Source organism: Heloderma suspectum, chromosome 1, assembly GCF_057233095.1.
Source record: "Heloderma suspectum isolate Gila_16-S chromosome 1, 16-S_ref, whole genome shotgun sequence".
NCBI classification, from domain to species: domain Eukaryota; kingdom Metazoa; phylum Chordata; class Lepidosauria; order Squamata; family Helodermatidae; genus Heloderma; species Heloderma suspectum.
Genome location: NC_139458.1, coordinates 281,007,036 through 281,079,124, shown reverse-complemented (window position 1 = coordinate 281,079,124; position 72,089 = coordinate 281,007,036). Strand labels below are relative to the sequence as shown.

General features: G+C 44.9%; 1 protein-coding gene and 1 long non-coding RNA gene across 3 annotated transcripts; one reads left to right on the top strand and one right to left on the bottom strand.

The window, feature by feature from the left end:
- Positions 1-35,394: 35,394 nt before the first annotated feature.
- TMEM18 (transmembrane protein 18) lies at positions 35,395-45,549 on the bottom strand. Of its 2 annotated transcripts, none has more exons than XM_084826738.1 (5): positions 45,376-45,549; positions 44,264-44,384; positions 43,141-43,195; positions 40,138-40,231; positions 35,395-35,833 (listed from the first exon to the last, which is right to left on the bottom strand). In XM_084826738.1, the coding sequence occupies exons 1-5, from the start codon at positions 45,517-45,519 to the stop codon at positions 35,738-35,740; spliced, it is 510 nt and encodes a 169-aa protein (XP_084682864.1). In that variant the 5' UTR covers positions 45,520-45,549; the 3' UTR covers positions 35,395-35,737. The 2 variants fall into 2 exon arrangements, with proteins under 2 accessions (XP_084682864.1, XP_084682865.1); XM_084826739.1 differs by having other exon boundaries at positions 45,472-45,549.
- Positions 45,550-45,764: 215 nt separating this feature from the next.
- Positions 45,765-63,006, top strand: LOC146359162 (uncharacterized). The gene is made up of 3 exons (XR_014786567.1): positions 45,765-45,904; positions 62,558-62,773; positions 62,876-63,006. It is a non-coding gene; the product is annotated as an uncharacterized LOC146359162 (long non-coding RNA).
- Positions 63,007-72,089: the final 9,083 nt, after the last annotated feature.

Sequence of the window (72,089 nt, the reverse complement as noted above, 5' to 3'; positions counted from 1 at the left end):
CTGAAGTGAATATTAAAAAAATGCCTAGTGTAGGCATAACTGCACAAAGAGCTTCAGCTGTTGGGTGGTGTAGAAATGTAATAAATAAACAAACAAACAAATAAACAAATAAATAAATAGTGATGAGTACAAATATTTACCCTTTCATGGATCACTGCCTTGTTGTGGCGAAGGGGCTTGCGTAACTCAGTGAAGCCATAAGCTATGCTGTGCAGGGCCACCCAAGACGGACAGGTCATGGTGGAGAGTTCTGACAAAATGTGGTCCACTGGAGAAGGAAATGGCAACCCACTCCAGTATTCTTGCCAAGAAAACCCCATGGAATGTATCACAAGGCTAAAAGAGATGACGCCGGAAGATGAGCCCCTCAGGTCGGAAGGTGTCTGATATACTACTGGGGAAGAGCAGAGGGAATTTCCAGGTAGCGCCAGAAAGAGTGAAGTGGCTGGGCCAAAGCCAAAAGGACACTCAACTGTGGATGTGTCTGGTGGTGAAAAGAAAATCCGATGCTGGAAAGAACAATATTGTTTAGGAACCTGGAATGTCAGATCAATGAATCAAGGTAAGCTGGAGGTGGTCAAACATGAGATGGCAAGATTGAACATCGACATCTTGGGAATCAGCGAACTAAAATGGACAAGCAAGGGCGAATTTAATTCAGGTGGCCATTATATCTACTACTGTGGGCAAGAATCCCTTAGAAGAAATGAAGTAGCACTCATAGTCAACAAAAGGGTGGGAAAAGCACTATTGGGGTACAATCTCAAAAACGATAGAATGATCTCAGTATGAATCAAAGGCAAACCATTCAACATCACAGTAATTCAAGTCTATGCCCCAACCACTGAGGCCGAAGAAGCTGAGGTTGATCAGTTCTATGAAGACCTACAACACCTTCTAGAACTAACACCAAAAAAAATGTCCTTTTCATCATAGGGGATTGGAATGCTAAAGTAGGAAGTCAAGAAATCACCGGGATAACAGGCAAGCATGGCCTTGGTGTACAAAATGAAGCAGGACAAAGGCTAATAGAGTTTTGCCAAGAGAACACACTGATTGTAGCAAACACTCTTTTCCAACAGCACAAGAGGCGACTCAACACATGGACATCACCAGATGGTCAATATCGAAATCAGATTGATTATGTCCTTTGCAGCCAAAGATGGAGAAGGTCTATAGAGTCAGTAAAAACAAGACCTGAAGCCGACTGTGGCTCAGATCATGAGCTTCTTATTGCAAAATTTCAGCTTAAATTGAAGAACGTAGGGTAAACCACTAAACCATTCAGGTATGACCTAAATCATAGCCCTTATGAATATACAGTGGAGGCGAGGAATAGATTTCAGGGATTAGACCTGATAGACAGAGTGCCTGAGGAACTATGGACAGAGCTCTGTAACATTGTTCAGGAGGCAGCAACAACGAAATCCATCCCAAAGAAAAAGAAATGCAAGAAAGCCAAGTGGCTGTCTGATGAGGCTTTCCAAGTAGCTGAGGAAAGAAGGGAAGCGAAAAGCAAGGGAGAAAGGGGAAGATATACCCAACTGAATGCAGAGTTCCAGAGAATAGCAAGGAGAGACAAGAAGGCCTTCTTAAATGAACAATGCAAAGAAATCGAGGAAAACAACAGAATGGGAAAGACTAGAGATCTCTTCAAGAAAATCAGAGATCTCAAGGGAACGTTTTGTGTAAAGACGGACATGATAAAGGACAAAGAAGGCAGGGACCTAACAGAAGCAGATGAGATTAAGAAGAGGTGGCAAGAATACACAGAAGAACTATACAGGAAAGATCTGAATGTCCCTGATAGGCATGATAGTGCGGTCACTGAACTTGAGCTGGACATCCTAGAGAGCGAAGTCAAGTGGGCCTTAGGAAGCATTACTAACAACAAAGCTAGCGGAGATGACAGTATTCCAGCTGAGCTATTTAAAATCCTAAAAGATGATGCTGTTAAAGTGCTGCACTCAACATGCCAACAAATTTGGAACACTCATCAGTGGCCACAAGACTGGAAAAAGTCAGTTTACATTCCAATTCCAAAGAAGGGCAATGCCAGAGAGTGTTCAAACTACCGTACAATTGCGCTCATTTCACATGCCAGCAAGGTGATGCTCAAAATCCTACAAGCTAGGCTTCAGCAGCATGTGAACGAGAACTACCGGAAGTACAAGCTGGGTTTCGAAGAGGCAGAGGAACTAGAGATCAAATCGCCAACATTCGCTGGATCATGGAGAAAGCAAGAGAATTCCAGAAAAATGTCTATTTCTGCTTCATTGACTACGCTAAAGCCTTTGATTGTGTGGAGCACAACAAACTCTGGCATATTCTTAAAGAGATGGGAGTACCAGACCACCTTACCTGTCTCCTGAGAAACCTGTACGAGGGCCAAGAAGCAACAGTAAGAACCGGACATGGAACAACCGATTGGTTCAAAATTGGGAAAGGAGTATGACAAGGCTGCATATTGTCACCCTGCTTATTTACCTTATATGCAGAGTACATCATGAGAAACGCCGGGTTGGATGAATCACAGATCGGAATTAAAATTGCTGGGAGAATTATCAACAACCTCAGATACACAGGCGATACCACCCTAATGGCAGAAAGCGAAGAGGATCTAAAGAGCCTCTTGTTGAGGGTGAAAGGGGACAGTGCAAAAGCTGGTTTGAAACTCAACATAAAAAAAAAACTAAGATCATGGCATCTGGCCCCATTACTTCCTGGCATATAGAAGGGGAAGAAATGGAAGCAGTGACAGATTTTATTTTCTTGGGCTCCAAGATCACCGCAGACAGTGACTGTAGCCATGAAATTAAAAGACGCTTGCTCCTTGGGAGGAAAGCTATGTCAAACCTAGACAGCGTAGTAAGAAGCAGAGACATCACCTTGCCGACAAAGATTCATATAACCAAAGCTATGGTTTTCCCAGTAGCAATGTATGGCTGTGAGAGCTGGACTATAAGGAAGGCTGAGCGCCGAGGAATTGATGCTTTCGAACTGTGGTGCTGGAGAAGACTCTTATGAGTCCCCTGGACTGCAAGGAGGTCAAATCAGTCAGTCCTAAAGGAAATCAACCCTGACTGCTCATTGGAAGGACAGATACTGAAGCTGATGCTCAAATATTTTGGCCACCTAATGTGAAGAGAAAACTCCCTGGAAAAGACCCTGATGCTGGGAAAGACTGAAGGCAAAAGGAGAAGGGGACGGCAAAGGATGAGATGGCTAGATAGCATCACCGATGCAATGAATATGGACTTGAGCACGCTCCGGGAGAGAGCGGAGGACAGGAAGGCCTGGTGTGCTATGGTCCATGGGGTCACGAAGAGTCGGACCCGACTTAACAACTGAACAACAACAACAACAACAACAACAAATATTTAAATCTTTCAAAGTATGTAAATACTTGGCATAGAAATCTGAGCCTAGGCTCTAAAAACCTGTCATGATCCACAGTTCCAATTCCTCCTCCTCAGAAGGAAAAGCCTCTGATATAGAACTCTCGGACCCAGAAGAGAATGTGGTCATGGGAGCACCCATTGACACATCTCTTCCCTCAGGACCTCAGCTCCAGAACAGCCCCTGGGACTGCCCCACTCCTTCCAGTGGAGGCCCGACTGCGATCCTCAAATTCCCCAGGCCTCAGCAGCAGCCAATGATGCTAAGCCCTTGCCACGACAGGACCAGCAGCCTGAAACAGTACAAAAAACCATGTGTCAAAAGCAAGGACTGGCCATTGCAAGATTACTCTAGTCATGAAACCTGAACCTTCCCCTCTAAATGTCACCTGCCTTGGACTACTACAAATGACCAACTTATGTGGGAGCTTTACCACTTGATAAGTCCCCCAACCTTTACCACACATTAGAATATGTTTTAGAAAATAATGGTACCATTATTTTAACTTTCTTTCCCCCTATATATCCAATAGTCTAATTGGACTGTTAGATCCTGACATCACAGCTACACGTGATGTAATGCCTACTTGAAAACAAATGCATCATTGTATTAGTATGTATTTAAAAATGACTATGTTATGTTAAATTCTATTTTAATGATTGGGGATTTCCTACAGAGCATAATGGAATAACATCTGTTTGTCTCAAAAAATCTTTAAAAAGATTTCAGGGATGACCAACTGATTACAGCCTACATCAAAGCAATCAGCAGGAAATGTTTAGTCAAAAAAAGTTGCTTAAATTAAGTTTTAATTGATATTTCTGTAGATTCCTACCAGATTCTAGAGAACTCCACAGTGCACCCTTTGCTTAGTTAGAATGAAAGTCGGGGAAAGAGGAGCAGAAATTTGAGACTGTAATGATAAACTAAAAAAAAACCTGTTAAGAGGTGATGTTTCCATACAAAAAAGCATTATGATGAGATTAGTCCATTATGTCTGGATTTTTTTTAAAAAAGGTCTTACATCTGATCAAAAGCTGCCATTGATCCTGCTAAGATGCTGCAAGGTGACACAGCATAACAACTAGCACAATAAGCTAGTCAGAGGGCAGGTGCAGAAGGAACAAGAAACCGAACAACCACCAGATATGGCACTGGTTAGGGGAAAAATACATCCCATGTTGACAAAATCGGCTGCAGAGAAACAAGCTTTTCTACAGCAAGGAATAGATGTGATCCAGTGTCCAGATACAGGGCCAGTTTTCAGGCCCACTCCACAGAGAACTGTTATCCCATACAACCATAAGTCATGTTGCACTCCATGTAAAGGATGGGGTGTGTGCAGGCTTGGTTTGTGTGACTGACAATGGAGATTCCACCTTGTGTGAGGAGCCCTACACGTGCACGTCTCTATCCACATACAGACCTTTCACACTGATGCTGAAGGTGTGGCTGTTGGGATGTGGCAGGGTGTGGCTGGCATGCACATTACCGTTGCATCCAATCCTGCTACCCCACTCACACATTCACGAATATGTGAGGGGGCTTGTAAGAACCCCCCAAGGCCTTATGCACATATTGGGGAGGACTGTAAGCACCGCCATGGGACATCATTCCTTGTCTGGGTCAGTGTGTGAACCAGCCCATAGGTAACCATGTTCAAGTTCCAACTGGTTTCAATGGGAGATAGCTTAGCACATGTTCAGCTCTCCCACCAAAGTCAAATCAACTTAAATGTTCTTAACGCTAGTTGTATTATGCCCTAAAACTGTGAATGCCCGTATAGCTCTGCTATAAACTTTTCTATTGTAGGGAGAAAGGTTCTGAAAAGACAGCAACAAGCCACCTCTTTTCAGTTTGATGCCCACTCGTTTTCTGGCTTTGCATGACAGAGAAATAGAACTTTCCGTACTTGTCATATATAGATCATCTCCTCCAGACAAGATGCCTTTGTTGTTTTTATTGGGTTTTGGATTGCCTTCAGATTCCATTGATTTCGATATTAACTCTGCGGTAGAGGGGAGGCAAAGGTGGACAGTTCCCACTTAATGGGTTATTGATTTCAAAGAAGTATCAAATAAGGTCCCTTTAGCAATGTGTCATGTTCTAAATTGACAGTGTCAAGTTTTGATTGACAATGTATTTTATTCTGTTACATTTCCTGCTCCATTTTGTCTGTCCAATATGTCATCTTAGCCTTGGTCTCCTTTGCACACTTTTTGCTGTAAAAGACAAGGGAGAAGGTCAGCTAAAATGTTTCGGGAACAAACAATGGGAAACTTACAAGTCAACACACAGGATAGCGATGAGTCATGCAACATGACTAAGCAACAAGGATGGTTTTAATCCTTCTTTCTTCTTTCTTTTCTTTTTTCAATAGCCTTCCCTCCACACCACATGTTAAGGATTCAGAACATGTTGGTGATGAGAATGCTACAGTGCATAAGCAGCCATAAAAAAAGATTTGACAAAGCTCAAGCTGTTCTTATCTCAGCTTGTTAATAAATCTCAGATATTGCTTTCCCAAAGAATTTTAAAAGATTTCTTAATCAAAACCATGCTGGTTCCTCCTGACTTTTCTATAATTCTAATACTCTGCCAATTTACCTGGAACGGAATGGAACTTTTGGGGGTACCTTTTTAAAAAGGGTGGTGTTACTTTGGCTATGTTCTAGTCCTCTGGCCACGTCTGATTTTAATGATGTTAAACATTTTAGTTAAAATTTCAGCAATGTCAGATTTGGATTCTTTATGAACTCTTGGATGGATTTCATTGGGCTTCAGGATGTGTTACCTTTTAATTTGTCAGTTAGTTTCACATTTTTATCTTTTGCCACCTCTTTTTGACATCACTCTTCACAAGTACTTTTTGCAAATGGTTCAAGGCAAGCGTGGGTATCAGCAAGTCTGGGAAGGGCATTCAACATAGTGAAAAATATTTATTGACATGCAGTTTTGTGGGGCATTAGCATGCAACTATTTTGACAATGACTCCTAAACAAGTAAACCTATATTAAAAGACACAATCCATGCACTGTGTCACATTAGACATCTGAATTGTGGTCTGGTTAATATAGCACAGGGCTGTTGAACCTCTTTCAGCCCGAAGCCTGGATTCAGTTTTGAAGAAGCTCTCAGGGGCCGCATTCCAGTTGTGGGCAGGACCAAAGGCAAAAGGGCAGGGCCAAAATACCCCCAAATACCAGCACATTTTAGCTTCAATATTTCACTGCCAGTAACGAAGCCTTAGGAGAGGCATTTCAAGCTTTTAGAATGGGAAACAAAACATGCCAAAGCCAGGAAACCACCAGATCTTAGGCAGTTGGGGAAAAGGGGTTGGGTCAGGGGAAGGAAACCCCAGAAAAACAAATTGGGGCCCATGGTGGGCTGGATTTGGCTTTTGGGCCTGGGGTTCACCACTGCTGATAAGATGGGTGGAACCTCGAGAAGGAACGCCTGGGTGGGCTTCTATGTACCACTGTTCCCCCTGCAACTACCAACCCGGAGAGCATCACGGGTCTTTAGATGGGTCTTAATAGAAATGAGGAATAGCGGGTGGTTGAGGATGACTAAATGGGAGTAGAAACCTTAACAGGAGTCACCTAGGGATGGCAGAGAATTCTGCCATGGATTCCAGTGAGAATCTAAAGAATTCAGCCCCCCGGAATCTGTGGCAGAACGGCTTCCTGCCCCCCTGCCCCCCCCCGCGGAATCCCCCAGGATGGAACTTACCTGGGGCGGATGCGGTGGTTCCGGCGGCAGCGGCTGGTCTCCTGGTCAGCCACGGCTGGGCTGCTGCGGCCGCCATTGCCGTCCTTGCAATGGTGATAGGCTACGTAAGAATTTACAACAACAACAATCATGGCTCCCCCCCAAAAAAAACCCCTGCATACGCAAATGGCGGCAGCTACAGCGGCCGCCATTTGCGTTTGCTATTTTTTGCTGTTCTAGCCTACGTAAATATTTACATAGGCAATTATGGCGAAAAAAAAGGGAACTGCAAAGAACATAGTGGGCGCTATTTGTGTTCTTTCCCCCTCCGCCATTTTATCCTACGTAAATATTTATGTAGGCTTTTACGGAGAAAAAAAAAAGAAACGCAAATAGCGCCCACCACTACGCTATTTGCGGTTCCCTTTTTTTCCGCTGTAACTGCCTATGTAAATATTTACGTAGGCTAGAACGGTGAAAATTAGGGAACGCAAATGGCGGCTGCCTTAGCCGCCACCATTTGCGTACGCCGTTTTTTTGGGGGGCATGCTGTGATAAGCTGCATAAATACTTACGTAGCCTATCACGGCAGCCTGGAAGGATGCAAATGAAGCGGAAGTCAGGCTGTGGATGGCTCTGGCTGGCTGCTCTGCGGAGCTGCCGCAGAGCAGAGCCAGCCAGGCAGGATTCTGGGGGGGAGGACCGGATCGCCTCCCCCCATCAAGGAGTCCAGGGGGAGGGACAGAGCACCTCCCCCCCCCAGTGGATGCCCCGACCGGAACCAGGTAAGGGATTCGTACATCCCTAGAGTCCCCTGCCACCTTATGATAGCAAATGCTACTATACCTATAGTACAATCCCATTATCAGGTTGAACTCTGCTATATTATAATATGCTTTACAAATATAGAAAGACAACTGGGGCCTGCTGTTCAGGATTCCAGGCACTCCATTCCATTCCATCCCCTCTCCTTTCTGGTTTCCATTATTTCCCCAATGATCAGTCAATATTCTGTAGATATTGAGTATGCCCAGTCCTCATTGGGCTGTTTCAGGTTCCCCCCTCATTTAGGGATTTCCCCCCCCAAAGATGTTTTTGTGCTTCTGCAAATCTTGACGTTCCACCAAGTCTGCTGATTTCTCCCTCAATTGTTGTGTGTGGGTGGCACCCTTTTGGTTACACAAACAGTGGCACTCTCACAGCCTGAATGTCATAGATACGTGGAATTATGCCATGATTAGCATCCCACGTCTTTTGTATGACTTATGTACTAATGAAGATTGTTTTTAGCTTTTCTGTATGAGCTTAGGGAGAAAATGGTGACTTACAAGACTGTCATCAGCTGCAACTCTTAATATTTGTGATCTATACAATTAAGCTACTTTACATGGCATGCAATGTCATACTGGTTACAGTTAGGGAACTGTAATAGCTTCATTAAGAAGTTGGAAATACAAAATAATTGTGCCTGAAAAAGTATGCAGTGCTTAGCAGGGGAACAGAAAGGGTACCTCTGAACACATTTGATCCATAGTGGACTGATCAAGTTTCATAGACTGAAGCTAACAAAACAACAATAAAAAGTCAACATCCTTAATATGATTCAGTACCACCAGCCCAATTTCTATTTCGTTTTTGCGCTCCTTCATATATGACAATTTTCCTCCATGAGTATCACTCCATTATAGGAAAAACGTCCTGTTGTGGGCACATATATGTATTGTCTGAGTACATGACAAAATGGGCACATGTGGATCTGTCACAGATGAGGGTGTATCCAAGAACTTACACAGAAATGACATTTGTCCAGAAAAAATGTAATGTGTGTTCTCCTACACGTGTCACAGACATTGTTTTCCCCAGAATGATTGGGGAAGCTGCATCTGCTGAATTTGTGTGAATCCCAGAGAATTGGTCAAGACAATGTGTGACAAAATGAGGTGCAAAAGACTCCGGTTTAGGTTAGCACTGTGTGTGTGTGGTGGAGGTATGGAGCAGGGAGGAGAATGCATTTTTTTCTGTGTTATCTATCTCTAAGAGACACAGGAGCTCTGCTAGTCAAGTGTACTCTGTATCCCTACTAGGGATGTACTAGGGATGTCACTTACCTTTTTGTGGATTCTGTGCATGGCGGGGGGGGGGAGGTGTTCTGTCCCTCCCCCCGGAATCGTCGACAGGGGGGGAGGTGATCCGGTCCTCCTCCCCGGAATCCTCAACGGCCGGCTGTGCTCCATGGTGGCTCCGCAGAGCAGCCGGCCAGGCCCAGGCCAGGGCCGTCTGCAGCTGGATTTCCAGCCGCGGAGGGCTCTGGGTAACAACAACAAGAAAAGCGTACACAAATGGCAGCGGCTACGGCCGCCACCATTTGCGTTCCTTATTTTTCGCCGTCTTAGTCTACTTCAATATTTACATAGACTAAGACAAAGAAAAGAAAGGGGAACGCAAATAGTGTACTGGGCTCTATTTGCGTTCCCCTTTCTTGTCTTCGTCTTAGTCTACATAAATATTTACGTAGACTAAGACGGCGAAAAATAAGGAACGCAAATATTTGTGTACACTTTTTTTTTTTTTACCCAGACATAATAGGCTACGTAAGTCTTTACGTAGCCTATCACGTCTAGGGGGGGGGACGACACAGACGGCAAATGATGGCGGCGGCAGCTGATCGGAAGACCAGCCACTGCTGCTGCCACCGCTGAAGCCGCCGCCATCCGAAACATCCGCCCCAGGTAAGTCTCATCCTGGGGGGGATCCCTGGGGGGTGGGGGGGCAGGCCATTCCGCGATGGATTTAGGGGGCCGAATGCACTGGCATTCGGCCTCACTGAGATCCGTTGCAGAATTCTCTGACATCCCTAATCCCTACAAGTGAATCATATGCATATGTGATGGGGAATCTTAATAGGAAAGGCCCACTGGGGGACGTTATAGATGTCTAGGGATGTCAGAGAATTCTGCCATGGACTGAAATGGGATCGAATTCCCTTCAGTCTGTGCCACAGAATCCTCTGCGGAATGGCACCATGAGGTCCTGCGGAGCCAGCAGTCATGTGACTTTTTTTCCATCATCCTCAAAGAGTTGTGGAATTTTTGTAAATAAAAACGCAGTGTAGTATATTCTGATAACAAATACATAAGTTTTTTTAAAAAAAATGAATTGTGCTCACTGCCTTGTTTGTGGGTGTTCTTTTTAAATTGAAATCCTCCATCTCCGTTTACTTTCAGTCAAAACACTTCCTCTTCCTAGGGGCATCCCAAAAGAAGGCTGTCTTAGGTGTGCCTGAGCAATAAACTATTTGTTTAAAGCAACACTGTTTTAAAGAAAGAAAAAACAATGGCCATGCTGGTCCTGGAGCCCTGCACAGGGTATTATTCTCCCTGCTAAGCTTTATATTTCCACATCCAACATTGTTGTTGATGTTGTGAGGCTAAAATGGAGAGAAGAACCAACTCTGTCCATGTCTACTCAGAAGTAAGTCTTATTGAGTTCAATGCGACTTACTCCTACACATGTCAGCACCCCACTTACCCCCAGCTCAGCTTTGTATTTGCACATCCAGCTCATTATCAAACCTCCTGTTAGTTATCTCAGAAGACCCTTGGATAAATGGGGGGGCGGGTTTCCAGGGAAACAGCTGGATTGGGGGAGAAGCTCACACACATACATAATGGAAGAATATAGTTTTTCATATTGTTTATGCCTCGCTGCAACAAAGGGAGACAGATCTGATTCCCCACCCCTCCAAGCTCAGAATCAATGTCTTCTATTGATGGAATGTTTATTCCTCATTTTTATGGTATGTTTATTCCTCATTTTGTCCATTCCCTGAGCATGTGCAGATAGGGTTGGACAAAAGGCACTTACCTGTCATCGAAGGACGTTCGCGGTGGGGGGGAGGCGCTTTGCTGCTCCCCCCGCAAAGTTCAGGCCGGGGGGGGGAGGCTTCCCGCCTCGGCCCAGCCGAAATTCAGGCCAGGGGGGAGGCTTCCCACCTCGCCCCGGCCAAAATTCAGGCCGGGGAGGAGGCTTCCCGCCTCGCCCGGCCGTGAACGCGAAAGTTTTTTTTTTTTTTTTAAACGCCCCCTGATAGGCTACGTGACGATTAACGTAGCCTATCACGGCTAGATCTGCAAAGTCAGCCGTGATAGGCTACGTCAATCGTCACGTAGCCTATCACGGGTGGCTTAAAAAAAAAAAAGTGCGTACGCTAATGGCGGCCCCCATAGGGAGCCGCCATTTGCGTTCCTTATTTAGTCGCTGTAGTCTACGTAAATGTTTACATAGACTACGGCGAAAATAAGGGCAACGCAAATAGCGTTGCCCTTATTTTCGCCGTAGTCTACGTAAACATTTACGTAGACTACAGCGACCAAATAAGGAACGGGAATGGCGGCTCCCTATGGGGGCCGCCATTATCCGTACGCGCTTTTTTTTTTTTTTTTAAGTCACCCGTGATAGGCTATGTGACGATTGACATAGCCTATGACGGCGAACTTTGCAAATCTAGCCGTGATAGGCTACGTGAATCGTCACGTAGCCTATCAGGGGGCGTTTTTTTTTCTTTTTTTCTTTGATTGCAATGGCGGCGGCGGCGACCGGTCGAACACCCGCCGAACTGCCGGCCGGACCCGCCACCGGGAGGGACATTCAGTGAAGGTAAGTCCCGTCCTGGGGGGGGTGCGGGGGGTGGGGGGGTTTGGAGGATTTCTCCCCGAAACTTGTTTGGGGGGCCGAACACGTTGGCGCTCGGCCCCCCGAAGTTTCGGGGAGAAATTCTCCGCCAACCCTATGTGCAGAGTGTGCTTTTTATTCAAAGAAAAAGAAGCTTGCTAATCTTTCCCCACATGCTTTTGCCAACTTTCTGCTTTCGCTTTCTTTGTGGGATTTGAATGGGCTTCTTTATACAGCACACACGTGGTTTGAATTGAGGGAGCGCCTCCCTCCCTCCCTGGCATGTGTGCAAAGGAGCAGGGAGTAGGGCAGAGTCTTGCTTTCATTGCTTAACTTGTGCTGTACTGTTACCTTGCAGCCCTAGCCCCACTTTCTTGGGAGTAAGCCCCACTGAACTTAATGGGGTGCTCTGAATCAATAGAAGACATTGATTCTGAGCTTGGTGGGGTGGGGGATCAGATCTGTCTCCCTTCGTTGCAGGGAGGCATTTTACTCTCTTCTCCCTCCATTTGGGGATCGAGAGACATGTGGTTTGAATCGAGGAAAATCCTTCCTTGACAAGTTCATGGTGCTAAGCCGGCATTACACATTGCTGATATAGCACCATTAACTTTTATTACTAGTTTATCTTCGATCTTATTGAAAGCGCGATAAAGGGGGAAATGTGCATGAGGTGTCCTGGAGGTTGACAATGTCATGCAAAATTCTGTGAGTGACCGGACCAACCACGAGCATGCAATAAATTGCTCGTGTAGTGACTAGGGATAGATGGGTGCCCCCTCACCTGGTTTTGCTGGGTACCTGCCCAGCCCCTGCCCCTGCTTGTGTGCCGCCAGACCTGTGCCCCCCCCTCCGTGCTCTCATACACCCCTGGGAGCATAAACGCCTGTATTTTTGCGTATATGAGCCATTCACAGCCCATATTTGCGCACAAGTAGATGTGCGCATATTTTGTGAGCGCCATTTTTTTCATAAAATGGTGCTCATGGCACTCGCTGAGGACTCCCAAGTGAGTACGGAATTTTTATATTTAATACATGTGGGACCTGTAACAAAATGTTGTCGTGTGGAGTGCTCCTATGCAGGGTCCCCCCCTTCAACTATCAGCCAGCAACTGAACATATGCTTGGTCCACACTGGCCTGGTTTTATGTTTTTGGTTTTTTGCCCCCTTAGGTTTCCCCCCCTAAATATTTATCTACTTCTGTAAATCTTAGGGTTCCCCCAATCCTGCTGTTGCCCCACTCTTGTACATGGCGCCATTTTGGCTTCATCATTGGAGAGCCAATGTGGTGTAGTGGTTAGAGGGATGGACTAGGACTCAGGAGATCCCCACTGCCATGAAGCTCACTGGGCGACTTTTAGCCTAGCCTACCTCACAGAGTTGTTGTGAGAATGAAATGGACAGGAGGAGCTCATGTATGTCACCTTGGGCTCCATACATGTAATAGATCAATAAATAAGGATCCACACTCAGAGAGATTCACACTCAGTTCATTATTAATATAAATGACTGTTGACAGAAACAATGAGTTTGTCCCCTACCCTTTCAAGTCCTTCCCTCTTATCCTATTGCTTTCTTCATCCACTAGTAGTATGAACTAACAATATAGTTTTGTTAAGTATTAACTGAGCCAAAATTTCTCAGAAAGGAATGTCTTCAGACATTTTCTGAGAATTTTCTTTTTTATTCCGCCAACCCTCAACTGTTGGAGAATTCTGCTGCCCCACACCCAAGAACATGCCCATAAAAAGGTTGAGAATTTCAGAAGGCCATTTTTACTCAGCCCTAGAGGCACTGTGTGTGTTCTGTTCTTCTACTTCTTTCCCTCTCCCTCTTTTGTCTTCAGGTTGAGGCTGGGTTGAACTCTAAGGGCACAATCCTATGAATGTTTAGATAGAATGAATGTTTAGATAGAAAAAAAAGTCCTACAACTTCTAGCATGGCTGGCTGGGGAATTCTGGGATTGTAAGACTTTTTTTCCCGTCTAAACATGCATAGGATTGCACCTTAAGCAAATAAAGAAATAAAAACACACAGAGATGGTCTTGTAGTTGTGTATTCAGTTCCGATTCAATCTGTTATGTTGGTATAAATATTGAGAACTTGTATGAGAATTAGAACCTGTATGCTGAATTAGAACCCTGCATTTGATTATTTCCTCAGAAAAAAAAGATTTTAGTATTCATGCTGGAAAACCTTGGTGAGGAAAGAAACAAAAACCATATATCAGTGGAATTCTATCTGGGATCTATACTTTTAAAAAATGCTTTTTAAAAACAGGCTTTATAAATCAAGAGCTGTTTTGCTGGGGCTAAGGCTTATCTAAATGATCCTTGGCAATAAAAAGAGGGAGTGTAGAGCAGTTATAATGTAATTAGTACCATATGATACTGATCATTTTAAATCTGCATCTGTTTCAAAAGAGGCTCCATCTTGAATTCAGCATGAGGAATGGACATTTCCAAGTATAATCATTTATAACAATAAAAATATGGAGAAAAAGAATACTACTTTCACAGACACTAGGGGCTTCTCTACACCAGGCTTTTTATCCTGCAAATTTACCAGGGCTTCTGCTTCTGGGTTCTCTGAAGGATTAAAATCAGCCTCTTCACATTCATTCATTCATTCATTCATTTAACACTGTATTTTATGCATGCTCTTCCTCTCTTTTCCCCCAGGGATTGCCTTTATCTGAAAGTTCTATATGTTTCATTATACAGCCACTAGATGGCGCTGCTGTTACAGCACCACTCCCTCTTCACACGGACAAATTCAAATCATGTTTTTTAATTAGCTCATTATTTCTGTTTCAAATAAAGCCCCAGAGATTACCAGAAAGCACGGAAGAGTCCCTGGAGGGCGATGCTGTCATGTAAAGTACCCACAAACCTCCATGAATAATCAATCACGGTCGCAGGATAAAAGCCCCATGTGGAGAAGCCCTTAATGGGTTGGATCCAGATGTAGTCATACTTACAGTAGTCCCATTAAAATCAATGGCAGTTAAGTTAGTCAGGATTAACTTAAGTCCCATTGATTGCAAGAGGTCTGCTCTAAGTATGACTAAGTCTGGATCCAACCCAATGTGTTCTACCATAAGAAGAGATGCAACTGAATTTTCAATGGAAGTGAGATTTCAAGAAAAATCTGCACACTCCTACCCAGGCAAAACATCAAAATAATTTTGGTGAGAGTAGCCTCTGCATGTGTGTGTGTGTGTGTGTGTGATGCATATGGTATATCAAAATGGTCAGTGAATTTTGTACAAATTGAAATTTTCAGGTGAGCAAAATTCTGAGGCAGGAAAAATGCATTTGTAGAGATGTAAAAAGAATTTTGGTCAGATTAGAAAAATTGCAAAAGCACCCATAAGTGCCTGGTTGTATGCCTGTGTATCACTGTGTTTTTTAATTACTAATGAATATGAACTTGAGCACGCTCCGGGAGAGAGTGCAGGACAGGAAGGCCTGGCGTGCTATGGTCCATGGGGTCACGAAGAGTCGGACACAACTGAATGACTGAACAACAACAACAACAAATCATTTGGATAGGATCTGGAAACCTCACAAAGCAGCACTGAAAAACCCTTATGATCTCTCTGCTGCTAATTATTTAGTGCACCCCAAAAGCAAAAACAGGAACCTATAATGACAAACTTGTACAGCTTGAAACATAAGGTACTGGCTATATAGCATTAAATGTGTTACATGAAATACCAAATGCGTTAATACTGCAAACTGCTGGTAACTGAGTGCAAAATGCGTACAAGGAATCTAGTTTTCTTTTCAAGTAAAAGTTGCTTTGGGAAACTCACTGTCATGAGTGCAGATTCTGATGGATTCAACAACCCTGTAATTTGTGTTTTCCCCATAGCACAAGTTTCTGAAGTGGGCAGCTTCCGCAATAACACTGTTGTCTGATATTGGCATCCTTTGTTCACTCAGTTTTTATGGAGAATCCAAATGACATCATTGCTAATCCTTTGTATTCTAGTGTTTTTTATGTTGTCCCCCCATCATATTTAAGACTCAATTTGTGGCATATTTTTAATTTTAAAAAATTAAAATGTATTTGAGGCTTTTCTGAGACACCTGTGCCTTTAATTAAAAACTTCCTGCTTACCGCTTCTGCCCATTTTATTGTTTCCTGGTTTGCACAGCAGCAGGGTTACTGATGAATAGGATGGGCAGTGCGGGATAAAATAGTGGCATCCTGTGCAGTGTAAAACTGCCATAGTTTTAAATGTTTTTGCTCTCAATATTGATACATTTTTTGAGCCAAGAACTGTGTCAGAACATTCAGTAAATGCAATTTGGTGGATATGTAAGTCCCAGTCTGCGCTTTAGTTTGGGAGGTGCAGATCAGGTCAGTTTCTCTCCCATCTTGCATTTTTATTCCTCTTCTGTTTGCTTTTCCCAAGCTTTGACCTTGGTAAAATGTTTATTCAGTCTTTATTGTCTCTAAAATTGTTTATTATTCCATTCTGTTATTTGCTCTACTTGTTTCTTTTCCTCAGCCTTGACTATCTATCTTGAACTCCTAAGCCCGCTTCACTTTTGTTTCTTTTCATTTTTATTGTCTTTCTCCCCTTTGTATTTCTTTGAATGGATTCCCTTTCCTGGATTAAATTTATACTTCTTTTAGACATGTTGAGTAGACATATCCCTGGTCTTAGTCCTTGCTGTCTCTAATCTCTGCTTTCTCTTAACAGGAACATAGGAAGCTACTTTATTGTCAGCAATTGGTCCATCTAGCTCAGTATTGTCTACATCAGCCTTCCTCACCATATACTTGCTGGGGGTTTCTGGGAATTGTAGTCCAACCCATATGGAAGGCACCAGGTTGGGAAAGACTAGTTTACACTGACTGGCAGCAGCTCTCCAGGATTTCCCACCTTTACTTGGAGATGCTGGGGACTGAATTTGGGACGTTCTGCATGCAAAGCGGGTGCTCTATCTCTGAGCAACAACCCTTCCTCAAACTCATACTCCTTCGTACCCCTTGGTCATTTCATTTGGTACCCATCTTTTTAAACCTCATCTGTCATGTGCTACTTCTCATCTTCATCCTTTTAAACTTGCTACTGCATATGCCAGGAAGACTCTTCCACCATTGATTTCTTCTCTTCATTTAAGAAGTTATTGAAAACGTATATTTTTACTCTTGATTTTCAATCGTGATCCAAATGGACATTTGGCATATTTTCCCTCTTTCCTCCTAATTCCCTTTCCTTGTGTGTCATGTTTCATTAGATTGTAAACCCGTGGTAGGGTTGTGTCTCTTGTAATTTTTAGTATAGTGCCTCATACAGTGATATAAATGATGATGATGAAGATAGAATACTGCCAACAGAAAATGAGAACTGCATTAGCCAATTGAATAACGTGTGCGGATGACATTGCAGAAGAAAAGGATATTAGCTAAAATTCTTAGTAAAAGAGGGGGAGGTACGTTGGCACTCAGTGTGGTTGTTATTTTTTTTTTAACTTGCAGATTTCTTGAAGGGAGGGCTCAACTAATCAATCCCAGCTGCAATATAATCTCAAATACCTTCACAGGCTTTATTATAACTGTTTCTTATTACACTGTGGGAACAATATTTGTTGGGGGGCAAGAAGGGAAAGGAACAGTGGACAAAAGCTATAAGCCTTCTAATCTTGCACTGTGGGTACACAGGAAAATAAAGCTGTCAGCAAGTGAAAGAATAATAAAAGCATGACTAAAGGATTATTAACAGCTCTGCTTTAACATGTGCAAGTGATTAAAATGAGTAGTATTTTATAGATTCGAGCTCTCTCTTCTAAAAGCACACATGTGATTGACTTAAATGGGGTGATTTTGAGATTATTCTTATGTGAGTATCTGTAGAATCAACTTTGATTATTTTGTAATTCAGAAAATAACTTCCTTATACATATATTTAAAGAATACAGTCTTGGATGGAAATAGGGAATTGGAGCACGAGCTAGACAAAACTCTGCTTTGTCTCAGAGCTGGTCTACGCATTACATCAGTCACAGAGATGCTGGCATCCTTGTGGTTAGTTCACCCACATCTTAGTGTATTTTGTAGGTGGCACCTAATTGATTGATTTGAGTAGATTTATATCCCACTTTTCAGCTAGAGTTCTCAAACTGCCTTACAATATTTATAAAAGACAACAGATACAACAAGAACTATACACTCAAAAAACAAAGCTGAACAATGCTGAGCTGCAGCCAGGATCTGACGTTCATTCCCACAGGGAAGTTGATGTCATTTGGCTCTGGGAGGGGGCAGGCCCTGACGTTTCCTTTGCCTGCTTCTGCCTCCCTCGCCCCGTCTTCCTTCCCACAGGGCACCTAATGTAACAGCCGCAGCATTTGTGAGCTTCCTGACCTCTGCTCCATGTTATTAAGTGGCAGAGGAGAGTAAACTCATAATGTGATGATGCTCTATGCCATGTGATGTGTGTTTAGATCAACTATTTGAGAACTGTATTCTAAGGAACCCGAGTTTCCTCGGAAGCATGCCAGTTTAGTAGTGGTGGGACCACTTCCCTAAAAAACAGGCTGCCTGTCATTACTAGTTCCCATGAAATGTGCAGCTGCAGGGGAGAGCTAAGTGTCAGTTAAGGCATGCTTTCAGTTCACACAGAGCCAAATAAAGGACCCACTGGCTCCCAAGCCTGTGTGTCCTGTGTGAACTGAGAATACACTCTAGAATATATCCGAGAAACCTCTGCAATGTGTGATAGTTCTATGGGTATATGCATAAGGAGTTCCTTGGAAGACAATGGGGTTCATCACATGGAGCTTTTATCCTGCTATTGAGATGGCTCTCTCTCGGAAGTTTGCAGGCTCTTTAGATGATGCCGTTACCTTCCAGGGTGTCCCCCGCCATTTCCTCCAGCCTATGTTGTGTTTTCCCCAAACACAAAAAAAGTAGTATTTTTTTTAGCCCATGTAACAGGATCACCATGACCTCCCTGTGAAATTCTCCAATAGCGGAAGAAACCGCTGCATCTGCCTGCTGTGGTGATTAGTTTTCAGTTGCTGGGGGCATGGTCAGGATGAGATTTGACAGGAGCGAGGGCAAGAATTGCCTGCTGATTGCGTCTCCTGCCTCTGCATTTCTCAGTTGGAGGGAGAAGAGGGTAAAATGCCTCCCTGCAACGAAGGGAGACACATCTGATCTCCCACCCCACCAAGCTCGGAAGCAACGTCCTCTGTTGTTTCAGAGCACCTTATTAAGTTCAATGGGGCTTACTCTCAAGTAATTGTGCCAAGGGTTGCAGACTTACAGGGTGATCTTATGTCTACTCAGACTTAAGTCTCATTGAGTTCAATGTGGCTTATGCCCACATAAGTGTGCCAAGGGTTGCAGACTTACTGCACAATCTTACATTTTATGTCTACTTAGAACTAAGTCAGAGGTTTCCTGGGGGCTGCAAGAAAAGAATACAGCAGAAGTTAAGCTACGAAAACAAGACTCCCCCGCCTCCTTTGCACACACACCAAGGCAGGAGGAAAGCACTCCTCAGTTCAAACCAGGTGGCTGCTGTGCAAAAAAGCCCTTCCTAATCCCGCAAAGAAACCATTGACAAGAAGCTCCAGAAAGCATGTGGATTTTTGCAGGGTTTTTGCTTAATGCAGAAACACCCAATGCTTTTTTCTGTTCAGGAGTACACATAGTGGACTTCAGTTGCCATCTGTAAAGTGAGAAGCAAGAGATGATTTTCTCTCAGCACCCTCTGCCTTTCAAACCAAATTTAAGGAAAAGCTAAAATCAAGGCTATCATCGTCAACCCTAAAATGCCTGAAGGAGAGTGCTCTTTTTGGCATGGGGACATCAACCAAGCTCTGTACAGCTTCTCCATCTGTTGCTGATGATACATGGGCCAGGCTAGTCTTACCCTTGCCATATCACTGGACTTTGCAGTGCCCTCCCCAAAGAGGCTTGACTGGCACCAACAACACGATCTTTTTGGCACCAGGTTAAGGCTTCCTGATTTGCCCAGGCATTTTAGAGGAAATTTCACCCTGGTTGTTTTTGTGCTTTTACTCTGTTGTTATTCTGCTTCATTGTTCATTGAATTTTGCAGTGGTTACTTAAACATTTTTTTATTGATATGTTTGTGTGAATAGTTTTATTCACACTGTTGAATAAATAGTGTAAATTATTGTATTGTAAATTTAGAATTTACAATATTGTAAATTAAATAAGTACATGTTCTTCTTCGGAGGTGCCATTACACTGAGCTCTGTTGAGGAATAGCTACGCTAATGAAGGGAAACCAGGGAGAGACTAATCAAATGGCTGATGAAGTCTTATATCTTCGGAAAACATATGAATCTCTCTTACAGACTCTGTAGCTGCCTTTAGAGCCCTTTTAAGTCCAATGGCTGTCTTGTTCCATTGGCAAGCTCTTGGGGCCAGAACTCTTTTGCTTGGTGGGCCCAGGAGCAAGGTGGTGGGGCATTCACACAGGCATTAATTCGCATACGCACATGCATTCACAAACACACACCAGTCCAACAACTGAACAGCACAGAGGTGGGAGATTATGGGGAAGGTGAGGTTTAAACACCTTCTCCGCAACCTCCCCCCTCCTGCTCAGCAGGGGAGGTTGCATGGAGGTGGAGTGTCCTGACAGGATGCTGGCAGGTTGGATGGAGAAGCTGTGCAAGCCCTACCTGGTTTGCAGGCTGGAGGCTCCCCCATCCCAGCTTTAGAGCAATCTCTGGACAAAGAATTGCCTGAACCTATTCAAACTGAGAGAGCTCAGCATCTTACAACCCCCCACTCCAACCCCGAGAAACAACAATGTCCTCGGGGACATTATTGTATGGTCTCTAGACTCCAGGGTGAAGGAATTTATTTCAGAAAGAGAGCCAAGTGCAACTCCGAGTTAGCCTATCCCACTCCAGGCATGCCTTTGCATATCGCATGGAATAACTCGATGGGTATCTAGATAACTTAAAGCTGCCCTTCAAAGATTAGACCTTTTAGGCACAGTCAAATCAAATCCAAAAAAGCTTTTGATCTATTGACTAGAGCTTATGACAAACAGAACAAGGCAGATTGTCTGTTAGCTCAGCAATTACTTCAGAAGCAAAGCTGATCAAATATTTTGGTAATTATGGATGGCAATGCTGGCATGTGTGCCAGTTCAGAAGACATTTTCATTCTTTCCAAGAATTTTATTCAAAGCTTTACAGAACAGGAACACCTGTTGTTCCCAGACCTTATGAATATCTTATTTGATTCGATCACTTACTTGTACTTCAACTAATGAGCACAAACATTTCTTAGAAAGTGATATCACATTAGACGAGATCTGACAAGATGCTTCTTAAAAACAGATACAATTCCTGGTAGAAATGGGTTTCCTACAACATTTTATCATACTTTTCAGGAATCCTTTTCCTTTTGTTTATACCCTCTATGAACAAGTTCTTTGATCTGGACAAACTCTAACTTTGGGGTGTGTGTGTGTCAGATTTGTACTTATATTAAAACCCAGTAAAGGTCTCCTCTCTAGGGATGTACGAAACGACTTACCTGTTTCGTTTGGTACCTCCGCGGTGGGGGGGGAGGTGCTCCGTCCCTCGCCCCGAAATCCTTGATGGCCAGCTCTGCTCCATGGTGACTCTGCAGAGCCGCTGGCCGGGGCAGCCTGCAGCGACATCTGGCTGCTGCTGGGCTGCGCAGGGACACAAATGGCGGCTGCCGTAGCCGCCGCCATTTACGTCCCTTTTTTTTGCAGTGATAGGCTACGTAAATATTTATGTAGCCTATCACCGCTTCTGCAGGAAGCACATGGCGTCCCTGCATTAGCCGTGATAGGCTACGTAAGTATTTACGGAGCCTATCACGGCTAAAATTGTGAAGCGAATGGTGGCCGCAGATGCGGCCGCCATTTGCACAGCAGCGCGAATGGCAGCAGGTGAGTGCTCCATTTCGCACGCCTTTTGCGGGGGGGCAGGGGGCTTCGTTCCGCCACGGGTTTTGGGGGGCCGAATGCACTGGCATTCTCCGCCATCCCTACCTCTCACAAAGAAGTGGATCATACCAACCAATCTCATTAAAGAAAAACTTTACAGCAATTCTATTACAGAGGTTAAATGTAATTATCTCATGGTGTATATACATAAAGATGTATATACATAGTATATACACAGCCATTTCTACCACTAAAGCTCTTCTAAAAGATGATTTCAGTAACCACAACACGTGGATACAACATTGGCTAGGAAACTGCCCTCCACAATGCCGAAGCTTGCCCTGCATCTTGGAAAAACCACCTGGATTTGACCAACCCCGTGCGATATGGACAACCTTGAACCAAATTTGCACAGGTCATGGTAGATGTGCAGATGCCCTTTATAAATGGGGCAAAACAACATCATCAAATTGTGATTGTGGGGCTGAAAAACAAACTATCCAACATACAGTGACAAGAGTGTCAAAACTGAGCCTACATTGGAGAATTTGCTGATTTCCTGCCTGTGACAACTGAAGTAAAAAACTATATCTGTAACCTAGACAAACGTTTGTAATATTCCTGTCTATATTTTATATTTTTTACATTTCATATTTATTATGCTCTATGTTTTTATTGTAATGCGATGTAAATGTACCATACGATAAATAATACATAAAGATTAGACCACTTTTATTCCAAATAGTTGTGTAATAATGGTATTATTTATCAGTGCAAATAAATAAAAGAGGAATTATAATCTTCCTTGAAGCAGGGAAGGCTTCTAACTGTCTGCTGTGGGAGTTTCTTTAATTATTTAAAAACCAGAAAACTCTTCCATTGCCCAATATATCCCCACATTGGGGTGGGTGGGGGGAGAGTACACCAGTCCTACAGCTGGCTTATTTTCCTAGGAGTGAGGAGATTGCAGGGAAGATCCCCATGATCTGCCTCCCACCTTCCATGTGCTAAGGAGAAAAGTCCAGGAAAAAAAGAAGGGAAAAGTATGCAGGGCTTTGGACTTGGTGGATTCTTGGCCTTGGATTCTCCCTCTCCCACCTTGCCCATCTGAATTTTCATACGAAACCTGACTTCTGTGTTCCCTGAGCTATCTCCTCATTTCCCTGTATGAGTATTACAGTGACGTTGGTTTATTTGGTTCTTATTTGTATATATTCTCTCTTGTCCAGGCTTGTAAACTATACTATTTTTTGTCTGTTTTTGTATTTTTTAAAAAATAAACCCTGAAAAACTAGAATTAAAAAAAAAGTTTAGAACTAACCCGAAAGACTGTTTTAATCGTGCTTTCTGAGCCCATGAAAGACAGAGACCTACATCCTGTGACTAAAGCTTCATTGAGAATGAAACATTTGTAGTACTTCTCACGCTACTCCCTCTTGATCTCTATGCTGGAGTTCAGATTCTAGTCTCCTTGCAGTCCTTTTGCTGGATATAACTGCTACCTATTATAACAAAGACCACCTTCTCCCATATGGGCCTGCCTGAATCTTAAGGTCTTCAGGGGAGGCCCTTCTCTCAGTACTGCCACCTTCAGAGGTGCATTTGGTGGCAATACAAGACAGGGCCTTCTTGATGTCTACTCTCAGGCTATGGAACTCCTTGCCAAGGGAAGCTAGGTTGGCTCCCTCTGCGCTGTCCTTCCGCCGACAGGCAAAGACATTTTTGTTCAAGCAGGACTTGGCTTGTAGAATGGTCTGTTCGGTTAGGTGCTGCTTTTATTCTGTAATTTTGGTGTGTTTTTACATGTGTATTTATGTATTCATTTTATTATTGTTTTTAACTATGGTTATTTAAAATGTTTTTATGAATGTTAGCCACCTTGAGCACCATTTTCTTGGTAGAAAGGTGGGGTATAAGTTGAATAAAGAAAGAAAGAAAAAAGAAAAGAAAAATGTAAACTAAGTTAGCTAACCAACTGAAGGAACCTAGTGGTTGCTTACAGCTCTCTACTTCTCCCTCTTAGTATACAATATATATACAACATACTTTGAAAATGCCAAGAAATGGCAGAAAATCACTAGTAATATTGGGAGTGGTACATTTAGAAATGGAAGATCAACCACTGAAATGTCATTTTCTAATAAGCCAAAAGGGGAAGGTTTTCCACAGATACGTTTGGATAGCATTTGGAGCAAGGAATGAAATGAGTAGTCAGTGCACCATGGCCTTTTCTCTAAAACAACATAAAGGATACTGGAGAATTCCTAAGCCCAACATAATCAACCCATCAGGTACCCACGGACTATTGGAGGGGCTATGTGGCTGGGGAATGCTGGAAGTTGTAGGACTTTTTTTCTGTCTAAATATGCATAGGATTGCACCCTTAGGGTGCAATCCTATGGGGATAGGCAGCTGACTCCGAACTCGGGGGTGACCGCCTATCCAATGCAGGGCAGGAGAAGCACAGAGGGGATTGTTCCCTCCGCACGTCTCCTGCCCTGCATTTGCGGCTAGACAGTCAATTTTGGCTGTCTAGCTGTGGGAAGACGGAGTGAGGGAGAAGGCTGCTGGACAACACATAGGATGTGTCATACCGGCATTTCTGCCTTCCCCGCCCGAAACACCCCCCTCCCCCGGAATGCCCTGTGTTGGCTGCTCTGAGCGCCTCTTCCGAGCGCGGAGCATGAGGCCATTCTGCGCCGCCTCACAGGCAGCACGGAAAGGGAGAAGGTAAGTTCTTTGGGAACTGACCTCAGAGTGCGGGCTCCAAAGTCAGTTCCTGGAAAATCACATATCCTATGGCTGTCTAGCCACTGACTAGCAGCCATAGGATTGCTCCCTAAGTGACTGAAGTTATGAGGGGAGGTTATTTATCTTGCTCCTTTTTTTGGAAAGCATTCTCTCAATGGAAGTACATCTAGACCTCTGTGGGGAACTGTTGTAGCCCTAGTGGCTAAGCGACAAATCAGGATGTACCCAGTGTGAATCTCACCTTTGCAAGCCATTCTCTCTCTTTCCCATTGCCTCCCCGTCTGCACTATGGGGGATAATAATACTGAATTACCTTAGAGGTAATTACACAACTGTACTTGCGACAATTACAACTAGATAATGAACACAGCTTTGAACACTTGAATGTGCTATACAAATGTTGGGGAAGATGATATGTCTGTGGCAAGATGATATGTCTGTGGCAAGATGATATGTATGCAGGTGACTTGCAGGCAACCTGAAATAGGTGGTGGTTGGTAGAAAGTAAGGGTCTGAGCTGAGCAAACATTCAGTTTGTTGTACATTTCATATTTATTAATGGAGTGACAGATCAGCAACTAGAGAAACATTTTTGTCTTGTCGTTGGCTTCTGGCTGCTGAGGTGGACACTACTTCCTACACAGCCACCATGTTCCTAAATATGACTGAACCAGCCCCCCACCCTCTACTCAGTATTCTCCGCTAAGGATAGAGAACCCCCTCTACTACTTTCCAGCCCAGCACACAAGCTTCATCATCCAAATTAAATAATGATTCTCTGGATTGCTGACCTGGCAACCCTAAAAACAATGGGTTGGATCCAGACTAGTTTCTTTGCGCTTAGTTCCCATTGAAATCGATGGGACTAAAGACACAGCAACTAACTTTTCACATCGATTTCAATGGGACCTAAATTGAATTCAACCATCTTAGTCTGGAAGCAGTCAGTAATTCTCAGATTCCACTCTACATTGATTTGGGTCATTTTAATAGTTTGAAATAGACTTGTGCCAGTCATGGTAAGGTATTAAATAAGTAATGGTGCAGTTATTCACTTTGAGGGTTATTTATAGTTATTCACCTCTTCCCATTTACTACAAAGGCATAGTGAAGCTTTTCTATTGGAATTTGTTTCCTCCATTGAGTAATACTTCTGTCACCTGCAGGATAGATAATGCACTCTACCTGGAATAGTGCTTAACAAGCCATTAGACATATCCCTGGTGGTGCAGTCTGCAAAATTGGATTAAGCACTCAGAGCACATGATGTAGCATGGTCATGTAAGAATTTTACCTGTAAGAATTCCTTTGGTGCCAGAGTATAGCAAGGGGTCATGAGTGACCCTCTCAATAGTTCCTGCCTGCTGTCCCACTTTTAATATCTTACCCACTGGAGAAGAGGAATATCTTTAGAATGTGCTTTGCAGAACTGCCCAATAGCCATGCTGCCTGGGGGATGAGAGTTCAAGTCCAATACATCTGGAGGATACCAGGTTGGAGAAGGCTGTCTTCACTTTTGAATCTCTTTCTCATTAGTTTTTGCACATATGTTAATGCTGCTAATGCACGGTAAAAATTGGAAAGGGAACATTTTAAAACTGAATGCATATTGTAGGTGTGAAGGAACTTAGGTGTTCTCAGTTTTTGTATTTAGTTGGTTTTACAATATTATGGGGTTAAATCTTTTGTATGTGTCTACATATGGTAAGCAATTCCATCCAAAAGGCTGAAAGTTTAGAGGTCAAGCATTTAGTCAGGATGTTTTGCTCAGGAAGCCAGGAGATTATGAGGTCAACAGAATGTCAGAGGAAGAGAAAAGTTTAAACTTGGGAAATAGAAACATAGTTTGGAGAAATGAACAAGAATGTCCCCTCCTGATTGGTTGGAGTTGGGGAGGGAAAAATAATTTTGAAATAAAAGCCTAGGCAGGAAGGCAGAGGGGTAGAGAAGAAGAGGGAACAAGAGAGAGGAAGAAAAGAAGCCCAGAGTCCGAGAGGAAAGAAAGGGTCAGAGCTGCTGGAATGGGAGAACTGATTGAGAGAGCTGGACCAATGAGAGACATTGCTTGGATAAGGGACTTGGATAAAATAGGGATGCAGTCTAGTTAGGTTAGCTGGAAGCATTTATCCCTGGTTGCTTCATTATTCTATTGCTCGTATGGTGTGTGTGTATGTGCACGCATACACATATGTGTGTGTATTTATCCAGCTTTTAATATGTTTTCCTATTAACATTTTTCTTTGGGAAAATGTTAAGCATTTGTCATTTGAAACTTTGTGGTGTATTTTCTTTTTTGGGTTACCCACCCCAAATAGCCAATCCCCACATACCTAAAGTAGCCAATCCCCACATACCCCCACATACCTTAGATCCAGAGAGTTTTAAGGGTGGTTTGATAGAGGCAAACAGAGAGGAGGGGGAAAAAAGATTTCCACTGGTTGGCAGCAGAAAAGGCCACATGAAGGAAAGGACAAAATGAAGTTGGGGACATGCTATTTCCCTTATTTTCCCTTCCACTTACGAAACAAGACATTGTGGGTCTATGACAGCAGGCAATTTTGAATTACAGAAAATGCATTTTAAAGCCATATTTGCCAATGGAAAGAATGTGCAGATTTTTCAATTCACTTCAGTGTTGGGGGCAGTTCCACGTGTATATGGAAAAAAGGGTTCTACAGGTGTCCTCACTGTTGCTGGGTCTTCTTCCATTGGTGGAGCAGATGATCTTGCAAGATATTTACCTGCTGCATAAGCCATTAAAAACACAGCAGCTCTACCAACAAGGGTTGGTAACCCAGGACTAAAGTCGTGGTTCTCTCTGTCCACAGAACCAGGACTTTAGTGGCAAGCTACAGCATACAAGGAGCATCTGGACAGACCAATTTTAAGTATTTTTAAAATAGAAAAGCGAGATAAAAGTGTCCAGAAATAAATTTATAAAATAAAGACACAGCAGTGTCATTCTGGGACAGGAATTACATGAGACATGAGTTGCACAAGTCCTATTTAGGCAAAAATTGGAATTCCCTGCACAGATTGGGTATGCTCACCACTCTCCTGTATTCCACATGCCCTTGATCTTCAGCTCGGTTGACCTATTCACAGCGGATGGAAGAAGAGGCATCACCACCCATTGTGCTTTGTGGTTATCATGGTGCTTTGTGGTGCCACATCATTCTGTCTGAAGCTGAATCGAGAACGAAAATAGAAGCAGGTTCTTCTGGTTCTGTAGACTAGCCTTCTCCAATCTGTTGCCCTCCAGATGTATTGGACTACAATTCCCACCATCCCCAGCCCACATGACCATTGGCCATGCAGGCAGGGTATGCTGGGAGTTGTAGTCCAACACACTGGGAGGGCGCGGGATTGTGGAAGTCTGCTCTGTGCCAGCCTGTTCAACATCTGCTAGCTTTCACAATGTGGGAATATATCTCTTTTTGAAGAAAGCGCGTGAAACAGCTGCACCTTGTGGTTATGTTTGGTAAATTGTACTAAAATAAAGAATCCTCTCTTGCTCATGACTTTTTTTTTAGCTTTATGATTCAGGCAGCAGGATAATGAAACGTGTATAATTCATACTTACTCTTCTATAGGCTTTCAAGCTGTTCTATATCATTTGTCTCAGAACAAATGATTGCAAATGTAAAAATATGATTAGCCAACATTTCGGTAGCGTTTTCCAGCACACAAAGGAGAGGATAGGAATAAATGGCCAATTCTTACCATGGAGGGATATAAACAGTGGGTCCCACAGGGATCTGTAATTTGGGACCAATCCTTATCCTTTTTTATCTTGTTCATCACTTATCTGGAATTAGGGGTGAGCAGTATGTTGGCCAGGTTTGCTGCTGACAACAAATTATTTAGGGTGGTTAAAAGAAAAATAGATTGCAAAGAGCCCCCAAAGGATCTCTCCAAACTGGAAGAATGGGCATCTAAATGGAAAATGTGGTTCAATGTAAGCAAGTGTAAAGTGTGAACGTTAGGGGAAAGAAAAAAAATCCTAACTTCACATATATGATGATAAGATCTGAGCTAGCAGTGACTGACCAAGGAAGAGATCTTAGGGTTATGGTGGACAGCTTGATGAAAATGTAGACTCAGTGAGCAGTTGCTGTGAAAAAGGTAGGGATGTACGAAAGTCACTTACCTTTCCATGGATTATGTTTATGGTGGTGGGGGGAGGCGTTCTGTCCCTCCCTCCGGAATCCTCGACGGGGGGGGGGAGGCGATCTGTTCCTCCCCGCCGGAATCCTCGAACGGCCAGCTGTGCTCCGCGGCGGCTCCACGGAGCAGCTGGCCAGGCCCAGGCCAGAGCTGTCCGCAGCTGGATTTCTGGCTGCGGAGGGCTCTGGGTAAAAAAACAACAACCCGCGTATGCAAATGGCGGCGGCTATGGCCGCCGCCATTTGCATTCCTTATTTTTGGCTGTCTTAGTCTGCGTAAATATTTACATAGACTATTACGGCGAAAATAAATGGGAACACAAATAGCGCCCGCTACGCTATTTGCGTTCCCCTTTATTTTCGCCTTAATAGTCTATGTAAATATTTACGTAGACTAAGACGGCCAAAAATAAGGAACGCAAATGGTGGCGGCCATAGCCGCCGCCATTTGCGTATGCGTTTTTTTTTTTAACCCAGCCGTGATAGGCTACGTAAATCTTTACGTAGCCTATCACGTCTCTGTAAAAAACAAAAACAAACAAACCTCCAGACTGCAAATGGTGGCGGCAGCAGCCGGTCGGAAGACCAGCCACCACAGCTGCTGCCGCCGCTGCCGCAGCTGCCGCCACCTGGAACATCCGCCCCAGGTAAGTCTCGTCCCGGGGGGGATCCGCGGGGTGGCGGGGGGGTGGCAGGCCGTTCCACCACAGATTTCGGGGGGGCCGAATGCACTGGCATTCGGCCTCACCGAGATCTGTGGAGGAATTCTCTGACATCCCTAGAAAAAGGCAAATTCTATGTTGGGCGTAATTAGGAAAGGAAGTGAAAATAAAAGTGCTAATATCATATTGCCCTGTCTTATACAAATCTGTGGTGTGACCACACTGGTCTGGTGACCACACCTTAAAAAGGATATTGTAGAGTTGAAAAAGGTGCAGGAAAGGGCAAATGAAATTATTAAGGGGCTGGAGCAACTCCTTTATGAGAAAACATTACAACGTCTGGGACTGTTTAGCAAGAATGGGGAAAGAGAGGTAAACAGGATTACAGATGGCATGGAAAAAGTGGATAGGAAATTTATTTCCCTCTCTCATAATACTAAAACTGGGGTTATCCCATGGAGCAGAAGGGTGGGAGATTCAGGACAGGTAAAAGGAAGAACGTCTTCACACAGCGCACAGTTAAACGATGGAATTTGGTGCCACAACAACCAATTTGGATGGAGAAATTCATGGAGGATAAGGATTGGGACCCCAGGAGGGGCCTAAGGTTTTGCACCCTTGATGGAGAACGACAGGGCACATGCATTCAGTTCACAGCTCAGTAGGGATGTCAGAGAATTCCGCCATGGATCTCGGTGAGGCTGAATGCCAGTGCATTCGGCCCCCCAAACTCCGTGGCGGAACGGCCTGCCCCCCCCCCGCGGATCCCCCCCAGGACGAGTCTTACTTGGGGCAGATGTTCCGGACGGCGGCGGCTCCAGCGGCGGCGGCTAGTCTTCTGACTGGCTGCCGCCGCCATTTGCAGTCTGTGTTTTTTTTTCCCCTCCCATTCGTGATAGGCTATGTAAAGACTTTGGGACCAATCCCTCCCCCCAAGAAAAAACCTGTACGCAAATGGCGGCGGCTATGGCCACCGCCATTTGCGTTCCTTATTTTTGGCCGTCTTAGTCTACGTAAATATTTACATAGACTAAGACGGCCAAAAATAAATTTGCGTACGCATTTGTTTGGTTTTTTTTTTAACCCAGACGTGATAGGCTACGTAAGTCTTTACGTAGCCTATCACGGCTGAATTCAGGGACGCAAACAGCGGCGGCTACGGCCACCGCCGTTTGCCTCCCTGCTAGCCAGCGGCCGGATTTCCGGCTGCTGGCGGAGCCGGCCAGCGGCTCCGCGGAATCCCCCGTGGAGCGGAGCGGAGCCGGCAGGCCAGGATTCCAGGGGGGAGGACTGGATTGCCTCCCCACCGTCGAGTATTCCGGGGGGAGGGATGGAGCGCCTCCCCCCCACCGCGGATTGCCCGGCGCCGAGCCAGCTAGGTGTTTCGTACATCCCTACTTGTAACCCACCTCCCTGCGCCACTTGTATCAAGCTAGTTTTTATGCACTGGATCCAGAGATCCCATGAGCAGAGTTCTGCTCCCAGAACAGTCCTGCTAACAGAAGAGGGGGCTTTCCCCCCTGCTGTTTCCCCAATCCTCTTGCAGTCTTTTGTGCACCCCCCCCCCAAATCTGCTGTGGATGGCTGGTTTGGAAGCTCTGTGGAAATTGCCTGCCTTTGGTCAGCAGGAGCCTCCAAAAGCCCTTTCAGGAATGGAAGAAGCTCTTCTGTTTGCAGAAGGGCAACTCTGGATCCAACCCATTGTGATTAAACCTGTTAGATTCACAAATGGTGTTCTGGTACATTGCAGTAATTTCCTCCTGGACACCTCTCAAAACTGTTAGGCAAAAGTGTGTTAGTTTGTACTATTTTTCCCCCCTGCTGAATGCAAGTTTTTATTTTTTAACAATAAACCAGGTATTTGTCTCCAAATTTATGATGCAATTAATTTAGGTTTGTCAGCACTATGCTCTCAAACTCAGTTTATCTTACCACTTCATAAATCATTTTACCACTTCATAAATCTAGTCCTATTAAAACATAATAGTACACCTTCATATTAATCCTTTAAAAAGGTTAGTGCACTTTTTAAAAACAAACAAACTGGGAAATAATGGCCTTGTTGCTTTAAACAAATGTGTGTGCAACACAAAGTTAAACTGTACATTTTGCTGTCAATTTTTAAACTTTCTCCAGTGTATTTGGTTCAGCTATAGCTGACAACTTAAAAATGGGATATTCTGAGAACCACAATGGAGCTTTTCAATTACATTAACTTTATCACAAGGCATATTGATAGAATATGACAGGAATTAATTATTTACACGGCTTAAGTCACAGCTTGATAAAAAATATTACATGGCCTGAACAAAGACCAAGATATTAATCAGCTCAGGACTGGATTTTATTCTTCTCTGGCTTTACGCTGACTGACTTCACATGACACTGTGGCAATGGTGGGGCGGGGAGGCGGGGAGAGGTTACCATGAGATTACATTCCCCCACGATTTTCATGTCATGAAGCAGTCTTGGAAGTGACCCTACCACCAGGTAAAACTGCCTTCAGGAAACTGAGGGCTGCTTCCCATTTCATTTGTGTATTGGGCCGGTTCACACATCACAATAAGCCACCCTGAAAATAAGCTATGGTGGGGAGGTTATTCGCTTGCTAAACCACCTTACTCCTAACAGGCGCTCTGCGGCCTGCCACAGCTCTTTTCTCCCTTAGTCCTCCCACCTGCTCTGGGTATGTATCCCAGAAGCACTCGCAGCTTTCCTGCGTCAACAGCCTTTTTACTATTGGTATACTTTGTGTTCTGGGCTTGCTTTGCCTTTGCTGGGTCCGGAGGGAAACCTTTCCACCTCCCCCCTGTCAGGCCACTACCTGCCAAAACGTTTTTGAGAAGTTAAACCAAGCATTTTTTTTTCAAAGCCTTTTCCTGCACCTGCCAGATAAATGGCTTTTGTTCACCCTCCTCCTCCTCCTCTGCCCTACCTACAAAAAGTTTTCTGAGCGACGAAGGTAAAGCCTCCTCCACGTCGACAAGCTTGTGATTTCTTTCTTTAAAGCTTTTGGCTTTAAAGCCAAAAAGCCCTTCAATTCTTTTAAAAAAACCCTTGGCTGCTCCTCACAACCGGGGACTAAATTCTCTGTGCATTTTGAGACTTTCCCCCCCTTTTTAACCCCCCAACCCCACGCCATGAATTTCGGCATGAAAACAGGAGAGAGGACAAGCTTAAGCCCCCCTTCCCGGATCATCATGGTCTCAAATTGGGGCAGTGTGCGCTTAAGCCAAAGTTAAGTCAATCATGGATACACATAGCTCTGCTAGGGAGAGGAGGGTCTTGGCTCACAAGGGGGAAAAGCCGGTCACCGTCAAATGACATGCCAAACTGGAGGAGGAGCAGGAAAAGGGCGCTGACAAGGGAGTGTTAGAAAAAAGGAGACTCCATAACCGTTGGCGTCTCAAGTTACATAAGAGCCCGAGTGGCGGGAAAATATAGGCGGAGCAAAAAGGGAATCATACTGACGCGCTCATGACTAACAGCTTGGTAAGCTGATAGTGACTGTTTATTGGATATTGACTTAGTGAGCTGATGTACTAACTGTTTCATTGGTTACTGGTAAGAACAATAGAAGCGATATGATATAAAGGGCTTTTGCACACGTGTCTCGGGGTCCAGACTGCTCTGCACCCGTTTTGCAAAACGTTCAATAAAATAGTGTTGGATCCACTGCTGCCTGCCTGGCATCCTTTTCTTCTAAACCGAAAGCAAGGACTTTTTATCTAACAGGAGGGAGGTAGCACTAACACACACTGTTGCCAGGCAGAGTTCATCAAGCAAGATCATGTGGTTGACGTCATGAGGTCAGGTTTTTTGCCACTCTTACCAGACAGCTCTGTAGCCCTTTTGAACAAATGCCGCTGAAGCCACCCTGCTGGGTTTAGCCGTCACAACAAGCCACCCTGAACAACCCAATAACCCTTGGGTTCTCAGGGTGGCTTGTGCATAGTTAACAAACCATGCTGAAGCCACCCTAGCAAGGTTCGGACAACATGACAAGCCACTCTGAAACAAACATGGCTCACGACCCACTGCGGCTTATCATGTTGTGCAAACTCAGTCACTGTGTTAACTGTGTTATCTTCCTCATACAAATAAATGCATTAGTATTTGGTTATACTTCACAACTATTTGGTATTCTTTCGTGGCTCTGAAGGAAGCAGTTTCTGAAGCCCATGCCAACATTTTTAACTTGCCGCCACATCTTCTTGAAAATAGTTTTAAGGATTTTTCGAAGCTTTCACAAAGTCCCAAGTACTGAAATCGTCAACCTTTGCTCTTTAATGTGGACTTTTAGTTTCCAAACACCCCACCCCTGACCCTAAAGTGAGATGATTCCAGAATAACGCCAAACCTGGCAGCAGACATTACACCAGGCTGTAGTGAAGGGAGGTATGGTTGGCTACCATCAACTCTGCAGAGAAGCCAGCTCCAACACAACAGGCTCTTCCCCCATCAACTGTCCCTGGGAAGCAGCCATTACATCAGGCTGTAGCGGAGGGAGGGAGGGAGGGAAAGAGAGCTACTCCGTCTTCTCAGCTGAGAGCAGCAACCTTTGGCTCCTCCTCTTCCTTGAACTGTTTTTCCTTCCAGCTGGTTGTCACAAAAGTTATTTTAAGTCAGGAGTGCCTGAGTTTGTTTTCCTCCTCCCTCCAAATCATTCTTTTAGATTATAAATCTGAAGGCAGGGACTGTCTTATATTTGTGAGCTGCTCTGGGATCCTTTTTGGGTTGAAGAGTAAAAATCCTTCAACTAAATAAATAAAACATGGTTCCTTTCCTGTTTTGAGGCAAATCCTATTTTGCCATTTTGTCCAGACCAGGACTGGAAACCAGTATTAAATATAGCATCCCATCTGGCTGCTGTACCCAGTGGTGTAATTCCACTAGTGCAAAGCTTCCACTGCTGGCAGAAATTCCATTCTCATCCTTGCACAAGTGTCAAATCAGATACTTTCATTCTGCATGCACAAGCACATTCACAGCTTGATTATGACTTGATTATGATTACGCAGGGAAAGCAATCCTGTAGCAGATAGACACTGCCTAGACAGCCATAGGATTTTTTGGTTTCCGAGAACTGAGCTCAACCAATCTCGATTCCCAGAAATTGCACTCCCCACCATCGCAGCTGGCGTGGTTCTTTCCATTCTGCCGTTGCCATCTCCACTCTCATAAATGGAGCATAGAGAGGGCGAAAACAGGGTGTTCTCAGGAGCAGGGCGGGGATCGCTGAAGCTGTTTTAGACAGCTTCCTATGCAGTCTCCAGGACCCTTTCCTTCCCCTCCCCAAAGCTAGATGCCTGAAAATGCACGTCTAGCCACAAATGCAGGGCAGCTGGAGCACAGAGGAGAGGATCCCCTCCTTGCTCTGTCCCTGCACTGGATAGGCGTCAGCCTCCAAGTTCAGAGGCTGACATCTATCCCCAGAGAATTGCACCCTAAGTGTTGCCTGTGCTTGTGGAACCATTAGTGGAAGATACAACCACTAGAAGAATAATTCTACGTCTTGTACTTCTGATAGTTACACTGGATACAATCCTGAACCTGTGTCTGAATCAAACTGCACAATCCTATGCATGTTTACTTGGAAATCTCAGGATCAGATTTCCAGCACAATCCTATGCGTGCCTCACTGAGTTCAATGGGACTTACTCCCAGGTAAGTGGGTACAGAACTGCAGCCTAGGTGTATTTATAATTGTTTGGGTTAAAAAAAAGTTCTTCAATGAGCACCTAAGGGGAAAAAGTGTTTAATTGTAAAAACAGAAAACTGATATATGTAATGGTATGTACAGTAATATACAACATTAGTTTACACCTCAGTTAGATACAAATGCTTAACAACAAAGGTCAGTAAGTCCAAGGAACTTATATCCAAACAAGTATGCTTAGGAGCACAGGCTCTGCTGCTTTACAGAGGAAAATGTTGCGTAGAGGTCCAATTTGCAAGTTACATTGACGTGATAGCTGCCAGAGGGGGAAAAAAAACAACTGGTACAAATGGCAACCACTTTTATGAACTGGCAACTATGTCATCATGATTTTCACCTGGCAGAAATGGAATGGCTATTTTAAAAAGCAACAACACCAAATACAACTTTTGCATCTAATTGTTATTTTAAGCACATTTGCTGCACAAAATCCATCATTAACTTGGATGTAGAATCAGTACTTCAATAACTTGTGTATAATAGTACAATTAATGTATACGTACCACAAATTCATCATATAAAATGCTTTACTACTGACTCATTTGGTATGACTGACATTTTTGTTTAGGTCACATTCAAAATGGAAGAGAAGATTTTAATTTGAGAGGAAGAAAACATAATATTGTGGGGTTTTTTAAAGGCATAAAAACCTCAAACTGTCCAACATCATACTATTAAGACTGATAGTATGGCATCTGTCAGGTAAACACATCTACAGAATTATTATTTATTGACTTTTTTTATTTTCTCTTCGTGCTTTCCTTTTTTGCTGTATTGTCTTCAACTCTGTCATTACATTCACTGTTTTATAAACCCAAGCAATCTGAAAAACAAAACCAATAAAATATTGACAAGTGAAGAAGTATCATTCCTTCTATATGCTAGCATATATTCTCCAAATGCCTATCCTCATGCAGCCAAATTACACTATCCATGCACAAGACAGAGGTATCAGCAGGTTTGAGGAACCACAAGATTTGCATAAATACAAAAGCACTTTAGGAACAAGATCACCAAAGGGTAACCCCACCCCTGCAAAACAGCCCAGTGAGGGCTGAATGTTCTTAATGGGCACTAAATGTTGACTGACAGTGTGGGGGTGGGTGACAGAAGACCAGGGGGAGGAAGAATGAAATAGAGTATCTTGGAAAGGGCATGACTGGCAGGCATCCTGAACAGTAGTGCCCTAGACTGCAACTTTTTGTTGCACGCCCTATTTACTCATCTATTAAATGCAACCATTTGTGAAGCAATAGATAAGTGCTTAAGTGCATAATGTTTGTTTACATAATAACATAATTGCAATGTTTGTTTTCTTGCCTGAGAACATCATGGCCTACACCTGCAACAAGTGCAAGTTGATCACGCTGCTGGAACAAAAAGTAAGTGGGCTGGAGCGGTGACTGTCAACCCTCCAGGGAATAAGAGAACACGAAGAGTTCTTGGACAGAATGGGGGAACTACAGCAGCAAAGGGAAGACCAGAAGCTTGAAGAGCAACAGCAAGATGAGGCAGTGGGAAATGCTGAGGTGAAGAAAAATGGAGTAGAGGATACTCCTTGGAAAAGGGTGACAGTTAGGAGAAGAAGAACTAGATGCCACTCTGCACCAGTGGAAGCAGTGGAGCTGTGGAACCGATTCCAGGTACTTGCGGATGAGACTGGAGGACAGCTTGCAGAGGAAGAATCACAGGGTAACCTACATGAGAGCGAGCAAGAGGCTGAAGATCAGTCTATCAGAGGTGATGAAACCCAGGCCTACAACAAGAAGAAGAGAGGAGGAGGAGTAGTGGGAGACTCCTTGCTGCGTGGGATCGAGACCCAAGTATGTTGCGAAGACCCGTGGACTCGCCAGGTATGTTGTCTCCCAGAGGACGAATTAGAGACGTGACTGAAAGGTTGCCTGCACTCATAAAGCCCACTGACAGGTATCCCTTTCTTCTCATCCATGTGGGAACAAATGATACCGCCAAGCGGAGCTACGAAGAAATCACATCAGACTTTGAAGCTCTGGGAAGGAAACTCAAGAACTTTGGGGCCCAGACAGTTTTCTCATCCATCCTTCTAGTAGTTAGAAGAGGAATAGAAAGGGAATGAAAAATACTCCGGGTGAATGACTGGCTACGAAGGTGGTGCCAACGAGAGAGATTTGGATACTGGGACCACGGCCTATACTTCCTGGAAGATGCACTGCAACGAAGAGAACAGCTCTGATAGCGCCCAATAATAGTCTTCAGACACATGTAGGAAGAAAGCCAGACTATGAAGCACATGGACTTCGATGTCTATATACTAATGCCCAGAGTATGGGAAACAAACAGAACGAACTTGAACTCTTAATACAGGAGGGAAATTATGACTTGATAGGTATAACTGAGACTTGGTGGGATGACTCTCATGACTGGAATACAGCAACTGAAGGATATAACTTGTTCAAAAAGAACAGGAGGAACAGAAAGGGAGGTGGGGTTGCACTGTATGTGAAAAATACGTATCTCTGCACAGAAATACAGGAGGATGAGCTTGGTAGCCCCATCGAGAGCATCTGGATCAAAATAAATGGAGCAAAGAATAAAAGGAACCTGGTGGTCGGAGTCTACTACCGGCCACCCAATCAAGAAGACAAGGATGAAACTTTTGAAAAGCAAATAGCCAATGTTTTAAGGAAGCATGATGTAGTGGTAATGGGGGACTTCAATTTCCCCGATATTTGTTGGGAGACAAATTCTGCAAAACATGGCCCCTCCAGGAAATTCCTGACTTATGTGGCGGATAACTTCCTCCTACAGAAAGTAGAGGAAGGAACTAGAGGATCGGCTATCCTTGACTTGATCCTAACCAACAGAGATGACTTAGTGGATAAAGTAGAAGTTACAGGAACTCTGGGGGAAAGCAACCGTGTTGCACTTGAGTTCTTGGTTCTAAGGGAAGCAAAAGTCGAGTGTAGTCAAACGCGTACCCTGGATTTTAGGAAAGCTGATTTTCATAAACTCAGAACAATGATCAGTAAGGTCCCATGGCAAGCGATGCTAATGAGAAAAGGAGTCCAAGATGGGTGGGAGCTTTTAAAAAAGGAAATTCTCCAGGCACAATCACAAATAATTCCAACAAGAAGAAAAGGTGGAAGACAACAGAAGAAGCCAATGGGGCTTCACAAAAAACTTAGGGATGACCTGAAAACAAAAAAGGACACATATAGGAAGTGGAAAGAAGGCCAAGTAACAAAGGAAGAGTGCAGGCAGGTAGCACAGAATTGCAGGGATGGTGTCAGGAAGGCTAAAGCTGAGAACGAGCTGAGGTTAGCGAGGGATGCTAAAAGCAACAAAAAGGCTTTCTTCAGCTATGTGCACAGTAAAAGGCAGAGGAAAGACATGGTTGTTCAACTATTAAATAAGTATGGGAAAATGATAACAGATGACAAAGAAAAGGCAGAAGTGCTCAATTCCTACTTTGGCTCAGTCTTCTCCCAAAAGAGGGTCTATGACCCCCCTGGCAAAGGCGAAGTGCAGGCTGAAGGGGCAGGATTGCAGCTTGAGATCGATAGGTATACGGTCAAGGAACACCTAATTACTCTGAATGAGTTCAAGTCTCCAGGGCCAGATGAACTGCATCCTAGAGTCATAAAGGAACTGGCAGAAGAACTCTCAGAACCGCTGTCTATTCTCTTTGAGAAATCATGGAGGACGGGGGAAGTGCCAGATGACTGGAGGAGGGCTAATGTTGTCCCAATCTTCAAAAAGGGTAAAAAGGAGGAACCTGGGAACTACAGACCAGTCAGTCTGACATCAATCCCTGGGAAAATTCTGGAGCAGATGATAAAGCAATCCATTTGTAAGCACCTTGAAACCAATGCCGTGATTACTCGAAGCCAACATGGATTTGTCAAAAACAAGTCCTGCCAGACAAATCTGATCTCATTTTTTGATCAAGTAACCGCCCTTGTAGACCGTGGGAATGCTGTAGACATCATATACCTCAACTTCAGCAAAGCTTTCGACAAAGTGCCCCATGATATCCTGATGAGCAAACTAGCTCAAAGTGGGCTAGATGAAACAACGATCTGGTGGATCCACAGTTGGCTACAGAATCGGACTCAAAGAGTGCTTATCAATGGGACCTTCTCAAACTGGGGAGAGGTAACGAGTGGGGTACCGCAGGGCTCAGTCCTGGGCCCAGTGCTCTTCAACATTTGTATTAATGACTTGGAGGAGGAGGCGCAGGGAATGCTGATCAGATTTGCAGATGACACCAAATTGGGAGGGATAGCTAATAAACTTTGGAAGACAGAAACAAAATTCAAAGTGATCTGGATAGACTGGAGGGCTGGGCAGAAAACAACAGAATGACATTTAATAGGGATAAATGCCAAGTTCTGCACCTAGGAAAAAGAAACCAAATGCACAGTTACAAGATGGGGGATACGTGGTTCAACAACACTACAAGTGAGAAAGATCTTGGAATTGTTGTAGATCACAAGCTGAATATGAGCCAACAATGTGATGTGGCTGCAAAAAAGGCAAATGCTATTTTGGGCTGCATTAATAGAAGCATAGCTTCCAAATCCCGGGAAGTACTAGTTCCCTTCTACTCAGCACTGGTTAGGCCTCATCTGGAGTACTGTGTCCAGTTCTGGGCACCACACTTTAAGAAGGATGCAGACAAACTGGAGAGGGTTCAAAGGAGGGCAACAAAGATGATCAGAGGACTGGAAACAAAGCCCTATGAAGAGAGACTGAAAGAACTGGGCATGTTTAGCCTTGAGAAGAGAAGACTGAGGGGAGATATGATAGCACCCTTCAACTACTTGAAAGGTTGTCACAGAGAAGAAGGCCAGGATCTCTTCTTGATCATCCCAGAGTGCAGGACACGGAATAATGGGCTCAAGTTGCAGGAAGCCAGATTCCGGCTGAACATCAGGAAAAACGTCCTGTTAGAGCAATACAACAATGGAACCAATTACGTAGGGAGGTGGTGGGCTCTCCCACACTGGAGGCATTCAAGGCGAGGCTGGACAGCCATCTGTTGGGGATGCTCTGACTTGGATTCCTACACTGGGCAGGGGGTTGGACTCGATGGCCTTGTAGGCCCCTTCCAACCCTACTATTCTATGATTCTTTGTTTCTACTTACCACAATGATGATACCATTCAGCAGTAATGGTGCTGAGAACACCAAGGAAATAAACATTCCTTTTGAATCAAAGTATTGGTGTTTTGAGAACAACCTGCAAAGCAGAAGAAAATAAATTAGGCTATAATCTTATACAAACTTACTTGGGAGAAAGTCCCACTGAAGTCAATAGGTTTACTTCCAAGTAGACATATATAGGATTGTGCTATCAGTAAAGCCTATACAATGCTACACACAATAAATTTATATGGCTGTTTTAATATAATCCTTAGAAATCCCATTGTTCTGTTTGTACTATGGCTGGGCAGTTGGCTGGCCAAAAAACATTTGGTCAACTAATGAATCAAATATTTTTCAAATAATGGCCAAGTATTGCTAAATCATTAATTTTATTATAACAAAAAAGATACTTTAATCAACACATTTGGTGCATATATGATATACAAAAACAAATTAGTTAAATGTTAGTTAACATTTTGACGTGACTAGTGCGTGGATAACTGAGGCAAGGCCCGTCCTCTCCAGATAGGCTGGTATGCCAGCTGTGGCCCTAAGCTGGTAAAATACACTCCTGGACACTGCAGCCACCTGGGCTTCCCCAGTTAGCTCAGAGTCCAGGAGGACTCCCAGACTGCACACTTGGTCATTTAGGGGAAGTACAACCCCGTCTAAGACCAGTTGTAAACTTCCATCCGAAGTAGTTGGTTTCCCAACCCACAGTACCTTTGTCTTGTCTGAATTAAGTTTCAGTTTGTTTACTGCCATCCACCCCAAAATAGCCTCCAGACACTGGTTCAAGAGTTCCACAGCCTCCCTGGGATGTGTAGATGGAAATGAGAGGTAGAGCTGAGTATCATCCGCATACTGATGACATTTCAGCCCAAATCTCCTGATGACTCCCCGCAGAGGTTTCATGTAGATGTTAAAAAGCATGGGGGACAAGATAGAATCTTGCGGCACCCCCACAGGCTAACGGCCATGGGGTGGAACAGAAGTCCCCCAGAACCACCTTCTGAGAGCACTCCTCCAGAAAGGACCGGAACCACTTTAAAACCATGCCTCCAAAGCCCAATCCAGATAAACTATCCAGGAGGAAACCACCGTCAATGGTATTGAAAGGATACCAAGATTTCCCCATGGATGACTGCTTGTGTTCCTGGCTGGAGATGCCTGCAGTTACAGCAGGCAGAGAGAAGGAGGTTTTCTGTGCTGCTAGATTTTGCTCCTGACTGCTGCAAAGCTAAAGGGCAAATATCCCTTGCTCCTGCTCTTGCCAACAAAGGACACCATAATGCAATTAAAAAGGTAAGCTATTATCTATACACTAGCGTTCTTGGCTTCGTGGAATATTTCACTGCACTCAAATAGGTTGTCAATTGATTGGCATGCTAACACTTACATTTACTCTGCCCTAAGAAACATGACCCATTATACAGAAAGGTAGGTACAGAAGATCAATTATGTTTAATAGGTAGACAGAAACTCTGTATTTTGTTCTTGATCCAGAAATGCATGTGTTCTGATAGATGAGCGAAGCTCCTTGGTACACAAGGCTTCCCATTACTTTAAATTGAGGAAGCAGATCCACACACACAAAGAAATATAAAGACTGCTCTTTAAAATGAAGGGGGAAGCTGTTCTGGCTTGATGAAAGACAGACCACTGGATTGAGGCGTTTGAGCACAATACATTTCCCTTGAAGTCAATCCCCGTTTTACCACTGTCTGCAAAGTGATGCGCATGAAATCCTCTGTTCTCTGGTGGTCACTTGAAGATATGTACCCACCCATGCAATATGTAAATGTAATACGAGCAATTCATGAACTCGCCTCCATACATACACCTTCTCTGGGAAACAGAATATGCCTTCTCCCATTAAAAAGAATGGCACTGGATTGAAAAGATTATAGATTGCATTCTGAATAGAAGCACCTTTTGAAGGCAAAACACTTCCATATCTATTCCAAATAGAAGCAACTTTTAAAGCCTCACCTATGACTATTCTAACAATAATTTAAAGTCATGACCCCTTGATGCCATGAGAAACTGTGCCACTTGAGACTCTAGTACTTAACTGAAGATAGCAAAGTCTGAAAACTCCCCCCCCCCAAGTAAATAAATCAACACCTGTTTCTTGCCACTCACACCTTGCATTTGGCTCAACTCAGCTATGACAGCTGCAATAAGTCTTGAATTAATGTGTACCTGGAACCATGTTTGCAATACTCCTGCTGTTCAGTGTTGGCATTTTCTATTAGGATATCCAATTACACAAACCACTGCATAAAACAATAATTGGAGGGGGAATGCGTACATTTTTTCCACTCTTCTCCCTAAATCACAAACCTCTTTTTATTCTGGGTGCTGTTTTTATTCTGTTATTGCTGTGTATTTAATTGTGCTTTAATGCATTGGTTTTATTATTTGGAGTTTTTATTCATCTGTGATTGTAAGCCAACCTGAGTGCCATTTTCCTGGTAGGAATGTTTAATTTCTTTAAAAAATTGTTTTAAAAGCATAGGATATTAATATTTTTACAGTATCAACTTGAAGACTCTTGCCCCAAATAGGAAGTTTACCAATGCTAAACACAAGGGGCATAATCCACCAGAAAGTTAAGCACTTTGACATCCCACTGATTTCAATGGTAGAGAGCTAGGCATGTGCTCAACTCCCCATTGTAATAAATGGAACTTTAAAACTGGATTACACTCAAGGTAGTTACGCCTTATGGCATCCCTATATGCCATTTATATAGCAATGCTTTTGCTAATAAAATGATAAAACTTCATAATAGACATAACCAGTGGGGACAGAAGGACTTTTTTTTTGTGGGGGGGGGGGATAACATATAGTTGCAATCCTATGGATATTTATACAGAAAACAGTCCTACAACTCCTGGCATGCTGGGCATTGCAGGACTTTTTTTGTCTAAACATGCATAGGATTGCACCCTAAAGCTATTTAAATAAATATTAACTGCAATAAATTCATGTAGTTACCTCCAGTTTGCAGCAGCCATTTCATTTATATATTCTGCACAGAACACCAGGATCACTACAGAGAAACGCAACTTTTAGATAATTAAAGAACATTGCAAATGGGACTGTATCCAATATACAAAACGATGACCAGAGCAACTCTTCTAAATATAAACTGGAATGCTGAGTAGAGCTCATGGTTTGCATGCACGAGGCCCGAGGTTCAATCCCAGGTTCAGCTGGCATGTCCAGATAACTGAGATTTTAAGTCAGAGAAAAGTGGTTCTACAACAGCATATTACAATCTTGCTTATTTTTTTTTTCTAGTACAAAGTCATTTTTGCTCATAGTGCAGTATTAAATTCCCATTATAAAACTCTTATTGATTTTGATTTAAGGTGGTGAAAAACCTGTCTAAATGTATTTACGTAGGGCTGGTTCCAATAGTCATGCGAGTGGAAGTGTGCTTGTGCAATGGGACTTCCCCATCCTCCCCTCTGCAGGCCCCTGTCCCCCCCCCAAATCTATTCCAGAGGATCCTCCACATGCGGGGGGGGGGAAGGAAATCTGTTCTGCCAGAGGTTTCCCTGCTGCTGGCGGAATAACACGATTGGATACAACCCATAGACAAAATAAAAGATACAGTAAAAATTCAGCAATGCTAAGGATTTAAACTTTAAATTCAGGAGTTCTACAGCAAAACATGTTTTGCAATCTCATAATGCAAGTGGCAGGGGAAGAAAGGAGCTAACACTAATGGAAAAAATAAACCTGAAAAATAGATTATCAATGTTAGGTTAGTTTTGCATGAAGTATTATACAGTGAGAAGATACATTATACAATGATTCTCTGATCATCTTTCAATTTAAAAGTTATCAAAAGTAGCAGACATTGTGCCCCGCCCCCCGCCGGAGATTTTCAGGAGGCACAAGGGGCTGTGGTGAGAATCAGTTAAAATCCCTCCCCTCCTTCCCCTGGCACCGCATAAGCGAAACGCCACTGACGATCCAAGCCATGGTCCAGTAAGATTATGAAGACAGGCAGAGAATGCGAATGGCCACATTCATCACTTAAAACTGTGTCTGAATGCTAACTTAACAGCGAGCTAAGATATCATTTAAAAAAATTTCATTCAATACTCACTGATAGAAAGAAAATGTCCTATTTGCAGGCGGTAGTGCCGGAATGAGAAGTATGTGAAAAATAAGCAAACTATGTGGAAAAATACAAGGCCTAAGATCCATGGTTCAGACCAGTCTGTGTCCTATAAACCCGAAGGAAACAACATCTATTAGAGTTCTGTCATAACTGCAGGCATGGATCTCTCACCTTTTCCTCTCTGGCCTCTACATCACCTTTTCATAATTTTCCCCTGCATTGTCCTTCCTAAGCCCGCTTACTTCACCAAACGGCTTGAAGATCTCATGTGAAATATATATACAACTCACACCTGATATTCTTGGCTACTATACCACACCAGCTGGGATGCCACATACACAACCACAAACTTAAATTCCTTGCTAAATAACCCAAAGGAACAAACACCACTGGTTTTGTACTCGCAACCCCCACTTCAGACATAAGCATGCATTCTGAAAAGGTGGAGAGAAAAATCTATTGTTCTGCCCGACAGAGACTTTGCGTATTTAACAGATACGTGAAGAGCGCAAGTTGATCAGATCAAGTCTTGACCAACTGCATTTCTAGCTGTCACACACCTGTAAAAACATAGGAACCTAGACAGAAAAAGTGAAGATCCTCTCCATCCCCGCCACCCGCTCTCCAGAGGCAACACTGCAAAAACCAGCTCAAGGAACTGGAGAGGTAATTAGCCACACCAGGGGGAAATGCACGTTCTGTGTACCAGCCTTCCTCTCCAGGTGTGTTGGGCAGGAATTCCTGCCCATTGACCACGCTAGCTGGGGCTGATAGAAGCTGAAGTCCAGAACATCTGGAGGGTACCAGGTTGGAGAAGAATATAGAGGGAAGAAAATTGTTTCTTCTCCAGAGGAGAAGCTCATCTAGACGACTATTCCAGCCCGGGGGGGGGGGGGGAGGAACCTTCCCCCACTGCTCTTTCTGATGACTCCCTCTGAAGCTGCGGGATGCTTTGCTTCACTCTTGCTGGAAAGACCCCCTTTTACCACTGCAAGCAGTTTATTCCTCCAAAGATATGGCAGGAGAGGTAGCAGACCCCCAAACACATCCCTTCCTCGTTTCTCCTACTCCTAGGAATAGCAAGACTAACACGCTACCTCTTCTTCCTCCTCCCCCCCGGTGGTATTTCTCCTATCCCGACTCCCGGAGAAGGGAAATAAAAAAAAGCAGCAGCCGCTGCATGCATGAATTACCGCCAGGATCCTAGTGACTCCCACGGGCACGCGCCCTGGAGGCTTCATGGCAGGGAGCCGACTGGTCACAAAGCCTATAGAAAGAGAATTGCCCCCCCCCTTAGAGTTATATGAACTTCCGGTTTCAATTTGAACGCTGCCATATGCGGCTCAGGGGAGCATTGCAGGAAAACGGAGCTGTTCTATCATCCATAGCTCTATGGCGCTCTTTTTACTGCCCCTCAGGTTCAATTCGAAACCGGAAGTATTTACTCTAACTTCATTAAACTGTGACTCCTCGTCGGGAGAAGCAACCCCCCCCCCGCAAACATTTCACTGTTCTCGCGAGAATCTATCAGAACACCTCTAAGAGGCGAGGAGTGGCGGATGAGGAGGGGTTTTCAGTGGGTGGAATCGTAGTGGGTCTCGCGAGACTTTGCTGGAGATGGAGGAGGTATAAATAGGGCTGCGGCGCGTGGGATTGCTTATTAGAGGCTGTGAGCCGGTGTGGTGTCTAGAGTTTTAGAGGGAGCCTGGCTTTGGGGTTGCTTCGGTGTGTTTTTTTTCAAGGAATGGGGGTAAAGGAGGCGATCATTCTGTAAAGCAGTTCTTGAAAAGGGAAACAGGTGCTAGAAGCGTTTAGTGGCTGGAAAATGAAATAATAGGTCATTATTATTTAACTGCACAATCTTTAAGTGCATATTTCTGTGCACTGTAAATGAGAATGGATTTATATCTGCATTTCATGAGCTTTTAAAAATACTGTAGAAGATAGGAAATATACAGGTGGTTAGATACTGAGGGTAGGGAGAGAGAATTTTTCATGGCTAGAATAAAGCTATTTATATTGAACATTAATGCTGCAATCCTAAATACGATTTGAAACAAGTCCTCTGTGTTTCAGAGTGGAGTAAATCCAAGTAAGGAAACGTAATGCTGCACTTCTAATTCAAATACAAGGTGTCTTGGGACTATTTAGCTAGTGGGGTTGGTATGATTTTTGGCCATGGAGGGAGCAATGTACCAGGATAGGTGGCCGCCTCCAAACTCAGAGGCGATGTCCCCTCAGTGCTTCAGCGGCCTTGCATTTGCGGCTAGACAGCTGATTTTGGCTGTCTAGCAGGAAGTTGGAGCAGGGGAAGTGGCAGCCATGTTGGATGTGTCATACTGGCATTCCTCAGGTCCCTGCCCTGGCATGCCCCCAGGAATGGCCTGTTTCCGCCGCTCTGCACTTCTCTTCCGAGCGCGGGGCCATTCGGCGCGGCTTGCAGGGCAGTGCAGGAGGGGTTGAAGGTCGGTCCTCGGAACCAACCTATCGTATGGCTGCCTAGCTGCTGACTAGCGGCCATAGGATTGCGCCCTTAAGCGATCAAGGCTGCAATTTTGTACCTGCTTACTTGAGAGTAAGGAGCTCTGAAGTAAGTGGGACTTCTGGGTAGGCATATATGGGATTGCAAAAGTGGACTAGATCAAGCTTTTCCCAGGATGGAAATAACTGAAATAAATGCTTCAGCTATTAAAAATATAGGAACTCTGCCAGAAGAAATTTTACGTGCCATGTTAGTATTGATGAACATGCCAATTACCCCATTTACGTAGGTCAAATGTAACTACAAAGACTGCAAGCAAGAAAGTAAGCAGGGAAGACAATGGAGAAAGGGAAGGATATGGGTATATGCCATTATATGCATATTGAGTGCAGCACTTTAACAGCATCATCTTTTAGGATCTTAAATAGCTCAGCTGGAATACTGTCATCTCCACTAGCTTTGTTAGTAATGCTTCCTAAGGCCCACTTGACTTCACGCTCTAGGATGTCTGGCTCAAGTGAAGAGTCGGACACGACTGAACAACAACAACATCATATGCATTTAAAGCTTTGCTGTATTTGGGACTGAAGATCATGCATTTAAACTTAAAATATGTATGCAAACTTCAGATTGCTCATAAAACAAGCTTGTTGGTATGCTTTAGGATTCTAGGACAAATGAAGAAATAATAAGACAAGGCAAGAGTTGCGAACAAATATCGTTATTGTTTTAGAATTTAACTGGTTTTAGCTGTTTTAATAGTTTAATATGTTTTTAGGTGTTTATTTATTTATACTATTTAAATTGATTTTATCTGTATGCCACCCTGAGATCTTAATGATATAGGGTGGGATAGAAATGTTTTAAATATGCATCCTTCTGCCACTCAGTGCATTACCGGTTTTACATTCATTTAGCAATGTTACGGTTAGGAAATCAATGCCTTTCACTTAACTGAGTCTCATCTCCAGCATGAGCAAACCCACTTGCCATGCAAATCTTGACTACTAGATTCCAAGATGTATTCCAATATTGGAACCCAAACAATGAGGAGCAAAGATATGTTCAATCCTTTACCAAGGCGCTTTCCATAGCATGTTAAAAGTTCAAAACTCTGAAGTGATTCAGAGTGATTTTACATATAATTAAATGCTATTCCATTAAGCGTAATGCAGATTATTTTATACATAAGCACTTTTGGGCTTTTGCCCCCGACCCACACTGTAGTGTGTTATAATATCACCAGTTTCCTGTTCCAGGACAAGGCAGCTATTGGTTGTATAATGGATTTCAAGTTCAGTGCCTTATTTGGAAAGAGGTGTGGGAGCTGTGTAACTAGTCTAAATCCTCACCAGCAGGGGGATATGTTCTAGTTAATTACAGTGCAATTCTATGCATGTCTAATCAAAAGTAAGTCCTGCTGAGTTAAGTCCCTTAGGATTGTCACATATTTCCAACCAAAAATGTTTTTGGACCTTAATCTAACTCCATGATCCTAGATAAAGATCAATAGATAACCTAATTAAGCAAATACACATATGATGCTTTTCCAACATTTATCTACAACTGATTCAGCATTCAAAATCCATGTGTGAAAAAGTATGTGAACACTTTAGATTCAGTACATGGTGGCACCCCCTTGAGCAGCAATGACAAATGTGTTTCCTGTGACTGTTGGGTAGTCTCTCACATTGGTTTTGAGGAATTTCGGCCCATTCCTCCTTACAGAACTGCTTCAGCTCAGTGATACTGGAGGGTTTCCTTTTACGAACAGCTCACATCAGGTCCTGCCACAACATTTTGATGGGGTTTAGGTCTGGATTTTAGGCCATTCTAAAATCTGAAATTGCTTATTCCACAGCCATTCTTTTGTAGATCTGCTTGTAGGTTTAGGATCATTGTCCTGTTGCAGGACCTGCTGTCAGTTTACCTTCTGCTCACGGATGGATGACCTGACATTCTTCTCTAGAAGCTTCTGATACACTGCAGAATTCATGGTTGTGTCGATGATGGCAAGCCATCCAGGTCCTGGGGCAGCAAAGCAGGCCTAAACCATCACATTCCTACCACCATGCTTGACAGTTGGGATGTGGTTCTTCTGTTCAAACTCAGTGTTTTTCACCAAAGTTTCTCATTAAGGCCCAAAAGTTCTACTTTTGATTCATCCACCCAGAGAACATTGTTTCAGAAGTCTTGGGAATCATCTGTGATATTTAGCAAACTTCAGATGGGCAGCAGTGTTCTTTTTAGAGAGCAGTGGTTTCATGCTGGCTATCCTCCCATGAACACCATTCTTGTTCAATGCTTTTCTGATTGTTGAGTCATAAACACTCACATTAGCCAAGGCGAGAGTGGCCTGCAGATCCTTGGATGTTACTCTGGGGTTCTTTTTGACTTCCTGGATGATGCACCGATTTGTTCTTGGAGAGATTTTGGTAGGATGACTGCTCTAGGGTGACACTGGTCTTGAACCTTCTCCATTTGTAGACTGTCTGACAGTAGATTGGTGGAGCCCCAAATCTTTAGAAATGGTTTTGTAAAACCCTTTCTAGGCTGATGAGCGGTGGTAACCGCTTTTCTGAGTTCCTCAGAGATAACTTTTGATTGTGGCATGACATGTTTACACACAACTGTACGATGAAGACAAAACTCACAAAATTTCTGATACTTTTATAGGGTGGGGCCTCCCAAACCCACCCCTGAAGATCTACCCAATTACTTAAACATCTGGTTCTAATTACTCGCTTTAGTTGAGCTGATGCAACCAGGGTTTCACTTACTTTTGCACATAGCCTGACTCTTAAGTACTCATTGTTGCCTAGTTCATACCTCATTTGATTTCACAAGACATAGAATTGGTTAATTCTGAGACCTGGGTGGGGGAACTGGGAGGGGTCGCTCTCTCCCAGCTGTGCCCTCCTGGGTACTTGATGCAGCACCAACACCAACTTGAGGGTTGGGGAGGGCGGGTTGCCGTGGTCTATAGGAATTCAATCTCCCTCTCCAGGCTTCCTGCTCGTTCGAGTGAAGATCTTGAGTGTTTATACCTTGTGTTGGGTTCCCAGGACAGATTGGGGATTCTGTTGGTGTACCGCCCACCCCGCTGCCCATCAGACTCCCTGCCTGAGCTGACGGAGGTGGTCTCGGACTTGGTGTTGAGGACCCCTAGGATGATGGTCCTTGGGGATCTCAACTTCCGCTGTATCCGGGGTGGCTCAGGACTTCATGGCCGCCATGACAACCATGGGGCTGTCCCAACATGTCATCGGCCCAACGCATACAAAAGGACACACGCTTGATCTGCCCAGTCAAGAAAACCAGGAGGATGGTGATCTGAAAGTGGAGGAATTAACATCTGTCCCTTTGTCACGATCAGATCACTTCCTGCTGAGGTTTAGACTCCTGGCAGCCTTTCCCCTCTGCAAGGGTGGGGGACCTATTAAAATGGTCCGCCCCCGGAGATTAATGGATTCCAATGGATTCCAGAGGGCTCTGGGGGATTTTCCTGCTGGTATGGCTGGTGCTCCTGTCAAAGCCCAGGTCGCCCTGTGGAATGCAGAGATGACTCGGGCGGTTGACACGATCGCGCCCAAGCGCCCTCTCCCTCTGAGCAGAGCCCGGCCAGCACCTAGGTATACACCTGAGCTGAGGGCAATGAAGCAAGAGGGGAGACGGCTAGAACACAGGTGGAGGAAAACTCGTGCTGCGTCTGACCGAACACAGGTAAGAGCCCACTATTGAGCCTACTCTGTGGCGGTGAGGGTGGCAAAGAGACAGTTCTTTTCCACCAGCATTGCATCTTCTCAGTGTCGTCCAGCGGAGCTTTTCTGAGTGGTTCGCGGCCTGTTACATTCTGGGCCAGGGAGAGAGACGGTGGAACCCTCGGTAGCACGCTGTGATGAGTTTGCATGGCACTTTGAGGATAAAGTCGCTCAGATTCGTCATGAATTGGACACCACCATTAATGCAGTTCCATTGGTGGAGGCGTTCAGAGCACCATCTGGTCCAGTTTTATTGGATGAGTTTCAGTTACTCAGGCCTGAGGATGCGGACAAGGTGCTTGGCCAAGTCCGATAGACCACTTGTGTGCTTGACCCTTGCCCTTCATGGCTTAGACCACTTGTGTGCTTGACCCTTGCCCTTCATGGCTTATTAAATCAAACAAGGAGGGGCTGTCCGGCTGGGTCCAGGAGGTTGTAAATTCCTCCTTGAGAGAGGGAGTGGTGCCTGCCGCTTTAAAAGAGGCAGTAATTAGACCACTCCTGAAAAAGCCTAACCTGGACCCAGAGGATGTTAACAATTATAGGCCAGTGGCCAACATCCCCTTCCTGGGCAAGGTGCTTGAGTGGGTGGTTGTAGGACAGCTCCAGGCACTGTTGAATGAAACGGATTATCTAGATCCATTTCAATCGGGCTTCAGGCCTGGTTTTGGAACGGAAACTGCCTTGGTCGCCCTGTGGGATGACCTCTGCTGGGAGAGGGACGGGGAGTGCGACCCTGTTGATTCTCCTGGACCTCTCAGCGGCTTTTGATACCATCGACCATGGTATCCTGGATAGGTTGTCTGGGTTGGGAGTAGGAGGCACTGCACTACAGTTGTTCCGCTCCTACTTGGATGGCCGATTCCAGAAGGTGGTGCTGGGGGATTACTGCTCTGTGCCATGGCAATTGTGCCATGGGGTTCCACAGGGCTCTATTTTATCCCCCATGCTGTTTAACATCTACATGAAACCGTTGGGGGAGGTTATCCGGAGGTGTGGGCTGAGGTGCCATCAATATGCAGATGACACCCAGCTCTACCTCTCTTTCTCATCAAAACCAGGTGAGGCAATGACTGTTCTGAATCAGTGCCTGGGCACGGTAATGGACTGGATGAGGGCTAATAAACTGAAACTTAATCCAGACGAGACGGAGGTACTGTTAGAGGGTGGTTCGTCTGCCCGGCTAGGTGATATTCAACCTGTTCTGGAGGGGGTTGCATTCCCCATAAAGGATCAGATTCGTAGTTTGGGGGTGCTCTTGGATCCAGAACTGTCACTTGAGGCACAGGTGAACTCAGTGGCACGGAGCACTTTTTATCAGCTTAGGCTGGTATACCAACTACGCCCTTATCTGGACAGAGATAGCCTAGCTACAGTGATCCATGCTCTGATAACTTCTCGCCTGGATTACTGCAATGCGTTATACGTGGGGCTGCCTTTGAAAACGGTCCGGAAACTTCATCTGGTCCAAAATAGGGCAGCAAGATTGTTAACAGGGACTGGCCTGCGAGCTCATATTACGCCAGTACTTTTCCAGCTGCACTGGCTGCCAGTCCATTTCCAGGCCCGATTCAAAGTGCTGGTGTTAACATTCAAAGCCCTTAACGGCTTGAAGGATCGCCTCCTCCCATATGTGCCTGCCCGGACCTTAAGATATCCTCAGCGGCCCTTCTCCGTGAGCCTCTGCCAAAGGAAGTGAGGCGGGTGGCTACTAGGAGGAGGGCTTTTTCTGCTGTGGCACCCCAGCTCTGGAATGAGCTCCCTAGTGAGGTTCGCCTGGCGCCTACATTGTATTCCTTTCGGCGCCAGGTGAAGACCTTTTTATTTTCCCAGGCATTTTAGCATTTTAGCTTTCTAAATTTTTATCTTTGCTGTTTTAAATCTGTATTTTAAACTCCTGCACTGCTGCTAGGTTTTATTGTGGTTGTATTGTTATATTGTGGTTTTAATGTTCTGTATATTTTAAATGGTTTTATTGTGTGTTGCTTGGATTTAATTTTTGTGAACCGCCCAGAGAGCTTCGGCTATTGGACGGTATAGAAATAAATAAATAAATAAATAAATATAAACCCTATTGGATATTTATAAAAGGACTGGTTTTGATTCACAAAGGCTATCATGGTAAAACTATGGAATTTCCATAATTATCATTAGGGTTCACAAACTTTCTCACCGCTGTATAGGATTGCAGCATTAGATGCAAAATAGAATCCTTATTCAATTGTAGTAGATACAATAGTCTATTCTTTAGCTATTGCTATTGCAAATAACCGAAGGATTATTGAAGAGATAATCAGAATAAAACTTGCAAAGGTAATAACTGAACAAACATGTCTTTAGTAACTAAATTATATAACACATGCAACAATTTCCCAATACAAATGCGACAATTGGTCTCTCTGAGTCCAAACAAAAATATGAATTCCTTGCTTGCAACTTTGCATTTGGCTAGTCCCAAAGCATCTTTGATGCTGGATACTTCAATAGTCCCTTTTGTAGATCCCTTAACTTTAGCCCACAGGACGATCCACAGTTAGAAGCTTATACATTTGTAGTTCAACAAACTGGCGCTTCCAACTTGGGAGGATGGCCATCCAAGAGACATCCAACCCAGAGAACCACAGCCTGCTGTAAGAGAGTTATAGGCCTCATCTGCTTAATAAGCAAGTTAAGTCTCCTTATCCCCTTGAAATTCTGCTACACACATACAGTCAGGGCCAGAAATATTGGAGCAAGGATAACTGTTTTGACAGTTGGACTCTGTACGCCACCACATTGAAGTTGAAAGGAAACACATACCCAGATGGGAGCGAAGTCAGGACTTTCAGCTGTAATTCAAGGGGTTTGACCAAAGTGGGGCACTAACCATTCAGGAAGGACAGCCAATGGCATACACACACACACACACACACACACACACACCCATCCATCTTTGGTGGCGTATAAGGAATGAAACAAACCAACATCATTTCAAACTTGAGGATCGCCTTTAATACCTGGATGAAAATCTTTTGCAGTCAATGACTGCCTGAAGTCTGGAACCCGTGGACATGACCAAATGCTGAGGTTCCTCCCTCGAGATGCTTTGCCAGGCCTTTACTTGCAGCTGCCTTCAGCTGCTGCTTGTTTGTGGGTCTTTCTGTCTTCAGTCTTGTCTTCAGTAAGTGAAAAGCATGCTCTATTGGGTTGAGATCAGGTGACTGACTTAGCCATTGAAGAACACCCCACTTCTTTGCCTTGAGAAGCTCTTGGGTAGCTCTTGCTGTATGTTTTGGGTCATTATCCATCTGCAATATGAAGCGGCGTCCTCTCAGTTTGGCAGCATTCGGCTGAATCTGAGCAGAAAGTATAGCTCTATACACTTCAGAATTCATCCTGCTGCTTTTCTCAGCAGTCAGGTCATCCATAAACACTAGTGACCCGGTTCCATTGGCAGCCATACATGCCCATCCCATAGCACTGCCTCCACCATGGTTGACAGATGATATGGTATGCTTTGGATCATGAGCTGTTCCTTTCCTTCTCCATACTTTTCCCATCATTCAGGAAGAAGTTAATCTTGGTCTCATCAGTCCAAAGAATGACAAAGGCTAATCTGGCCTGTCCTTGAGCGTTACCAGTGGTTTGCACCTTGTTGTGCGCCTCTGTATTTACATTCATAAAGCCGTCTCTTGACTGTAGATGTTGATAGTGACATGGCTACCTCCTCAAGAGCGTTCTTGACCTGACTAAATGTTGTGAAAGGGTTCCTCTTCACCATGAGCAAAATTTTGCTGTCATCCACTTTAGTTGTCTTCTGTGGTCTTCCAAGCCTTTTGCTGTTGCTGAGCTTGACAGTTAATTCCTTCTTTTTCAGCATGTTCCAAATGGTTGTGTTGGCCACTCCCACTGTTTTTGCTATCTCTCTGATGGGTTTATGTTGTTTGCTCAGCCTAATGATGGCCTCCTTCACTCACATGGACACCTCTTTGGACCTCATGTTGGGAGTTGCAGTGAACAGCTTCCAAATGCAAATGTAACACTCAGAACCACCTCCAGGCCTTTTATCTGCTTGATCGGTCATGGGGTACCCAGGAAACAGGCCACCCCTGGCCATGCAGCTGCTTGTCAGCCATTCGTTCCATTACTTACGAGCCACCAACGATGAGGGTGTTTGTATGCCAGTGGCTGTACTTCCTGAATTGTTAGTGCCCCGCTTTTGTCAAGCCCCTTGAATTACAGCTGAAAGTCCTGACTTCGCTCCCATCTGGATGTGTTTCCTTTCAACTTCAATGTGGTGATCAACTGCCAAAACAGTTATCGTTGCTCCAATATTTATGGCCCTGGCTGTATCAGTTCAGGTTACCTTATAAAAGGTGATAAGAACCCATAATCATAAATCAGTGATTTTCACAGAGCAAACTGAAGTGGAACACAACGGGGTAATTTGATAGGTCATTATCTGTGATCTATTTAAAAATGGAACAAAGGGTGTTTTGTGCAGGAGGTGCTTTGAATGATCATGGTGTCATGTAAAGAGCCCGCAAACGTTGGTGAAGGAGCAGTCTCATATCACAGAATAAAAGCTCTGTGTGAAGGAGCTCTAGGAATAGTCATCCATATCCTATTTTCTGTTCCCTTCCGTCCATATTGACAAGGATCTGGAGATTTGATTTCAGGCTTACGTGCACAGGCTCAGATGCTTGCTTGGTAAACAGCATATTTGCAAAAATGCATCTTGTGTAGGAGGCATCATCTCAGGCTTTTGATTGCGATGGCAGACTGTTTCTTTTCATACTCCATTAATGACAGAAAAGATGCCCAGTCTTTTGGAAGCCGCACATTTGGGCCAACTTTTAATCGTACTCCATGGCTTCTGCTAATGCTAGTCTCATCCCTGATCAAAAGATGCCAGTAAGACTCCCAAACAACATGCAGTTGCAATGTCACACTCAGCTCCATTTCAATATGCCTCAAGAAGCACAGGCAAAAGTAGTCTTCAGAGGTTACAGTGCAACTTTGTGGAATCGGAGTGGATTAGAGGTCCACCATCTAAAACATCTGCCTCATAATTGGACAGCACAACTGACACATCATCAAGGTCTTCATATGTATCAATCTCTTTCTGCAAGCAAACAAGCACATCTGACTTCTTTGAATGGTACAACTGTTCACCACTGTTTCCTAGTGAAGGTGGATATTCATGACATTCATGAGTAAAAAATTAATCTACATCACCTTTTTTGACTGCGTTGCAATGTACATCTGTCCAAGGAGAGAAACGTTTGATTTCAGCACTCCCAGTTTCCTTGATTGGGCTTGCTCGTTCTTTGATGCTTTGAAGAAAAGAAAGGAATTCTTTTTTATAGGCGTGTTGAATGGTTTGCTTTTCTCAATCAGGATATCTTTCAAAAACTAGTTATACAGCTCTTTTCTTCTTTTGATAAATACAGTCACAGATTCTTTATCACTGATTTGTTGTCCAAGGCTAACTAGCTCATTTCTCAATTCAAGGAAAGGATTTGCATTCCTCCACATGCCATCAGACATGTTCCTAACATCAGACAGAAAATCAGCTTGTTTGATCATTTCATTGTGGTGGAAGAAATTGTGATCATAATTGTCCGTACTTCCAGAAGCAGTTTTGAAGTCTTCCAGTTTTTGGTTTATTTCAGGGCAACTTCTTGACCGGTTCATCAGCGATAGAGGGCTCTGGGTCAAGGCGGTAACGCCATCATCTCCCTGTAGTATCTTATTTAGGTGCTCGTGACCTTGATCGATTGCAATGGAAGATAAGGGGTTCCATGATCTGCTCCCAGTAAATTTCCCCTCTCTGAACTGGTCCACTATTGATTTGGGCATGAGTTTCATGTCAGTTATGTGCACTGTGCTCCATCTTGCATAGTGCTGGTGGTCACAGGCAAAGAAGACTTCTGCAAGGCTTCCTGAACTTTGCATAGAAATTAAAGTTCCTCTCCCTATAAGCATGAACAAAAGTCATCAGTAGGGCCTCTAATCGCATCACCTGAATCCAATGAACAAAAGTAGGACTTCCACAACACTTCTGCATCCAGTCATCATATTCCTTGAGAGGTGATGTTCCTTGGTGAACTTCATGAAGAATTATTTGTAGCACCACATAGCTGACCTGATGGGCATACTGAGCTTTGGTGACATGTGTAGCTTTCAATATTTTATTGGCTGTTCCTGGCGAAGCGATACCAGCCTCAACAAGAGCTTCAGTCCATCCAGGTTCCAAAGATATCTCCAACTGACATAGAAGAGCCCCAAAATATCTCCAGTTGCCATAGAAGTATGTTTCTCAGTGTGAAAACCTCCAAGCATTACTACAACTTCCCTCACACTTTCATAGCTCCACTGAAGTTGTTATATCACGGCATAGATTGGTTGATCCCCAGTGACAACATGGTACTTGGTTGGGATTAAGAAAATTTACACTTTGCTTGATTACTTCCATTACATGAAGAATAACCCTTGGATCATGGGATGACTCTTTGAATAGAGGAAATAAGCCACTGATACGTGGCACAACCTTATTTACATGTTCTCCATGGTATGCTCACCAAGTTAATGGAACATTCCAATCATTTTGATCTGTATGATCGTCAATCTGTGAGGCAATTGATTTCGCCCATTCTTCTTTTTGAGCTCTTTTGAAAGAGCCATTTTCAGTGTTCATATCTGTTTTATATTGCTTTCTAAATTTTGAGGGACTTTATTCAATCCCTCAGTTAGCTGAAGAATGATAAGGAACTCATCTGGAAGTTTTAAATTTTTATAAGGTGTGCCTGGTAGGATATGGCAATCTTTCTTCGCTCCATCGCTGACATCCTGCCTTGCTTGAAAAAGAGAACTTGCAGTGCCATGAAAGGAGTCCTTGAAAGTTGAGGATGGGTTGTGATCTATGTTGTTAACTGCTGCAACTGTGATCATTCTGCATTTCTGTTGGACAAACACGATTCTCATTGTGAAACTGCTTCAGAACCACATTGCATATCTTGCGTTTGAAGTTATAGTTCACTGAAAGACCAAGATGATTTAATTAATTTACCAGAAACTCACTGTGAAACTTCGAGTGAATTAGAAGTTCGAGATGCAATGGGGTTTCATTTTTGTGATGGGAATGTATATTGAAAGTAATGAGTTGGCTAATAGATAATGTACTTCGTTCATTCTCAACATTATATTCATGAAAAGAGCTGTACGTGATGAGCCAAATGAGAAATTTAAGGTGGTCAGCAACAGAGTTCTTCTGACGATGTAGTGGAAATCCATCTTTCTGGAATCGTAGCTGCCTTGCTTAGACATTTCACGGTGACATATCAGAGCGGCTTTTGAGATAATACGGTAGTCTTCTGACAGATGTCGCCACCAGAGATGATGGTACAAAATCCTTCATTTATTTATTGCTCACTAGCACTATCTCATTCTGGAAACCTTCCTCCTCTTTTAGTATAGGAGGAAAATGTTGCAATACTGCGTTTTTCAGTCTGGTTTGATTCATAGATGCTATGTTATACAATTCAGCGCTTGTGCTCATTTCTTAATAGAGTGCCATCAGGGTAAAATATCTCTTCCCAGCTGCAAGATCCTCCCCAACCATACCAAGAACTTTCTCGAGTATTTTATATCCTCCAGATGTATTGGGGTCTTCATGATTATCTTTTGTGACATGGGCAGACCCGAAACGGCGATTAAAGATAATAAGGCAGTACATGTGGTGCTGTCACAACATCTCCTGGAAGCTACACCAAAGCATTAGAATAGTTCAAGAGGAGTGCTTTTTTGTCGGAAGTTCTTCAGTAAGTTGCAGTTTTCGAAATGAGTGAAGAATACTACTTTTTCCTTCTGGTATCCAGCAAAACAGTCAAATGCTCAAAATACGTGGTATTTTTTAGGGCTGTGCACGACCCCCCCCCCCGCTTCGCTTCAAACGCTGCTTTGCACCTTCTGAAGCAGCCCCGCTTTGCTTCGGACCAATTCAGACCCAATCCGGATCCGAAGCGAGATTCAGATATCCAAATCGCTCTGAAATGATGTTTTCCCATTCACTTGCATTGGAAAACAGAAATGGCTATAACTTTTCAGTTTTCATGATAAATACATGATATTCAGGGACCTGGCAAGCCCCCATGACAGGGACCCCACCTGTCTAATTTCAGACAGTTTGGCCGAGTAGTTTTTGTGCTAGGTGCAGGTAAAATGTGCTGTTCTCAGAAACTCAAGCCAAAGGTCAGAAGGGATAATCAGAGAAGTTAAGTGCTTAAGCAGTGATTAGGAGGAGGTTGCTATCCCTAATCTCTGCTGCAGGTTCCTTTGAAGTGCAAAATAACCTCTTTCCCCAGTACTATTTTCTTATTCAGAATCACAGTCGATGACTTCAGGCTTTCTTTGTCGGAATTGCCAAGTAGGGTTGTTTATATGTGCCCCAGTTTTGCTCAGCTCCATTCCTGGGCCTGCTCCTCCAAGCTCCAAACCATTCTTTTGATACACGTATTTCAACCAGTGTGGTTAGGTTGAAAGGAGTTATGTTTGGGATCTTTCATCATCATGAAGAACCAGCCTGCAACTGGTTGGTACTTTTAATACACTGCTCCTGCTTGTTACCTCAGGCTGGTCGGAGGACTTTTGTTTTTGTTTTCCTTCCCAATCCTACAGGCCAGCTCAACTTGTCTTAACATCAGTTTGTTTAGTTGACTATCCTCTGCAGGTAACAATGTTAACCCTGAGGGTGCCATATTCTCAGCGAGAGCCAGCTCTTGTGCAAGATTATTTGAGTCATGAATATTGCCTTTAAGGTCCAGGGTCCAATCTAAGATGGAATTTGGGGGGGGCGTATGATCGTGTCTTCAGCCTCCTCTTCTTCTACTTTGGTACTAAAGAATTCCGCCGTTTTTGTTGGACTTTTTTGTTTAAAGGGATATTCCCTGCAGTGGGAGTGATACCTAGCACCTGGTAACAAGCTCTTCTAGTAAGTACCATTTCATTACAGAGCTTTCCAGCGTTGATAAAAATGGTTATTAAAAGCTAATAAAAAAGGTTATAAAAATGGTTATTTAAAAATTTTGAAACGGTTGTAAAAACAATTATAAATCCCTGGGAGGCAATTAAAAGGGTACTCACGGCCTTGATAAAATTTATATCTCAAAGTTTGCTTAGTTCAGTTCATTCAGCTCAACTTTGCTTGCATCATCCAACTTATTTTCAGCTGCTGGAATTCCTTATTATCTTCCCTCCCTTTTTGCTGTTTAGTCCTCTGAAAAACATCTCCTCTGCTCAATTATAGCTTGTATCTGGTGTAAGAGAGGGGCAACGTTGTGCTGCAAAGGTGTTCTTCAACGCTAAAAGCCGAGTAAACTGCTATAATTTGCGGAGCCCAAATAAACGCTTTTGCCTGTGGGCGGTGTGAGGCCGGTAGAGGACCCCAGTGTGCTGGGACCAGCTCTTCTTGGAGATGGGTTGCTTGGGAATGCAGCCCAAAGTGGGTGGTAACTCGATCTAAGGCTAAATACTAAGGATGTACGAAAGTCACTTACCTGGTCTGGCAGCTTTTTTCGCGGTGGGGGAGAGGCGCTTCGCTTCTCCCCTCGAAGTTCAGGCGAAGGGGGGGAGGCTTCCCGCCTCGCCCGGCTGAAATTCAGGCTGGGGGGGAGGCTTCCCGCCTCACCCGGCCGAAATTCAGGCCGGGGGGGAGGCTTCCCGCCTCGCTGGGCCGCGAACTACGAAAGGGGAAAAAAAAAAAAAAGACCACGTGGCCGTGATAGGCTACGTAAATCGTTACGTAGCCTATCACGGGTGATTTTGGGAAAAAAAAAAAAAGACGCCCATGGGGCGCCGCCATTTGCGTTCCTTATTTGACCCCTGTAGTCTCCGTAAATCTTTATGTAGACCACGGCGAAAATAAGGACAACTTTATTTGCGTTGCCCTTATTTCACCCCCGTAGTCTCCATAAATCTTTACGTAGACCACGGCGAAAATAAGGACAACTTTATTTGCGTTGCCCTTATTTGACCCCCGTAGTCTCCGTAAATCTTTACGTAGACCACGGCGAAAATAAGGACAACGTTATTGTAAAATATTGTAATTGTAAATATTACGTTGTGATTTCCTCCGTAGGGGGGAATCCCCCCGTTGCTTCCGCCGTACTCTCGGAAGGTGGATTGCCTTGGGCAGAACTTTTCCACTATTCTCGTAATTATTTATGTATTTTTCGTTGCTGCCCGAAATATGTTTCCCACTTTCCTGCCTTCTGTGCACTCCCCCGCTGTCTTCTTTTCTCGGACAGGGACAGGGACAGGGATTTTATTAATTTCTGTGTATTTGTGCTTAATGATCCTCGCGTTTACTGGTCTTGTTGTTAACCTAACCGCCTCACACAGTCACAATAAAAAAAAAACGGGGCTGCAGCTCCGCTTCCGCAAAATCTGTCGTCAACTTCCTGCTAACTTCCTGAATGTCGTCTGCATTTGCGCTTGCGTCTGCGTGGGGATTTGTGGGTGGAGTTCTGTCGTGGTGGTGGTGGTGTGTTAGTGGTGGTGCTTGCTTATTGTTGGATTTCCTCTGTTTGTTCATTTTTGTGGTTTTGTCTGGTCTGTGTGTGTGTGTGTGTGTGTGTGTAGTTGTGCATTGTGGTTTTTGTATGGTTTGGTCTGTGTGTGTGTAGTTAAGTGGTGGTTGTGCACGTGGCTGTCTTGGTGTGTGTGTTTGTTTGTGTGCAAATTGTAAAATGGCTGCACCAGTGCGTGGCAGGAGGTGGGACCATGAGGAGACCAAGGCCCTCCTCATCAACATTAAGCACAGCGAGGCGGTGGCAGTGCTGTTTGGCAGCTCCTCCTGCCGCAATGAAGTTTATTGGGCCCAGATAAAGAGGAGGATGGAGCGAGCGGGCCACTATCGCACAGTTGGACAATTGAGGTCCAAATGGAAGGCGCTCAAGCAGTCCTTCGTCAGAGAGGGGATTGCTGCTGCCGAGCGGAGGGCACCGCTGTCCAACCCCCCGCCTACTACTGGCGCATCCGCAGAGTGTGGGTCCAAGCAGGCCGGCCCCCATTTTTGCAGAGGTATATGCCTGATAAGTTATAGTTATCCCATCATCAAGCTCAACTAAATATGAAGACAAGGATGTGTACCGAAAATGAAGCTCTCTCTTTGTGGTCTCTCTCATGGAGAAACAAACAAATCCTGACATTTTTAGCCTGCAATCCTATGCTTGCTGAACTTGGACAGAAAAAGGTCCCATCATCTTCCAGCCACTTTGGCTGGTTGAAGAAGGGATGCTGGGAACTGCGTTGTTTTTCCCTGTACAACCACATGCATAGGATTATGCGGGCCTGGCTACTACAACTCATATTACACACTGACACGCTGTCCATTTCCAGGGAAATGCTGCTGCTGCCGGTCTCTGCAGTGCACACAGGGGGACTGGCACCAGCCCAGCAGCAACAGGGCCAGCCTCTCGGTGTCGTCTTCCTTCTTCATGTAGTGATTGCTGAATTTTTGCATCCCACTTTCTACCAAGACATTGGCACTCCAGTCAACTCATGAGCAAGTGTTCATCTGAGACTTTGGAGATCTGGGTATAGTCCACTCAGCCATGGAAGCTCGCTGGGTGACTTCGGCCCAGTCAGAAAGCCACAGCCTACCTCAGTGTTGTTGTTGTGAGCATTAAATGGAGAGGAAGAGGCTAATGTGAGCCGCCTTGGGTTCCTTGCGCTAGGAAAAAAGGTGGCATTTATGCAATGCATCACTAGAATGAACAGATACCATGGCATTGCAAATGTAGAAGTGGGGTGACTAGAAGTGCAATCCTGTGCATGTTTACAGAAGTCCAACAGTCCCCATCACACCAAAACTGTCAGTACTGTATAATCTGCCTCCCTAATTATCCCCTCATCATTAGACCTTGTGGTGGGAGGACAGAATCAGTGGTCCTTATGGTAGTGGGGATGGTGATAGACAGATCAATCAGTGACTGTGGTTTTGTTCACTCACCACATATATAAAGGCATTCATTCTGTTACTGTGACATCCCACAGCTGCGCATCGTGCCTTGCTGGTGGAGGAGGCACTGAGGGCCGTGGAGAGGGAGAGGACAGAGGAGGAGGAAGAGGAGGAGGAGGAGGAAGAGGAAGAGCCAGCAGCAAGAGGAGCAGCATCTGTGGAGGAAGGCCACCCTTCTTCCACAGATGAAGCCCCTCCTCTTGTGATCCTGACGCGTCTGATAAGAGACGTCCGGATGCTCAGGAGGACCTGTAAGTAGTACTACAGAATGGCACCTGACCTGAGCTAACAACTCTGCCTGCAAGATGCATATTACCATTGTGCTTTATTCTTCTCTTTCTTTCTACACACAGGTGACGACCTTCGAAGGAGGGTGGAGGCCCTGGAGCGGGAAAGCCATCCTCCTCCTACGAGCTGAGGCCTGCAGCCACAGCCAGCCAGCCCAACAATGTTTTTGAATTGTTGAATTGTTTCTGTGTTTTGTCTTGATCTGTTCTGTTTGTATATAAAGTTCTTTCTAAAAAATATGTTACAATTCCTTGGTTCAAGTCCACAGATATAATTTCTTAAATCTAGATCATTGTACACAATGATCTCTGTGTTTGCTTACTGTTAACCGCAACAAGAATGCCTCCCCAGAATCCCAGCCAAACAAGAACAGCTTCCCTCATAGGGAGATGGACAGTCCGCATCCCTGATTTTATGAATGAGTGCATTCAAGACGAGGCTGGACAGCCATCTGCCAGGGATGCTCTGACTTGGACACCTGCATTGAGCAGGGGGTTGGACTTGATGGCTTTGTAGGCCCCTTCCAACCCCATGATTCTATGGTTCTACGATTCTATGAAGTATGCTTTGTTTTACGTGTAGGTGCATATCACACATGTAAACTGGACGCATACCAGAGGGATCTTTTCACATAGAGCTCTCGGTCCTTAGGAAAACCCAAAAGCTGAGGGAGTCCAGGGAGAGACCACAACAAGGTCTTTGAAAGCAATTCCGTGATTTATGAAAGAATTTTAAATGAATTAAAAGCATACATCAACATCAAGAGAAATAGAACTATACATACATTTGGGGAATCAGAATCATACTAACATTCAGAGGGGTAAAGATACACATATACAGTCGATAGCGGAGTACACTGGGATGCATAGAGAACTCTGTGTGTGTGTGTGTGTGTGTGTGTGTGTAGTAGGGATGTACGCTGTTGCATAGTCCGCCACACACAGTCGGGTAGCGCAACTGGATTCTGCATGTGAGGTATTATTAAGCTCTGCCACATATCGCCAGTGCTTTGGGCTCTGCCCAGGCCAGACAGGGACTGCAGGTTTGGACAAAGTTCTGAGGGACACCTCAGTGTGACCACTCACAAGTTGTATCATTCTGCCTCATTGTCCCTCAGAACTCTGGCTCACATTAGCAGCAGTGTCATCATCCCAGGGTTCCTCCTCGTCACTTGATGACTGCTCTACTCTGCTGCTGACAGCTGGGGGGAGGTGCTCCTTGGGAATCCATCCCCTGTTGGAGCGTATGAAGGCGAGGGTGGAGACATGTTGTGGCGTGAGTCTGCTTCGGTGGGCGGTGACAATGTTGCCTGTGGTGGAGAAAAGCCTTTCAGAGGCCGCACTCGAGGGAGGGCAAGATAGATGCCAAATGGCGACTTTGGTCAGATGTGGCCAAACGCCACGTTTTGTATCCCAGTATAGGAGAGGATCACTCTCTGGGCTGATCTGTGTTCCCGAGAAACTCTCTCTTGAATAACCTTCAAGTTCCTGGACAGCCACATCATAGGCTGATGCTTTCCTGGCTGCTTTGGCACATTCCCCCCGCCTGTGCCCACTTACACCAAGCTCCACTGCCATTGAGGAGTAAAAGCTGAACTTGAGACAAGATGCCCCTATGTCTGACTCTGTTGGTGGTGCAGCTGCTGTGGTGTCATCATTGCCCCTCCTGCTGGTGATGGTGCTACTGCTGCAGATATTGTCTTCAGGGGAGGTAGTAGTCCTACTAGCCTCACCCAGCTCCTTCTCATCCAGCCCATCTCTCTGGAAGCACTCCATGACTTTCTCAGTCAAATTTTTTTTTTAAACTTAGGAAGTCAGGGTTGTCGTTTGGAGGCTCCGCACTTGTTGAGCTATCCCTGAACCGTGGTTCAAGGAATGCAGCAGCAACGTATTTCATGTCCCCCCTGATTGAAGTTATGTGTTTGTTGGTGCCCAGCTCCTTCAGAAGGAATTCTGCAAGCCTAACTGCAGGACTGGGGAATAATTGCCTGCCTCCAGCACTGGTGCGCTCACAAATCTCAGAATGGCCTTTTCTCAGCACCCCCTCTATGATCCTTAGCACAGGTAGCACTTGGCCCAGTGTGGCATAGTCTGCACTCAGTACCGCTGTGCATTCATCGAAAATTTTTAAAATGTCCACCAGGTCTTGCATCCAGAGCCACTGATGTGGTGTGACAAAAAATTTGGAGTGGTGTTGCTTCTCAGTGATGTAGTCATTTATAGCTGGTCTCTGCTCACAGAGTCTCTGAAGCATATGCAATGTGCTGTTCCAGCGTGTGCACACATCCAAAATGAATTTATGTTCTGGAAGGCCACGGCTACGTTGGATGGTGCCGATTGCCTCCATTGCTGAGCAGGACTGCCGGAAGTGGGTGCAAATGGATCGGGCCACCTTAAGTAGCTTGCCAATTTTTGGGGAGGCGTTGCTCAATCCAGAATGCACCACAAGGTTCAAGCAGTGGGCAACGCACGGAACGTGGTTTAGCCGTGCAATGCGGGCTGCTTTTAGGTAGTTTGAGGCATTGTCTGTTGCTACACAGCCCACTGTAAGATTTAAGGGGGCCAACCAGGACTGAACAACACCACTGATGCTGCTGCTGACGTTTTCCGCTGTGTGTGTCCCAGAGAGCATTGTGAGGGACAATGTCGCTGTTCTACGACTCAGTCGGCTGCTCGCACTGATGGATACCCAGTGCACGGTGACACACAGATAAGACTTTGTTTGGTTACTTGTCCATGTGTCACTCGTTAAATGTACACTTCCTCCAACTGCACATTTCAAATCCTGTTGGAGCACCCGTCTGATTGCAGAAGCCAGGGCTGGAATGGCTACGCCACTAATGTAGTGACGAGAGGGGACATCCCACCGAGGGCAGATGCTCTTAAGTAAGGTCAAAAAGTCTTCATCTTCCACCAGGGAGAAGGGAAGCATACGTGTTGCAATGGCCACTGTCAGGAGGTGATTCCACAGTCGTGCCTGGGTGCTGTCAGAGGGTAATTTCTGTGTCAGCGCAAGGCATTTCTCCAGTGAGACCTGCCTCTTAGCGAAGCTGCCTTCTGTGCCCTTCCCACCCTGACCACTTTGCGTGAGGTCTTTGGAAGATGAGGCAAAGGCGGTACTGTTCTTTTTGGATGGTTGTGGCTTCCCGTCGCTATCTTTGGGCACAAGAAGCGGATGATGCACCTCCATGTGTCGCCTCATGGCAGACGTGCCCACTTGTGGACAGCCCCCTTCTTTTCCTAGCCGCACACGGCTTCGACAAATATCGCACATCACGACATAGCGGTCGTTCTCTGCATATTTGAAGAAGCGCCACACATAGGAGCTCACCCTGCCACCACCATTTCTTCTTTGGGGAATGGGGCCTTTGGTTCTAGATGAGGTGGCATCTGGAGCTGCATGTTTCCACTCATCTGTGGATGGTGTTGTTGATGGTGCTGACCAGTGCTTGGCAGGGGACGTTTGTTCCTGAGGTTTGGGATTGGTCCCGCAGAACGAAGAAGGCTGGAAGTGGAGAACAGAGTCAGACCCAGTCTCAGCAGGGACATCATTGATATAGAAGAGCTCATCATCTTCGCTGTCCGGATCACTGATGACGCTAAGTCCTCCGGCATTTTTTTCAAAATCACCTGAGCTGCCGCCCACAAGGTGATCATCAGCAGGCAGCTGTGGACCTGGTTCACCTGTCCCACTTCCACTGTCGGATGCAGGGAGGACGGTTGTGGGCGTCTCTGTAAAGATTCTCTGTAAAGAGTAATAGCCAAGCAAATAAAACTGTGTTGTTGTAGCAATCTATGAAACATAGCTTGGAGGACTCGCAATCAATCTACATGACACAAGGTGCAGTTGTAAGCTACTCCTGCACTACCGAGCACTGAGAAAACACATTAGGTGCAAAAAAAAGGTACTGTACAGACTGGGAAACTCAATGAGAGTTATCTAAACGTGTCCTCACTGGTGAAAACATGAAAAGCATGGGGGAGGAGATATCTGGCTCCCTTGCAAGGTCCACTCGTTTCATCAGCTCTATTATACCATTGTGTGGGACTCATCCCCCACAGGGCTGGCCCAACGCGTTTTGCTTCCTGAGGCAAAGGGTAAAATGGCACCCTTCCATCCTACATAGGGCGATAGCCGAATCTTACTTGAACAGTGACAATGGGAAAGCCTGTTCCACCACACCAGAGGACAACAAGCTGGCTGAGGAGCTGCAAGGCTCCCTAACGATAGGGCTGGTCCTGACCTGAGCACATACTTGGCGAATCCCACTGCCTTTTTCAAGGGTGCATTTGTGGTCCCCCAGGAGCAGTGCCTGATTAGTCAGGCCCTCTTTTTGTAGTAGCCATATCGGGGGTCAGACTAAAGGGACTAAATAAGTCTCTGACTCAGATTTCTGCAACATTTTAAAAACCATCCTCAGAAATGTAATTGCTTAATCAATTCACATTGCAGCTCTAGTTAAAAGAGATCAAGCCCAAACAAGACAGCAAACTATGATGAATGGCTTTGGAAACAAGCAAGCACAAAACACTGAAGTGTTTTCCCACCGAAAAGGTGTATCGTTTGAGAAAGTATTGCAGTTCTTTTAAAGACTTGGGGTTTTCTTTCGTACTGGAGCACCATGTAACATTTAAATAATATGAAATATGTTCACAGCAATGAATATGAATGAATGTAAAACAGTCGTGTATGTTTTGTTGTGTTGAAGAAGAAGATCCCTTCCCCAAATGCTCCCCTACAAAGGTTTTGGACTTCAACTCCCATCAGGCCAAGCCGGCATGACCAATGGTCAATAATGCTGGGAGTTGTAGCCCAAAACATCTGGAAGGCTGCAGGTTGCAGAAGGCTAATGTAGGGACTATTCAAATATTCAAAGACATTTGTTTGTATCCAGATATTCACAAGCACCTGTGGTGACAGAGTCTTACCAGATTCATCCTTTGGAATGAGATAGGTATCTTGACTTTCATCCCGCCGCTGCAGAGTCTCCTTGGGAACATTTTCATCCGCTTTGGGTTTGGAGACACTGCCCTTCCGCTCACCATCCAAGAACTTTCTTCCTTTTCCTCTGGAGTTGTGGCCGGTTGTGCCTGTGCCACTTTCTGTAGCGGAAATTGGTGGTGTGCGCTGCTTACGGGTGCGGGGTGGGCTGGGGCCGCTGTCGCTGCTGGTCACACCTTGGGCTTCCTCCACTTCCATCTCATTATTAAAATACCGCTGAAATGCAACCTCAGCGGTGTATGTTCTTGCCGGGCGTCCACACCTCTTTTGAGTGCCGGATTGACCACGGGTTCCTCTTTTCTCCATGTTCATGTCTCTGGGCAGAAGGAGACATAAATGCATGTGGCAAAGCTGAAATCGTGTGAACAGCCTAATCGCAGATATAGTACAGTGTAGAAGTAGTTACCCTCCAATCCAGCCATTCAGTGCTAACTAAACAGGGGCATATTGTACAGCAGACTAGGCTGAAAAGCCCAGGATGGAGGATGTGGCCCATCCATGCCCAGGAGGATGGGGGATGGATGGAGGCCTTCCACCTCCGCCCTCCCCCCTCCCCAGAAAGAAATACATAGGCAGGCACATGGGTGAATCCTGGGAAGCCCAGGAGGATGGGGGATGGATGGAGGCCTTCCAGCTCCCCCCTCCCCCCACCCCAGAAAGAAATACATAGGCAGGCAGGCACATGGGTGAATCCTGGGAAGCCCAGGAGGATGGGGGATGGAATCCTTCCAGCTCCCCCCGCCCCAGAAAGAAATACATAGGCAGGCAGGCACATGGGTGAATCCTGGGAAGCCCAGGAGGATGGGGGATGGAATCCTTCCAGCTCCCCCCGCCCCAGAAAGAAATACATAGGCAGGCAGGCACATGGGTGAATCCTGGGAAGCCCAGGAGGATGGGGGATGGAGTCCTTGCAGGATGCCTTCCCCCCCAGTTCCCCCTGCTCCTCCATCTCACCCCAAAATCACTAAGCATAAGGGCACATTCAGGTAAAGTAAACATACCTTCACTGTAATAAAGAAAAAAGAAAAAAGGTTGAACTGCAGTGCCATAGAACGCAGGGATGCAGAGAAAGAAAGTTGCAGCAGCTGGGACGCAGCAGCAGCGGCGCCTGTTCTAGTCTGTCTCTGGACTCTGGAGTCTACTTGGAGCAAGTGAGGCTGCTGCACGACCGCCGTCCTATGTGAACTAAAGGCGGGAATCCAGGGGATAATCCAGGTCAATGAGTTCCCTCCCCTCAATTATCTTCCTGGTGGGGTGGGGGGGTGGCCTGGAGGGATCTTGCTCAGGTGACCTCACCTGACCTGAACCTGACCTCACACATACAATAAAAGTATAAAACAAAAGATGAGGCTATGCAGCTCAGCCTCAGGGCAGGCAGGCTACGTGCACTTCGTGACCCCGTCACTCCCAGCAAAAGAAAGCTGCGTCATAGCAGGAAAGGAAACTGCATGTTTATTAAATAGTTTCGTGAAATCCCTTTCGCCATCTTTCGTCCTAATTTGCGAAGTTGCCTTTGTAAATGCCTTCGTAAAACTTTTGGCAGATTAAAAAAAAAAAAGTGTCGCGTGAGCTCACGTTCGGGTAGACCTGGGTGCCTCGTCTCGGGAAAGGGTTCGGCGAACCGAAAGTGACTGTTTTTGAGCCCATTTCATTTTCGAGAGAATTTCTCTGACATCCCTACTAAATACCAGCATGTGACTGATAGACAACAAGTACTGCAAGGGTGTTGTTGAGCAGTGTTGCATTGCATTGTCATGACAACAAATCGGTGGGAGGGTGGGGGCAGGTCACCGTTTCTGCCCCTCTCCCATTACATTATGGGCGCTGCTGCAGCTAGGGATGGCGGAGAATTTCTCCCCGAAACTTCGGGGGGCCGAGCGCCAACGTGTTCGGCCCCCCGAACAAGTTTCGGGGAGAAATCCTCTGAACGCCCCCAGCCCCCCGCACCCCCCCCCGGGACGGGACTTACCTTCCCTGAATGTCCCTCCCGGCGGCGGGTCCGGCTGGCGGTTCGTCCGGTGTTCGAGCGGGGCGGGAGCGGCAGCCGGTCTTTCGACTGGCTGCCGCCGCCGCCATTGCAATGAAAGAAAAAAAAAACAAAAACGTCCCCTGATAGGCTACGTGACGATTCACGTAGCCTATCACGGCTAGATTTGCAAAGTCAGCCGTGATAGGCTACGTGAATCGTCACGTAGCCTATAATGGGTGACTTAAAAATAAGAAAAAGTGTGTACGGATAATGGCGGCCCCCATAGGGAGCCGCCATTCGCGTTCCTTATTTGGTCGCTGTAGTCTACGTAAATCTTTACGTAGACTACGGCGAAAATAAGGGCAACGCTATTTGCGTTGCCCTTATTTTCGCCGTAGTCTACGTAAACATTTACGTAGACTACAGCGACTAAATAAGGAACGCGAATGGCGGCTCCCTATGGGGGCCGCCATTCGCGTACGCGCTTTTTTTTTTTAAAGTCACCCGTGATAGGCTACGTGACGATTCATATAGCCTATCACAGCTGACTTTCCAGATCTAGCCATGATAGGCTACGTGAATCGTCACGTAGCCTATCGGGACGGTTTTTTTTTTTTTACTTTCGTGTTCGCGGCCGGGCGAGGCAGGAAGCCTCCTCCCCGGCCTGAATTTCGGCCGAGCGAGGCGGGAAGCCTCCCCCCCCGGGCCTGAGCTTCGCGGGGGGAGCAGCGAAGCGCTCCCCCCCACCGCGAACAAGCTGCGAGAAAAGGTAAGTGACTTTCGTCCACCCCTAGCTGCAGCATGCATCTCTGTTTACTTTGGAGGTGCACTGTATCGGTCTTTCGGTCTACAGGACTGGCGCTACCCCGGTTCCCTGGTGGTTGCTGCTGCTCCTCCGAACAGCCACAAGAACACAGCAGTGCTTGCTTCTGAGTAAACGCGTTGGCTGTAAGGCTGTTCCTGTTTTTTTTCAAGGACACAGGGACATCTCTTTCTCCACAAACCTTGAGCTTTACTGCTACGCTCCTGAAAGTGCATGCTGTGTGAGTTCTCACTGCAACAGGAAGAAAATCTACATTGAAAGATGGAATCTTGCTGAACTGACTTGTAGATTGTGTTGTGAAGTGGAACTCAAAAGTGCGGCTTCATAAATACACCTGACCTTTTCCTTTCCTGGGAGTAAGTGCCATTGAATTCTGTGTGGCTTGTTTCTGAGTGGGCTTGCATAGGAGTGCACTGTAAGTCTACTTAGAGTAGCAGTCTTAAGGGCCCCCCCCCCATGCATTTGCTTGGAACCTCCGTCCCATTGACTGCAGTGGAGTTATTTATGAGAGGAGGATCATCATCCTGAGCCCTTGACTGCTTTTTCTCCCTTTTGCTCACTGGTTTGATTGGCTTTTTTTCCTCCCAGGATACATGGGGGAGTCTCCCTTCTCAGCCAAGCAGGAGAAAGGCTTGAAAGTTAGGTTGTCACTGGGTACTTAGAAGTACCTATTCTACTAACCTGATTAAATTCATCATGCAGAGTTTGGAATTTTAATTTTAATGTTTTTTTTTTTTTAGGAGTTGCTTTAGATAGGGCAGTAATGATTACCTTCAAATCAGAAAGAAATCTTGAAGCCCATTTGCTTTCAGTAGGCTTTCCCCACTCCTTAAAAAGAGGCAGGTGCAGGCAAAGTCGAGGTTGAATGGAAGGGTGGACCTGAAAATGCGGACCGGGTTAAATGCAGTCCTAATATTCCAAAGGACCATGGAACCAAAGATACTTGACAAGCCATGGAAAGAGAAGGGGGTTGGGGTGGTTTGTGCCTTGCCACTGTGCGGGGGGTTGGGGCGGGGTGGGTGGGCAGTAGCATTGCAAGTACACTACACTGAAGGGCCAGAATGGCCTGTCTTTGTGGTGGTGGGACGGGATCATGAGGTGGACTCTTGGGTGGCCAAACGGGCTGGAATTAGGTGGAAGGGTGGGGGGCAGGGAGGAATAATATGCATACCCCCCTGGGAAGAAGCCCCTTGAATGCACTTGTTCTCCTCTCTGTGTAAACCAGCATAGGATTGGGATGCAAGCAAGAAGGCAGGGGGGATGGGTGGAGCCATCAGTCACATTACAGGAACCAATGATGAGTGGGGGGAAGGAACAAGTGGCCGGCAGCCACTGAAGAAACACCACTAGCATGCTCCAGGTGTAAATGTGTATTGCGCTTCTGTCCTGATTTTTCCAACAAGCTCTGCTCAGCCATGAAAAGGTATAGAGTGGAGGGAAGCACTGTGCATGATGCCTGTATACAGGGCCAGTCTAGATCCCGGAA

Bases quoted from the DNA above. Each gene is read 5' to 3' on its own strand.
- TMEM18 (XM_084826738.1), bottom strand. From the start codon at position 45,519: ATGAAGCCTCCAGGGCGCGTGCCCGTGGGAGTCACTAGGATCCTGGCG. The intron at 44,385-45,375 runs GTAGCGTGTTAG...TCGGGTTTATAG, and splicing joins GGGGGGAGGAGGAAGAAGAG to GACACAGACTGGTCTGAACC. The intron at 35,834-40,137 runs GTAAGTAGAAAC...TTTGTTTTTCAG, and splicing joins TGAATGGTATCATCATTGTG to ATTGCTTGGGTTTATAAAAC.